This window comes from Hesperophylax consimilis, chromosome 27 (genome assembly GCF_061612785.1).
Source record: "Hesperophylax consimilis isolate HC1 chromosome 27, BYU_Hcon_1.0, whole genome shotgun sequence".
Classification (NCBI taxonomy): domain Eukaryota; kingdom Metazoa; phylum Arthropoda; class Insecta; order Trichoptera; family Limnephilidae; genus Hesperophylax; species Hesperophylax consimilis.
In genome coordinates, this window is record NC_142862.1 from 26,192,495 (window position 1) to 26,264,583 (window position 72,089).

Sequence of the window (72,089 nt, forward strand, 5' to 3'; positions counted from 1 at the left end):
CTAATAGAACGGACACGACTATCAGCCCACAAGATGGGTCAATGACAGACCCTAATAGAACGGACACGACTATCAGCCCACAAGATGGGTCAATGACAGACCCTAATAGAACGGACACGACTATCAGTCCACAAGATGGGTCAATGACAGGCCCTAATAGAACGGACACGACTATCAGTCCACAAGATGGGTCGGTGACAGACCCTAATGGAACGGACACGACTATCAGTCCACAAGATGGGTCAATGACAGACCCTAATAGAACGGACACGACTATCAGTCCACAAGATGGGTCAGTGACAGACCCTAATAGAACGGACACGACTATCAGTCCACAAGATGGGTCAATGACAGACTCTAATAGAACGGACACGACTATCAGTCCACAAGATGGGTCTATGACAGACCCTAATAGAACGGACACACCTACCAGTCCACAAGTTGGGTCGGTGACAGACTCTAATGGAACAGAAACAACTACCAGTCCACAGTATGGGTCGGTGATAGACCCTAACAGAACGGAAACGACTATCAATCCACAAGATGACACAACTATCAGTCCACAAGTTGGGTCGGTGAAAGAACCTAAAAGAGCAGACACAATCACCACTGCACAAGATGGGCCGGAGAAAGACCACAATAGAACGGACACAACTACCAGTCCACAGAATGGGCCGGTGAAAGACCCTTATGAAACAGGAACAACTGATAAACAACCAGACAGGCTTTATGAAAAGAAAACAGCTGACAAACAACAAGACAAACTGTTTCAATTTTATAATCCCAGTAGAGAGTTTATTATGGGTTTTCCATAACTATAACACGCACAACCAATGGAAGACTCTAATGACACGGACAAAACCTAACTAATAATAAGTCAATTATGAAAAGGAGATGATTTCGGCAGTATGAGAGTGATATTTGTGAGAATGGTGTGACACCTCACAAGAACTCCCTTATATCATAACATGTAATATGCTCACTATGTTCAGAGATGTGCAAAATGGGTACCCAAAACCATTTGAAATGCAAAATGGAAATGGGTAAAAACTTTTCCATTTGAAAATGCAAAATGCAAAATGGTTTTTTAGAAAAGCATTTCAAATGCAAAATGCAAAATACCTATTTTCAAAATGCATTAAAAATGCAAAATGGTTTCTCAGGTCAAACAATTAAAATAATTATAGAATTTTTAAACAATTTTGTCATTTAATAATGGACATCAATGTAGAACAATCATACTACATGATGGTAAATCCAAAAACACCACGACTACAGATTATGAAACCACCAAAAATTTGCGCGGGACTAATTTTGCCAACGTAAAAACATAGAAACTGCTATCTAACATTTAATATTACAGCGTCATGGCCCCATGTTCAGTATTTGAATCAGTATTTTTTGTAATGGGATCACTCAAATGCCAGGGCTCCTACCAGGGAGCAACTTGACAAATGTAAATTATCTCTCATAGCGAGGTTGAGGACCGACTGATATTTGGGGCTTATGAAAAAAAGAAGAGTGGAGATAGTAGGAAGAATGTTGCAAAAAAGCATTTAAAATGGAAAATGCATTGAGAAAAGCATTTAAAATGCAAAATGCAAAATGGTTTTTAGAAAAGCATTTAAAATGCAAAATGGAAAATACCCATTTTGCATTTTGCATTTCCATTTGAAATGGATTTATTTGAAATAAAGTACATCTCTGACTATGTTATCACATATTCTATGGTGACATCGTGTGACAGATTAAGGAAGGGGCTGGTTGTTAGTGCAGTCTTGCAGTGGGCACGATTAAATGAGGGAGGAAACTCATTCCACCTACAGGGTCGACTGTCGCTTCTCGTACATCCTAAATCAACTATGGGTGTCTGTAAAAATAAAAGACATTCCACAAGATTTGTAGAGTAATTAGTATGTAGTACGTTTTATACATATCTATATAAAATGATGTTTCTAATTTTCACTTATTTAATAAATCTAAACCAAAATTTCCTCTGAAATCAAAAGATTTATAAGCAAGTTCTTAAGATTAAATGCGACGTTCGTTACAATCTGTGTTCATCGATAGTGTTAATTTAATTATTGGAATCTACCTTTTATCTTGCTAGAGTTTGCACGATCGTGGTTCCTATTACGACCTTTCAAATTGAAATAATTAATAATATAGTACCTACCGGCCTGAATTGTTATTGAGACAGTGACATTTCGTTAATTTAAATTTTAAAAAAATATTTATGGCTTTTTTTTTTTTTTTTTCTGTGACACCTCACAAGAGTGTCCCTGCCTGTGCAGTGTACAGACAGGGGAACTATGTCACCACCCGGTTGGGCGGCGTTGTGAGGCGGAATAAGGTAGGGGCTGTAGGAAGGGAATTGTTAATCCCTAGAAGAGGCTCGGATTATAGGAGGGAGGAAAAACAGATGCCGGTAGCTCGTTCCACATACGAGCCGACTTACACAAAAACGAGTCATAAAAACGGCCCGTTCTCATGAAGCCAATGTCAACCGTGAACGGGTGTTCAGTTCGTGTCCGTCACATATAATAATAATAATTCTTTTTTCCAGGATGTGGGGAGGTGATGCAATCCCACACATCCCATAGAGAGTATAAGTACATATAATATTTACATCATGGGTATTTTTTAAATAATGGTAAATATGAAACTAAAAAGAAAAAAAAAAAAGATTAAAAATTAAAATTAAAAGCAAAGAAGCACAGGAATCCATCGGATCTAAGATTGTGGGAGCAAGTATCTTTCTCCAATGGTCTTCAATGCTTGATCCTGAAGTCAGACGGGATTCTATAATGAGAATATTTCTGGAATGGTTTATCCTTCCCCTTAGTCCTGCAATCCTGGTTCTTAATACAGCTACAAATCCTGGAACTCACCCTTCTGTAAACATTGAGGAGGCACTGCAGTGCCAGGGAAGTCTGAACATCAATCGGTATGCGTTATTGTATTGCACCCGAAGCCTTTCCGTTGTTCTTTTTTTGAAGTTTGCCCAGAGCTCGCATGTGTACAGGGTGGTGCAAAAGGCTATGAAGAGCGTCCTTTTCACTCGTGGACTGCAGAGCCGAAATCTTCTACTGAATACTCAATACACGACTCTGCCTGTCAATATCTTCATCATCCATTACCTTATTGTTGATGACATGTCCTAGATATTTTGTGGTTTCTACTATTTTCAGAAGCTCACCATTCAAAAAGGCGGGGGTAATGTTTTTTGGGCCTTCCCCGTGTTTTATGACCAACAGCACTGTTTTTTTCGCATTATAAATCATGTTGGTTTTGTGTGCAAATTCTTCACAGATTTTCAGGAGAATTCGTAATACCCTTATTGACGGTGCCATCAGAACCATATCATCTGCGTGGCTCATATTATTAACACATAGACCTCCGATGTGGCAGCCCACTCCAGCATTATTTAACCTGTGGGTTAGTTCATCCATGTATAGGTTAAACAGTATTGGGGACATACATCCTCCCAGTCTGACCCTACTTTTCAAGAAATAGGGTTCTGAGAATCCATCTTTCCACTTTACAAGTAAGTATTTAAGTCCACTTTATAACTAAGCAGGTAGGTATTTAAGTTTAGACGCGACATTCCTTATAATCTACGTATTCACAAATGGCGTTAAATTAAGATGAATTATTCGTTTGCGTTTTGTACATATGCTACCTTTCTACCTTTGTGACACCAACATTATGAAATTGAGCCTGTTTGGTTGGTGAAACAGCTATGTAAAGGTATTTCATGATTAACTAACTAACCATCACGCCGTTTCTCCGCAGGGGTAGGCAGATAGGATGGACTGCCAAACCTCGGTCTTAGCACACACTCCTTGCCTCATTCAAATTCATACATACTCTTCTATTATTCTGACTCTTAACATGGTCCAACTCAAGTATCTGATTCACTTAGTTGTGCCATGTCTTCCTCGGGCGTCCCCGACTTCTGCTACCATTCACATTTGCATAATATATTCTCCTTACATTCCTTTCTTCGCTCATTCGCTCTACATGCCCAAACCATCTAAGCGTCCCTTTCTTGATCTTACTCATTAAGCTTACATCAGCCTTGCACTCTTTGCTAATCTCCACATTTCTCACACGATCATACATGGTTTTACACACATCCGCCTCAGGGATTTCATTTCTACAGCATTCAGCCTACTTTCATCCTTTCTCTGCCAGTTCCATGCATCACTTCCTTACATCAGGGTAGGTACCAGCACTCCATTGTGGACTTCATTATCAACAATTTATTATTTCTACTGCGCTCCAATAGATCCCGTTGTCACATAATTATTTGTGGACAAAAAATTAAAATAAAAACTCTTCTATTGATATTGAATAATTATATATTATATTATTATTATTTTAAGGTTACATATCATACAGTATTGCCGGCAAAAATTGATTAAACTTACAACAATAACAATTAAAAGTATAAACAATGATAATTATTATTAAAACTACATAATACAAAATTATAATGGATTTTTATTTGGCTTCAGCTTCAATCACAAGTTTATCTGATGAGAATAGATTTCCAATCAGCGCCTGCAATAAAACAAATGAATCATTAGAGGGATCTCTTAGTAGTGTGTGTGGTAAAACCAGGTACAACCGTATTACAAATGAAAAGATCCGGAAAAAATTCAAGGCTGATGCGACAAATTTTTTGCAGCATGTATGACATGAATATCGGATACTTGCTTTACGGATACCTGTGGAAGAAGAGCTCAATAATATAGTCATATGCGCTATACCCTTGGCCTATTTCAGCATATTGCTTTCCATATATTCCCACTGGGAATATTATTATTATTATTTTTTTTTTTTTTCAAAAAAGTATTTTCACAATTTATTCTTTTAAAATACATAAAATATAAAAAAATTATAATATTCTTACAAAAATACATAGTGAATGGCATAAGAACAACATAGTGAAAAAATATGTTTTTAAGGACGGGTTGTTTCAGAGAATTTGAAAAATTCATCAAATTTTAAAGTTAATTTCTAATTTCTGTGATGAAGTTCCGTTATTTTATAAACATGGGCCAGTTGCTTTACACAACTGAAATAATAATAGAATTTGAATAGAACTTTCGCAGTCCTTGAAAATTAACTGTGAAATTTGATGAATTGTTCAAATTTCAACATTCATTTTCCAGTTATGCGAAAGATTTTTTCAAGTTCTGTTTTTATTTCAGTTCTGTCAAGCAAATAGCCTATGATGATTTATTAACAGAACTTGAATAGGACTTTCACAGAACCCGGAAACTAACGTTGAAATTTGATGAATTGTTCAAATTCTCCGAAACAACCCGTCCTTAGCATTTCTTAACCAATAAAGAGAACTAGCTCTTGAGTTTGGTGTAGGAGTAAAAAGTAATGTGATGTACCACAGTGGGTACTCGAACGGTATCTCTCCAGAGATAATCTCAATATTTATATCTCTTAGACTGGGCCCTTATCTCCAGTCTTAGATGCTCCTGAAAACTTGGTATTCTCCAATAATACACGTTAAGGTTCTTACTGAACAGCGGAACTTTATCACGATTGTAGATACAATCACTGAGTTACTACGATTAGCTCAAGGAGAGGGGAGGTTGGTTCTGAAGACCCCGTTCCCTCCATACTGAAGGCACCTTGCAATCTCCGGCGATTGCCGAAGTCTCGCAACTAACCCGATCTTACTACAGACACATCTGTCAGCGAGATCTGCACAACACTACAAGTAATATCATAGAGTGTATGATAGTACAGGATGTTATAACTTTAATGAAGTTACTGCATTTTGTTAATGATGTTACGTGTGTTTTTTAAATATAATTTTACTTTTTTCTTGAATAATACCAAAATCTGTTATTTTTTTTAATTCTTCGGGAAGACTATTAAAATACTTTATCCCTTAGTAAATATAATTGTTGTGTAGAAAATAGAGGAAATTGGATGTTATATTTATGTCTTAATGATGAATTAAGTTTTAATTAACTAGCTCTTCATCATTTTTATTATTTTTCTTTTTCATATCATAGTAATGTATAGATTCTATTCAAACTGTAAAATTCACCCGCCATAACACAAGGTCATCCCTAGTATGGAGGGTGAAACATCACAAAAACCATATGTACTCTCTAAGTCTTGTATTAATAAAATAAATAAATTATAAATACATTCTTGATCAGTGGCGGTTCGTGGTCTAAATCATTGGGAGTTCTACATCAAAGCGATTTAAAAAAGGAAATTTTTTTCTTCATTGAATATATGGAGTCACTTCATTTTAAAAGACTACAGACCTAGAAGTTTCGAAAAGAATTAGCACAAATATTTTTTTATGAAGTTAAATTAAAATAATCATAAAAAAATATTAATAAAAGTGCGTACTGCATTAGAGACTTGAAATAACACGTCCATTCACTAATATATTTGTGGCCTGGGAATATGTGGCATTGAATAAAGAAAAAAACGAAAATAACAGTTTACCTATATGAAATCGGAGCACCGAATGATTGTTGAAATGCAGTACACAAGTAAATAAAACGCGTAATCATTTACTTTAACAATAAAGCAAATATTGAGATACGTGTAAAGGTCTGTGTATATCTGCGTTCGTAGTTGGAAGCCCACAGACACAGAGCAAATATGTCACCCGAATACATTCGGTAATGTTCGGTTCTGAGATCAACATAGCTATTGCGACGCATAAAATTACGAATTTTGGTCCTTAGAAATACTACCACCATTCGGAAGAGACTTTATGTTGTATGAAATATTCCTTAGGCTTTTTGGCTTCCTCGTGCGTCCTGCAATCCGCGCTGGGCCGGGCCATTGAGGGATATTTTTACTATTCAGTAATGGCGGGATGTTCATTCGTAAGGGTTGGATTTTTTAACTATGGGGCCGTTCAAGTATTACGTAAGCAGATTTATTACAATTATTTACCCCCTCTTCCCCCTTGTCACCAAAAGTAAGCAAAGCTCTTACCCCCCTCCCATGCTTACGTAAAAATTGCTACCTATATGCATTTTTCTGTTAATGTATTCCATTTTTTAAGCGAGTACCTAAACAATTAATTATTTGTGGGAATCCCCGAATATATATGTGGTTTTCAAACATAGACAATGTGTGGGTTGCCAATGTGTAAAAAAAAAAATAACTACTGCTGAGCAGTGCTGACGTAATCACTATCTCGACCCCCCCATGTCATCAAATATAAGCAAAGCAAAGACCCCCCTGCCCCCCCATAGTGCTTACATAATACTTGAACGGCCCCTATTTAGTAATGGCGGGATGTTCATTCGTAAGGATGGATTTCTATACTATTCAGTAATGGCGTGCTGTTCAAACTGTAGTAATATTATAATCAAGTAGGTCTTGTTTGGGGTAGTTATCCTGTGGGGGTTCACTGCACATCCACATATTTAAGAAAACCGCCATTGTTCTTGGTATACATTCCCATTGGGAAATGTATGGTGAGCGTGGGCAAACAATATGCTGAAATAGGCCATGAGAGTATTGCGTAGTCTGTCACAGGCATTAACAAAAGACAGAGAATGGTAGACATGAATCCAATAAGAAACCTAACTATTAACATTCCAATAATCTTGTTGCAGTCAGTTTTCACGGGTTTATAAATAAAATAAACAAAAATAACCACTTGCAAAAGCCCTCCAGCGAACAATGAACTATATTTGCATTTCAACACAAATAGACACATATAAATAGGTCAAAAACAATTCATTAGTAGATTGCCTGGAAGCGTACATTCATGTATTATTACATCATGGTTAATTGAAGGGTTACATGTGGGGTTCACAAGGGGGTCGATTAGGGTGAATGGTGGTTTTATGGAGTAAACATCACAAAAAGGGTTAAGAAAGGATGTATAATGTCACCATGGTCATTATAATCTGTACATTGTATGCAAGAATTGAAAGAGGTGGGCTTGGGTGCGAAAATGAGCAATCTGAAAGCATGTTGCCGGTTGTATGCAGATATACAGTGGCTTCCCGTGTGGTGGCGGAGAAGCACTCTGAAAGAGTGCACTCGTCCCTCCAGGAACATTTCCGTAGCGCTGCAGTGTAATCTACCCACAGTTCTGACATATACAGCGAAGTGCAGAATATGTTGAATAGTATCCTTTTGACGTGTGTACTGCAATAGTGAAAATGCCTTGACAAGAGAGAGTACGAAAACAGTGTGCAGTATCGTTGTGAATGATGAACACTTGGAGCAGGTGGATGAGTTTGTATATTTGGGAATAATGTTTACGATAAATGTAAAGGCTGATAGGAATATTGAAAGAAGTGTAAATGCAGGAACCTTCATTAATCGGGGACTGAATGCGATTGGCACTAACAAAAAATTGATAAAGAAAAGCTAGCAGTCCACAAAGGTGTGCTGATACCAACACTGATGTATGATAGTGAGGTATGTAACTGGCATGAAAGTAGAATGAATGGGTGAAATGCAGATCACGCCAAACTCTGGGAATTGAATAAAAATGCACTTTCTAGATGAGAAAAGTGTGTAGAAACTCATTAAAAAAAGAATTAAGGCGCGGAAGAATAAATTGAGGGAGATACAGCCGATCAAAGTTTAATAAAATTGCACTTCGCGATCTGAGGGTAATATTCGGTTTATGGGAGTATAACCGAAATTGAACTTGATTTAGACTAATTTAGGGCTGGGGAATCCGAATCTGAAAGAATTAGGTGGGGGTCGGCACTATTAACTGAGTTATAGGGTTTTGAAACTTCGTACGCGATACATAGGAACCATGTTTTATTTATCAATTATGACTTAAGAAAATCAAATTAGCAACTATTTAATTTTGAAATTTCAGTAGTGCCAACCAAAAAAAGGAAAGTGTTGCCATATAATAATAATATTTTTTTACAAAATAGGTTAGGTGTTTAGTTTGGGTTAGAGTAGGCAGAAGAACATGGGAAAAAGGTATTAGAATTAAATCACAAACCAGTCTATACAAACCTAGCGTAGCCCACAAACTACTTGAAAACTGGGATATAACTCTAAAGGGGACGCGAGCAGGCGTTATTAAAGGGGCAATTTTGTGTAACAGGAAATAACATGGAAAAAAGGTATTAGTATTAAATCACAAACCGTCTATACAAACCTAGCGTAGCCCACAAACTACTTGAAAACTGGGATAAAACTCTAAAGGGGACGCGAGTGGGCGTTATTAAAGGGTCATTTTTTTGTTATAGAAAATCACAGTTAGGTTAGGTTATATGTATACATAAATTAAGTATTTACAAGATTTTAAATAATAAACTACCAATCTGGCAAATGATATTTAATTTTCAGAATTTTCCATGCATTGATATTATTATATGGCAACATTTTTTATTTTTTGGATGGCACTACTGATATTTCAAAAGTATTAAAAGTTTTTAATTTGATTTTCGTGACAAAATATGGCGGCGGACTGTCCGAATATGGTGATAATATCAGATCGCGAAGTGCAATTTATTAAATTTTGATCGGCTGTATCTCCCTCAATTTATTCTTCCGCGCCTTAATTATTTTTTTAATGAATTTCTACACACTTTTTTCATCTAGAAAGTGCATTTTTATTCAATTCCCAGAGTTTGGCGTGATCTGCATTCCTCCCGAATGAATGCTTAATGAGGCGTATGTATGGTAAAACTTTGTATGTTAAAAATGAGGAGATCCGGAAAAAATGCAAGGCTGATGTAATGGTTAAGATTAAGAAAGGAATGCGAAGATGGTTTAGGCATGTAGAGTGGATGAACAGGAGTGTAATGAGAATGAAGTGAAGAAAGGAGAGTTAGGAGAATATCTGACGCGGAGGTTAGTAGTAGAAGAAGTTAGGGACGCCCAAGGAATACATGGCACGATCGAGTGAATCAAATACATGACTCAGGTTTTGAGGTTATGTCATAAGTCATAACAAAAAAATATGTATGAATATGAATGAAGCAAGGAGTGTGTGCCAAGATACAGTTGCGGGGCGGTCTATCTTCTCTGCCTAACCCTGCCGAGAAACTTGGTGATTGTAAATTGTGACACAAAGCTCAGCGTTTCGCGTACACTAACCTGTCTTTTTATAACCTCCAGGTTTTTCTTGGCAAATTCCAACTGTTTCGCTAATAAATCGATGTCATCTAAGTCCTTATTCTCTTTGAAGGCATCTTGAACCCTTCTTATTGCGTACATTCTGAAAAAATCAATAAATTATTCAGATATTATGTAAAATTTATAAAACAACAACATCGCAATCTCGAATTTACCGCCACTTTGACAGCTGCGGAAAAACTTATAATAACATAATAAATAACACATCCGACGACATTAAAGTTGCAAATTGGAAATAAAATACTTTTATTAATAATTACCGAAAGTTATAGGCTTCGATTTTTCCTGATTCTCTCAATAATGATTTGTACAAAGACAGCATTCGAGATCTGCTTGTCGCCATTTTTATTTTTTTCTATTGGATTCAGATCAGATTATTCAGAAACTAACCACTCCGAATTAGAGATGTTGATAATCGTGTCCTGGTCATTTTGTCGCGGTGACTATGCTAGCACCGGAACGCCCGATAAATTATTTTACTGAGGCACCATCTATTTTTTTTACCAAATGCTGTAGAAATGAGATTCTAGTCACTAGACTACTAAGTAAAACATTGATTATCGCAACGTTGATGTAAGTGCAATGAGTAAGATTAAAAAAGGGACCCTTAGGGTTTGGGATTGTAGAGCGAATGAAAGGAGTGTAAAAAAAATATAAGACGCGAATGTGAATGGTAAATTAAGTCGGGAATGCCTAAGGAAGGTATGGCACGATCAAATGAACCAAATACTTGAGTCGGGCCATTGGGCTATGTTGAGAGTCAAAATAACAGAATGGTATGTATGAAAGTGAATATAATGAAACAAGGAGTGTTTTTCCAAGACCGGGCTGTTTGGCAGTCCATGCTCGATGATCGGAATTCCTGTCCCTTTGCTGTCAATGCATCACCTGAAAGTGTTTTTTTCCTCCTTTTGAAATTATTGGAAAAATTTCGAAAAAAACTGTTTTCCGATAATTGAACATCAATTTAACAAAAATCTGGGAGTTCCTAAATTTTGACAGCGCGATCCTCCTGCCGTCTGGGTTCTAAAAGTAGATGGACAAAGAACCGGTTCCATTTCGGCCCAAGGTAACTGGAACTGCAGAGATAGCGAATTTAACTATCAACCATTGAAGCCAAATCTAGATTCCAGGGTAATAGGAAATTGCCTGATAATAATAATAATTGGATAATTTGTAGAGCGACGTTTTTGTGAAAAATCACCTCAAGGGCGCTGTACAATTTATTTCCTAGGATCTACATTTGTTTATGATGCCTGAAAAAATCTTATATAACTAACTTTTGATTTTGAAAGGCGATTCGATTATTGGTGATTTAATCCAATTTTGTATTTGTGTGCCTTTTTAAAAAGATATGAGTTCAAAATTGTCAAAATTATTTATTTATATTCATATTGCGCATGTACGGGCGCAAACAAACTATACGACAATATTTTAAAGCATGGATTGAAAAAAGTGTATCTTAATAAAATAATTAAATTCACGCCACCTGTGAACGCGTAGATTATAACCTACCTCGCGTTCCTAAAGACACTATTTTATAATATTTATCTACACTCATTTGCTGTATTTGTTTATAAGTTTGTCTATTTCATGTTAACAGTTTTATGAAAAATGTTAAATTTGTATGGCCAAGATCATCCTTGGGGGGTGAAAGCCAAAATAAATAATTATATTTTTTTAACCCTTTCCTTACCAGAGTACTTCTGGAGGAAAACGAGGGAAAAACATAATTTCTCTTGATTTTACGAAACAAATAGCCCAGTATTTTGCATATCGCTTGAGGATAATATTGCTTATAAGGAATAGAACAAATCTCGTAAATAGAATTACAAACTCTACATACACCAAAATAATGGATTAATAAAGGGCGGTTTACAACTATATCTATATATTTACCCCTCACTTAGACTTAAAACTTCTATTTATTACAGGTGACTTGTAATTAAAATTAATAATTAGTGACTTACAACGGCTTTAACATAATATGAATAAACCAGTCACGGTTAACAAGTTAAAAAAATCGTGCAGCACGATTATGGTTTGTCACTAACTTCACTAATAAAAAAAGCCTGTACTGCGTTATAATTTACTGATTATTTAAAAGCGTTCGATTTGAAAAATATTTTTGTTACAAGATATTTTTAGATACTCACTTTATGCAATAATAAACTTTACAGTCACTTGTTCTAGAGCCTATTATTGCTTAACACTATTTATTCTGCTGTGTCGGATAAAACAGAGATAGTTCCAAGGTGCCGATTTGACAGCAGCTGTCATCTGTCATCGACATGTTGATATTAGTACGCATTATATGTGTATTATGTGAGTGGTTTATTTATGTGTATTATGAAACTGTACATTGTGGTATGATTGTGGTTGTGAAATAAACCGTGAGTGGTTTATTTATGAATAAACCAGTTGTTGGTTATGTTATGTTATGTCGGTTTTAATCAAATGTGACACATATTAGGTAAACATTCTGTCTGAGATCGTCCGCGGTTAAATATTGTTTTGTGTACAAAAATTCATATCATTAGTTATGATTTTTCATATCTCCTTTTTGTATAATTAATATTATTTATTTTTTACTGTGATGTTTTGGTTCATGCATGAAGTGCTGCTTTATTTTTAGTGAGTGAATTTAAATATACTTTCTTTAATGTATTGTGATCGAAGTTCATGGTGAAAAAATAACGTATGTTCCTAGGTGATTTATATTAATAGTATTCAATAAGTCAATAAATTGTGTAACATTATGCTGTCTGCTATCCAAGATATTGAAGAGAAACTGTATTGGGTAAAATTTTACCTACGATTACAATTATTAATATGCATGTTTTTTTAAATAACACTTTGATTCTACTAACTTACAATGAGAATTGATGGATATATTTGATGGATATATTGAATTGATGCATATATTTAATTTTGGTAAATATTTCCCCAACCGATTTACTATTAACAGGCACAGATTAAAGAAATTACACTTTGTTTTAACTTCTCTATAATAGTATAAAAAAAAAGTCCCTATCTGCAAAAAATTGTCCAAAGAAGCGAAGCTAGCAGTCCACAATGGAGTGCTGGTACCTACCCTGATGTATGGAAGTGAGGCATGGAACTGGCAGAGAAACGATGAAAGTAGATTGAATGCTGTTGAAATGAGATCCCTGAGATCCGCAAAGAGTACAAGGCTGATGTAAGCGTAATGAGTAAGATCAAGAAAGGGACGCTTAGATGTTTTGGGCATGTAGAGCAAATGAGCGAAGAAAGGAATGTAAGGAGAATATACGATGCAAATGTGAATGGTAGCAGAAGTCGGGGACGCCCGAGGAAGACATGGCACGATCAAGTGAATCAGATACTCGAGTCGGGCCATGTCAAGAGTCAGAATAATAGAAGAGTATGTATGAGACAATGTATGAATGTGAATGAGGCAAGGAGTGTGTGCCAAGACCGAGTTGTCATTACTACTGTGCTATTTATACCACCAATTAATAAATCAGGGTTTATAAATTCATTAACACATCAAACGGCAGTTTTTCATTGAAATGTGTTCGCAAGGCAACTATTGTGACCTTCACGACCGCTCTCAACCCAACTTAGAGATGCAAAATAGTTTTATCCTTGTTATGGACCAAATGTTTCAGATGTTCAGAGTTCAAACACTGTGTATATTGTAAACAAAAAACCTGTTTCAAGTTCCTTTAAAAACTGTCTATCCTTAAAAATGGAAATATCAGGATTTTTTGTAGGTTTCAAATGCCAATATTTCATAGTTTTTTCTTCATTTTTATAGCTTTTTACTCTTTTGTGTGAATACCGCACAAGAATCCCAACTGCCCATAGCCAGTGAAACTACTTCATCCCCAAATTGGGATATACCGTGAGGCTGAAAACTTAGTCACTAAACTTAGCTAAAGCCATTTGAAGCAATGTTTCGATTTTGAATGGTGGTCTTTCACCATGGCGATACTGAGAGTATCTATCACTTTGGAAAAATTAACGCTGCAAAAATTCTATGTATCATTTTAAATCAATGAATATTGAAATAAAACAAATTAATCAAATAAAATTTACATGCGCATGTCTGGATTTGAACCCGCTACCTGCGAATTCGTGACCAAGGATCGAAAGCACTCAACTACGGAGTCTATCATGAAATTATTCCGAGGATTGGAATATCGTCGATGCAAGTCCAATACCGTAGAATAACCGTTTTTCAAAATGATCAGGAGGGACAAACAATGTTAATTTCGTCAATAAATAATGTTAAAATAATTTTAAATGCAGTTTATTTTATGTTCCTGTTTTATATTAAAAAATATTTTTTAATTTCTTTGCGCATATGAAAAATTAGTTGGGACACTTACGCGATATTGCCGTAGGATTGTTTGTATTGGATCTAGGGATACACATGGTTTTGCTTGCCTCTTTAGTGGGCATGATTCGTTGAAATTGATTTGTTAGAAATAAGCTTGAGTACAATTCTCCCGTCTGGAACCCACATTACAATATTAATGTACCTATAAGCTATTGACAGAATGCTAAATAAATTCTTTTCGTTTTCTAAGTTTTAAAATGGGTATTCCAGCAATTTTATTGAACTACGACACCCTTTTAAATTAACTGAATGTGTTTAAATTGTCGGACGAAAGGATTTTCACTGACTTGGTTTTCTTTTCTAAATGGTGAATTGAGATGTGCCTACGTTGATAAACAGAAATTCTGGAACTAACCACCATACGTATTCATCATTGCTCAGAATACTTATGGAGGGAAATAATTATGCCAGAGTCAGTTGACATCTTCAATTTATCACTTAACAAATAAAAAAGATTGTTACTGAAGCAGTTTAGTTATGTCTTATAAGTACTGTGTAATTTTTACTATTCGTATAAAAAAACCCCTAAAAAGGGTGTTAATAAATAAATGATTAATTTATATTGCGTATTGACCTTAACCGAGTGCAAGCAGTCTGTTTCAAAGTTTGAATGCGCCAATCAATGTGACTTGTACTGTTCAACTTAAAGTGCCAAAAAAGTATGTATTTTGAAATTATTGGCCGATTCACAGTACTGAATTAATAGGAGTAGGCAGAGGGCCAAACAACTCGGTTTTGGCGCACACTCCTTGCCTCATTCACATTCATGAATACTCTTCTATTATTCTGACTCAAGTATCTGATTTACTTAATCGTGCCATGTCTTCCTCAGGCGTCCCCGACTTCTTACACCATTCGCATTTGCGTCTTATATTCTCCTCACATTCCTTCTGAGCGTCCCTTTTTTAATCTTACTCATTATGTTTACATCAGTCTTGCAGTCTTTGCAGAGTGGAAGAGTGGAAGATACTACCAGTATCGCCCTGGTTTAAGACCACCATTCAGAATTGAAACGTTGCTCCAAATGGCTTTAGCCGTCTTTAGTGACTAGATCTGAATAGCCAGGTACTTCCCCACCTTCCTCTTTCCCTTCCCCACTTACCTTCAGCCTCACAACATCCCCCAATTGGGGATGCCATAGTCTCACTGGCTCCAGACGGGAGCAGTTGGGACTCTTGTGAGGTATTCACTGTAAAAAAAAAAAAAAAAAGATCTCCACATTTCTCATACGATCATACGTAGTTTTACCGTTCATACGCCTCAAGGTTCTTATTTTTACAGCTTTCAGTCTACTTTTATCTTTCCTCTGCCAGTTCTATGCCTCACTGCCATACATCAGGGTAGGTACCAGCCCTCCATTGTGGACTGCTATCTTTTTTGGATAGTTTTTTAACCGCATTTAATTCTCTATTAATGGAGTTACCTGCATTTACCCTTCTTGCATCTTCTGCGTCTTCCCATCTCTCGTAAACATTCTTCCCTTCCTGAACATACATAGATAGTATATTATTGTTTTAAATGATTGATGTGGTCATAGTAATAATAATTTTATAAAAATTAGTATTTATCAGACAAAGGCATAAAAACAATTTTTTTTTTTTTTAAATCAGATAATAAATTAGTACACCACATACATCCTGTTCTCCTGGTATTAAAAAAATGTCAGAACAATACTGTTATTATTGAAATTTATGGAAAAGCACATAAATTATAATATGTTCATGTAATAAAGGTATCCCGCCGATAGCTGCATTGTAATCTCTCACTCATTTTTATAAACGACGCATTTAACAGAACGAGAGGATAAAGTGGTTCGACCGTGGCCTTGTGAAAAACCAATATACATATATACTCTGTATCTATATAGATACAGAATCGCAATGTTACTTGAAATGGGTTTAGCTGTGTTTGGTGACCAGATTCGCGTCGCCAGTAACTTCCAACCTTCCTCTTCCCTATTTCTTTTCGCTATCCACTCTCTTCAGGCTCATAACATAACCCAATACATAATTGGGATTCCGTAGTATGTAATATTGGCTCTGGACTGTGGGGAGCAGTTTGGACTCTTGTGCAAGAAATCACATGGCTGTCCTGATTTCTTATACCATCCACTTTTGCATTGAAATTTTTACTTGTTTTATTGATTTTTTTTTCTCATTGATTTTTTACCACAATTTAATTATGAAACACAATTTTTATGTCTGATATTACTTTTCACAGTTTATTTACACAGGGTATTTAAAATCTCCATAGCTCATTATGGAAATAATACTCTGCTAGTGCTGAGTACTGCTCCTCTGTATTTCATGATGGTAGAGCTTACCATTCAAGAGTTTTTGCTACTTCATAAAATCAGATTTCTGCTTTATAGTTAAGATCCTTTTGGCTAAACCATACCTCAAATACTCACTGTAATAGCTACCCACATTTGGGTAGCACCTCTAATCCCCTTGATCAAATAACTACCCAAATTTGGGTAGCACCGCTAATGACCTTGAGCGATAGCTACTCAAATTAAGGTAGCACCCCTAATCTCCTTGATCAAATAAATACCCAAATTTGGGTAGCACCGAAAAATGAAGTTGTGCAATAGCTACCCAAATTAAGGTAGCTCCCCTAATCTCCTTGATCAAATAAATACCCAAATTTGGGTAGCACCGAAAAATGAAATTGTGCGATAGCTACCCAAATTTGGGTAGCACCGCTAATGAACTTGAGCAATAGCTACCCAAATTTCGGTAGAATTGCCAATGAACTTGAGCGATAGCTACCCAAATTTGGGTAGCACCGCTAATGAACTTGGGCGATAGCTACCCAAATCTGGTTAGCACCGGTAATGACCTTGTAGCACCGAAAAATGAAGTTGTGCGATAGCTACCCAAATTTGGGTAGCACCGCTAATGAACTTGAGCAATAGCTACCCAAATTTGGGTAGAATGAACTCCAAAAGTCCAACTCCAAAAGAATCCAAACTGCTCCCCACAGTCCAGAGCCAATATTACTACGGAATCCCAATTATGTATTGGGTTATGTTGTGAGCCTGAAGAGAGTGGATAGCGAAAAGAGATGGGGAAGAGGAAGGTTGGAAGTTAATGAACTTGGGCAATAGCTACCCAAATCTGGTTAGCACCGGTAATGACCTTGAGCGATAGCTACCCAAATTTGGGTAACATCTATCTAAAGATACGGGATAAAGGGTGAAATATAGGTGGATTAATTGACTTTTTACCACAGTAAGCAGTTTACATATTTCTGTACTAATATTCGGAGACATAATTTTTTAAGGGAGCGCTGTTGAATCTAAATCCAGAAATCTCTATCGCTCAAAGACGTTTTTTTAAATACTCATAATAACATGGTTCACAATGATAAACAATGCTATTGGAACCACCGAAGAGAAAAAACAATAGAAGTTGTGGTGAACGGTTCATGTTTACAAAATCTATATAAATAAAAATATAAATGTTTGTTTGTTCAAAATCTTAAATCTCCGAAACTTCTTCACCGATTGCTTTGAAATTTTGACACAACGCCAACGTTGCATTCACATACACTTGTGTTTTTATATACCTATATACAAACCCTTGACTCTGTGCAAAAACGGGCGGTCCGTTTGATAGATTCCCCAATCTTAACAAACGGACTGCAATCTTTAGAGCACAGGCGTCAGGTAGGTATGCTGTCCTTGTTCTATCGGTATTACAATGGAAGATGCTCTGAGGAACTAGCGTCATTGATCCCTTCGGCACCGGTGCGTAGTCGGGATACACGCCAAACGCGCGCCCAACATTTGTACACGGTTGACATTTGTCACATGAGAACGGGTCGCTTCTACGATTCGTTCTTAAGTTCAACAGCTCGGCTGTGGAACGAACTGCCGGCCTCTGTGTTTCCTCCCTCCTACAACATGGGACTCTTCAAGACCCATGTTCACTCCTTCCTCTCCACAAAAAGACCCTCCACACAGCATCCCCAAAGATGACATAGGCCCTGAGGGAAATTATTTTCTTCAGGGCCTCCTGTGTGGAGTTAATATAAAAATTAAAAAAAATTATAGATGTCACTCATGTAAGGTAAAAACATGCTTTTTTTAAAAACAGGGCCATCTGTTGGACATAAAAGCAACATGCTATTGTTTCTCTATCTGCACAGACAGACTGAGTCACAGCAACGCGGGACGGGGTACAGCTAGTATAATATTTAAATTCTTTCTTGAGCAGATTAAGATAAGATAGGCGAAATATCTTACGAAAAAAAGCAACATTATTTTTCATTAAAATCAATGTAAATCACATGAACAACAGATAAATGTCTATTTATAAGAAAAACCACAAAGGTTTCTTGTGGTTTGCAGATGTGACTGGTAGTCAATAACAACTGTTCTAGAAATTTAATTTCATTACTAATAATAATAAAATGAGATTAAAAGAATTTGGCATTCTCAGACTATAAAAATATTACCATTTGTTATTTCGGCTACTGGCATTATACCTAGCTCTCTCATTCAAAATTTAGGCGTATTAGATCTATCAAAGAATATATAATATAAAAATGCAAAAATCAATCATTTTAAATACATGTAGGATTATGAAAGATTTTTTAAACATTTATATTGAGAGATCAGTAGGATTTATAGGTCCAGTTAGGAGTTCTACCGAGCCGAACCCTCTGATATGAAAATATCTGGAGTCAGTGAATTATTTTCCCATTTGATCTCTGGTGAGTTGACGTGTTGTTCTTGTATTATTTTGTATTTATTATGCTTATGTAATGAACTTGCATAATGTGAATTGACTAGATGATCATTTGTGGAAAAGTGCATGGAAGAGTTTAGTTTTTCCTGGGAAGATTTAACCCGGACATAAAGTCGGAAAAAAAGAAAATAAAAAAAAATATATGGATAATTTTTGTATTGCAAAATATTGTCGGTTTTTATCGGCTAGTTATTGATATATTCCAGGGTACTTTGTAGGAGCAATTAGAATATTTTGAGGTTATTTATAACCTTGAAATGTTGGTCTTCTTTTAATAAAACTAAAATCTAATAAACTTTTCATTTCGTAACTACTGTAAAATTTAAAAACAAAAACAAGGTTAACAATTTGTAATCACGGTCTCATCAGAGTAGCTACCTAATCAACCATTAAAATGATAATTTTTATTAATTACATTGATAGAATTTCAAATTCAATTCAGTCACTTAATCAAATATTGTTGGCAAACCGACTAACCAATATTTTATGTAAATTTTTTGTGTTCTTTCATAAAATACACAATTTTTTTTATATTGAGTACACAAATAAAATTAATTCATTTCAATCTCTTTGCAAAAAAAATGTTTTACCTGTTTTCATAACATTTTATTTCAATGTTAAGTCAATAAAATTATTTTTTAACCTTGCAGAAATTGAAGAACAGATTGACATTCTTAACTGTGCAGTTGGGTCGTTGCAAGTAGGTTGATAAGTACTTTGAAATCAAGTTTGAAAGTAGTTTATAGGTGTGTGTGTGTGTGTGACGTGTGTAATGTATGTGTGAGAGGGTGTGTGTGTGTGTGTCTGTATGTATGCGCATTGAATTCTTTAAATTATTGACATGATGCCACATTTGAATTTGGGCAGTGAATCTGAAAAAATGTCAATGTTAGAGTTAAGACAAATATTATTTAGAGTATGAAGAGCTCGGTTAATTGTCGAATTAGATGCTGCATTTGTTTTATAATTAAGCGTGTGGAATAGCACTGTATGTCGTATACGTCTCAAAGGTAAGTTAAAGTTAATAAGGGACAGAAGTTCAGTACAGTCAATGTCATTGTTTAAAATTCTGTGTATAAATATTGAGTCAGCTACTGCTCGTCTTCGCTGCAATATGTATACTGTATCGTTAAATTTACACCTCGTTCCATAGTGGTAAATATTCTAAGTTTCACCCTATTGAAAGAATTAAAAATTTGCTTGAAATGGCTTTAGTCATATTTAGTGATGGATGTGAATAGCCAGGTGTTTCAACCTTTCTCCTACCAATCTCTCTCCTTTCTCCAATTACTTGTGTGATAGTTCGAGCTGCGTAGCATAGATGGCTCTAGTGCTAATAGCTCATGGAGTTTATAGAGTTCTCCAAGAGATGTCTCTAGTATTTAGGTTGGCCCCTCTACTTCAGAACCGAGGTGAGCTAGCAGTAAGGTTTCTAGCAACAGAAAGATTTTGAGAGTCTAATAGATAGGATGTTGGCCTCCTGGCTGTCCTACACCCTTGTTCCCAATTATAAGAGTTTCTAGTCTAAATAAAGGTGAAGTTTTTTGTTGTGAATTAGGCGTTATTATTTAACAAGATCCATTCACAACAAACTGGTGCAGCCGGTAGGACGTCACAGCAACACCCCAAATTGGGAATACATAGTTGACTTCAAGTAGTTGGAACTCTTGTGCGGAAATCATATAAAATCGTTAATATGGTATACAATGGAGAAATAAAATGAATAAACTGAGAATTGCTTACTAATATCTCGTCGAAACGTGTTCTACTAGAAAGCGATAAGCGGTGTATGAAGAAACGTGTTCCATTAGAAAGCGATAAGCGGTATATGAAGAAACATGTTCCATTAGAAAGCAATAAGCGGTGTATGAAGAAACGTGTTCCATCATCAGCTGTAGGCAGACTGATAGAACCTAAGCCCAAGCCAAATACTAAGTTTGGTGATCGCGCTTTCGGAGTATCTGGGCCGAAGGCTTGGAATAAACTCCCTCCGGAACTAAGATCCATAACAAGTCCAACAGAATTCAGGTCTAAACTGAAAACTTACCTTTTTGAGCTGTCGTACCCTTAAATTAAATATACCATTCCTAAGAGAAAGTCCAGTTGTATTCAATTTTTCAATAAAGTCCTAAATCCTGTATCTAAATTCCGCCAATAAACAATTCGATAATGTTAATAGTGTTAATCTCAAGTGACCTACCAGGTAAGTATTGTACTGTATATTTTCTCCATAAGTAGTTAAGTAAGAACATAGATTATAAGTTTGTACAGCGCCCTTGAGGTGATTTTGCACAAAAACGGCGCTATACAAGTCATCCAATTATTATTATTATTAGAAAGCGATAAGCGGTATATGAAGAAACATGTTCCATTAGAAAGCGATAAGCGGTGTATGAAGAAATATGTTCCATTAGAAAGCGATAAGCGGTGTATGAAGAAACGTGTTCCATTAGAAAGCAATAAGCGGTGTATGATAAAACGTGTTCCATTAGAAAGCAATAAGCGGTGTATGATAAAAGGTGTTCCATTAGAAAGCAATAAGCGGTGTATGATAAAACGTGTTCCATTAGAAAACGATGAGCGGTGTATGAAGAAACGTGTTCCATTAGAAAGCGATAAGTGTAGAAACGTGTTCCATTAGAAAACGATAAGCGGTGAGTGTAGACCAGATTGTTTTGCTTCATGTGTCATATAAAATTTAAAAAAAAAAAACTCCACGCAGCTATATCATCTTTGGGGAAGCTGTGCAATAGGTCTTTTTAAGCCAAGTTCTGGAATGGAAAAAGGTATGAGGGGTGGGTATGAATCTATCCATCTGTTACACTGCAACGCAAGGAGTTATATGCGAAAATATAATACATAAGCAAAAATAATAATAGTGTGTCCGAAGTGAGGTACATTTTTCTTTACTTTTGGTGAAATTGGTCAACCTTTTTAAAATATCGAAATTCTTTCTTGAACTGATAACCACTCTCATTGACTTGTCTGGGGCCTAGGAGTCAAAAAGTCTTATGCAAATTGGCGACTTTAGTTTTAATAATAATGATAATAATATTTGGATGATTTATATAGCGCCATTTTCGTGAAAAATCACCTCAAGGGTGCTGTGCAAATATATAATATATTACTAACTATAGACTAGACAAACTATTATCAAGATTGCATCCACCGGTTCTTCAATCACTAATACAAAACTATATGTACAGGGTTTTCCAATAAGAGGTGTTATTTTGATATTCAAAGAAACTTTTCCCGTAAAAGATCAATGGTTTCGTTGCTTGTGTGGCACGTAGCGCCGTCTTGTTGAAAGTAAACGTTGTCCAGATCAATATCATCCAATTCCGGCCATAAAAAATCATTAATCATCTCTCGAAAGCGATCCATTCACCGTAACTGTTGCTCCAGCCTCATTTTCGAAAAAAAGTAAGGTCCAATGACTCTGTCGGACCATAAACCGCACCAAACAGTCACACGTTGTGGATAGAGAGGCTTTTAAACAATAACTCTTGGGTTTTCCGAGCCCCAGATGCGACAATTTTGCTTGTTGACGAAGCCACCGAGGTGGAAATGGGCCTCATCACTCAAGATGATTTGCATTTGATTCACTCAAGTGAATTTTAATAATTTCAATGCGTTGTTTTTTTTTTTTTTTTTTTTTTTTTTTTTTTTTTTTTTTTTTTATTTAGGAGAAAAAACAGATACAGATATCAATTGACAAGAATATACAAAACATCAACTAGAGAATTTACCTGCATCCAAACTATTTCTCACGAATTAACTTAAACAGCAGTTAAAAACATTTACAAATATTTTAACTTATAAATAGGGGAATATATACATAAGAATATTATTTTACAAATAGAGATATGAAAGAAATGCGCAATATCCTTATAAGAATTTACAAATTATTTTGAAAAAATTTAGAGAGTAAAACAAAAAAAAAATAATATTAATATTAATATTAAAAAAAAAATAATATATATATATATAAATAGATAAACAATGTTAAACAGAAATTAAAAAATATATACATATTTAAACAAGTATGTATGTCTAAGTTTTTTACTATGAACTTTGTAGGAAAACAGTCTTCATTTTTCTACTAAAAGTAGTGCGTGTATCAAAGAATAAGTCAGAGTCCTTGAGGTTTTGGTTCTGATTAAGTGATTCGCACATTCTTCTGATTGGATCCCTGACACCAGCATTTGTACGCGTCCTGCTAATGTGGAATAAGTCGTTAAGCCTTGTTACTCTGGGTGGTACTTTGAAGTTTATTAATTTCAGTAAGTCGGGACAGTCAATAACGTTGTTACAGATTTTATACAGAGTCATGAGATCAAGGTATGTTCGCCGGTTAGATAGAGTGGAGACTTTATAACTCGAGAGCATATTTATGTACCCGCGTTTGGGTGCGCTCATTCTGTAATTGAGGCAACGCAGAAATTTCTTTTGAATACTTTCAATATTTTCTTTATAGATATCGTAAAGTGGATTCCATATGGAGGTGCAGTATTCAAGTTGAGAACGGACCAGAGTGTGGTAAAGAAGAAGATATGTTTCAGGTTTTCGAAATTCACGGCTGTTTCTGATGACAAATCCTAGCATGCTGTAAGCTTTATTCACAATATTATCAATGTGCGCATCGAAGTGGAGTTTGGAATCAAAAAGAACGCCTAGATCTCTTATACAGTAAACGCGCTCGAGTAAATAATTACCAATACAATAATTGTGTTTGATAGCGTTGTGGTTTTTAGTAAAACTTATTTGTTTACATTTATTGTAGCTTAGGTAAATTTTGTTTTCATTGCAAAACGTTTCGAACCTTACTAAGTCGCTTTGTATGAGCAGACAATCGTTTAGATTCCGAACAATGGCAAATATTTTTATGTCATCAGCGTACAAAAGATATAAACAATGCACGAAACATTTAGTAACAGTGTTAATAAAAAGAATAAACAACAGCGGACCCAGGATTGACCCCTGAGGCACGCCAGAAGTAACTGGTTCCCATGTAGAAGTGTGTCCTCGTAATGATACGGCTTGTTGTCTTTTTGTTAAATATGAGATAAACCAACGTAATAAATTTCCTCTAATTCCGTTGTACATAATTTTTTTGATAAGAATAAGGTGGTCAACCTTGTCAAAAGCTTTTTTGAAATCGCAATATATTGCATCTACCTGGTGGCCTCGATCCATACTAGTAAATAAGAAATTTGAGTAAATAAGTAAATTACTCATGGTAGATTTGCCTTTTACAAACCCGTGTTGTTGTTCAGTAATTTTGGCAGCAAGCTGGGGATATATATTGTTATGGACAAGTCTTTCCAATAGTTTAGGGATCGCCGAGAGAATGGATATTGGTCTATAGTTTTCCACTCTTTGACGCGAGTCACCCTTGTGGACCGGTATAATATAGGCCAACTTCCACCTATCAGGGAAAACTCCATCACTCAGGCATTTATTAAATATTATGGTAAGCGGCACACACAGTGACGACGCAGCAGATCTAAGGAAAAACGCCGGTATTCCATCGTGACCCGCACCCTTGTTTATGTCCATCGATTTTAAACTCGAGTGCACTTCTTTTTCCGTTAGTTTAATTGTGTGAATGTGCGCAAGTCCAGAGTCCTGAACTTCCTCAAGTTGGTCAATGTTAATAATTGGGTCATTGATAGAGGAAGGTTCAAATGTTGACTTAAAGAATTCAGAGAACATATCACAAATTTCCTGGGCATCGTTAGATTTGCGCCCTTCGAAGGACATTGCAGCAGGATATCCATCAGACGATTTTAATGAGGATATGTATGACCAAAAGCTTTTGATGTTATTTTGAAATGAACTTTCGATGTTGTCAAAAAATAACCTTCGGGTTTCATAAGTCAGTTTTTTGTATGTAGCACGTAAGAAGGAAAATTCACGATAATCAGAAAGACCTTTATATGTCTTCCATTTGAGCCAGACTTTATCTTTTTTCCTTGATAACCTAATAAGTTCTGGAGTAAACCATATGGGGAATTTGTCATTTCGTCGTGCCAATACTGGAATAAGCTTATCAATTACATTGTTTATTTTTAAATAGAATCGATCTACTGCTTTTTCGGCTGATAAATTTGCGATTTCAGATAACCAATCAATACAATTAATGTCCTCATTAATCTGAGCATAATTAGCTTTCCTGAAATTGCGCCTACGCTGTATTTTGTTTTTGATTTTTGGTTGAATTACGAAGGATAAATCAAATTCAAGGGCTGGGTGGTGTCTATCCTCTGAGATGAGAGGGTTGATGCTACGTGTAACATTTGTTTCACGACTGTAGAATACGAGGTCTAAGTATTTTTCATTATGGTTAGGTATACAGTTATATTGGAATAAGTCCATCAATGACATTGCTTGAAGCAACGTTTTCGATGCAGCCGTATTTGAGGAGGCGAGACCTTGACTGCTGTTTTCGGAAAATGACCAAGTCAGAGTTGGTAGATTCATATCTCCTAGTACACAAAAAGTATTATTTGGTTGTGATGAATATACAGATTCCAGGTTTTTGGAGAACGTATCATAGACCGTAGGTTGTGAGGCAGGAGGTATGTATACTGCACATATGATGAGATTGAAAGACCTTACCGGAATAGAAATGAAGATTTGTTCGATTTGACCATTTTCCCAGTCTTCGAGCCGGGAAGATGCAAGCTCCTTTCGCACTGCTACCAACACACCGCCTCCATCCATTTTACCAGTGAGTGTACGGTCCCTATCACGTCGGAATACCGTGTAACGCGAATCTATGAATTCAGCAGTATTTATATTTGCTACAAGCCATGTTTCAACTAGAACTATAACGTCGTAGTTATTCGATAATACATTAATTAGTAGCTCCTGGGTTTTGGTCCTAATACCACCACAGTTCTGGTAATAAACGGTTATAGATGATGATGAGATCATTTCACCAGAGTGGGAGTGCCGTTTGACATATTCCACAATCGCACGAGTGATACATTATGCAGGGCATATGAGGCTTCGAAATTACATAAAAAACATAGACTACTTATTAGATCAATGAATGTGAAATATGTTGACATTTTAGAATGTGAATGAATATGTGAGAAACATGGTATTGGTTTAAAGTTATAGGGATATTGCGCGCTAAACAAAAATATAAAGTAGCTTTGAAAGAAACAAATTACAGGATACAGAATACTGTGAGAAAGCGGATACCAAAGACAGCAGTAACATGTTTGTAGTCACATGTTTTGCTGATCATGTGTGATTATCTTTTGAAGGTCTCCCTCACGGCGAATGGTTGTTAAATGTTGAAGCGTGTATCGTTCCATTTTTATTAATGGCGTAGTTTCTACTTGTCAAATGTCAAAAAATGACACCTTCAAAAGTAACATCTACCGAAATAGCGGGCTATTCAAAATAACACCTCTTATTGGAAAATCTTTATAATGCATTTGGTCAGTGAACGTGATGCTGCATTAAAATGTACATATATATTATTGTTTATTTATATTCTGTACAGGCAGATAATATACAGGACCATACTTACCTGGGAGGTCACTTCTGATTATCACTGTTGATTGTTTATTAGAGAAGTTTATATAGGTACAGTTTGCACGCAGAGGACATAATAGGAACACATGTGATTGGAAATGCCATTATTAATTCCAGTATTTATTTTGATAATATATTTTTATTTTCTTTAATGAGCGTGTTTAGGAGAGAAAAGGCAAATTTGATGTCGCGCGGTACTACAGTACATGGATTTGATTGGAATTTATCTTCCTAAATGTAATTCGTCCCTCGGTATAACACAGATTAAGAAGTAAGGCTTCGAATAATGTAAATCCAATAAGAAAAGTGTGATTAGAATGTATTAGGTATAGGCAATATAAGATTTCTACTCTTAGGTAGGTATATTTAATTTAAGGGTATGCATTTTCTTTTAAATCGGTAGGTGTGGATCACAATTCTAGGGATTTTCTGTTCAATAATACATAAAACGAACACAAGGATAGAAAATGTGTTTTGTGATTCAAAAAGTCTGACCATTCTTTGCTTAAATTTCATATGCAGAACTGAGTTTCACCACCATTCTGAAATTCAAATGGAATGACGATATTTAATGACAATGTAAGAGAGACAGAGCGCGTGCTACATGGGCTAGAACCATTGACATTAATGGCCTAACATGAAATCGGGTATCATTTAATATGGATCATAGACTTATCCTGATTTATTTTTGGGGTATTATGCCGTGTTGCGCTAACTCCTTCTTTAGCCAACGTTTTGAACAGCATTACAGTGTCCTTTATCAGGGCAGATGCGACACATCTAATACTACTTTTGGCCGTGAAAATCTCAAATCATACCAGATCATAGACATCCAAATTAATAGAGTTGCCCAGTTTATTTTACGTATATTTTTCTATCAAAAATATGCACAGTAGCGACTAGCGACGCCCCCCACTGCACGGTAAGTTCATAGATTGCATTTAAAAAGTTTCTTTTTAGACCGCCTGCAAAGTTGGCAGTGTCAAGCCGTATCAAATATTTTCAAATCTCCCTCCATTCAATGTCGGTAAGGCAGATTTCTACCATTCATTTCGAACTGTCATTTTTCACCGAACATTATTTCATGGAATATTTCGCTCGTCCACACGACGCCGACCGAAAAAACGCTAATTAATGCCGTTTAATCAGACATTGTCGGTTATGAAATGTGAGTGGTCATTGTATATTATATTTTCCGTGTGCCGCGAGTCGTGTCATTGTCTAAATTAGTCCGCAACTAATGTCCGACAAGCGTGACCGTGTTTTGAAGGTTAAACAGATTTTCGTCTCAATGTTTTCATATCAGAACTTCGCGATAAAACGTCAAAATTAAAGCATTTTTAAAAACAAACCCACAACATCAATTTTATAAATAATATAACGTATTTTAATATAACTTAAAAAGTGTTTTACGCTTAGTTTTGCATCCAAATCGATCTGTCAAAATGCATTGAAAATTAACGTCTTGGTTCTCCGGTAAAGTCCCGTTTATTTATTTCTGGGGTTAATCTAATACTAGAAGTGCTTATGTGATTTTTTCAAGTAAGGTAATAATTGTTTGTCGTTTTCTTGTCCTGAAATATGCCGACATACCCTTTTGACGTGCACATTAGATAGTTAACATAGGCTTTTATGTTATTCAAAGAACAGTTATTTTCTGATGCCTAGTTCAAATTATCAAAACTGGCCCAGGCGCTTCTGAAATTACTCTCCAAATATATATAATTAGTCTAATAAGATGTTTGTATTCTGTGTTATGAATTGTACTAGTATAAATACTTAGTTTGTAACTGAACCAATAAATATTTTACCGTTTTATCTTCTTGGGCAAACATTTACCAAACAGCCGCACTTCTAAGATTATTTGTGACAGTTTCGCTTGATTACCTTTTTTCTTTCTTATAAAATTATTCATAAAATAAATAAAAATCACTTTACGCTACCTTTTCTCGAGTTTATTTGGCAAGCGATTTGTATTCCTATTACCTATATTCGTTGTGATATGGCGCACACAAAAATAGACACATTTTTGGTTTATGTATTCCTCTTAATTACTATGTGAATTGGCGTTTGCAAAAGTTTTGTTTCAATCTAAATATGCACAAATTATAAAAATAACCCATACTAAGAACTTAATATACTATTTTATGGATGTAGATAGTTGTTTTTTGTAGTAATTAAGTTGAAACAAAGTGTAATTTTCATTATGTACGTCTAAAAGTGTGGGCGTTAGGTAAATATTTACCGCTTTTTGTTTGGTGCTTCATATTTGTATTATTATTGATAGTAAAAAGTGATATCTTATATCTAATTTACGATACATAGCTATGTGGGTTTTAAACCATATTAAACTAAGTTACAACACAGTTTAATATCTCATAATTACACATGGTATTTAAGTGTTGTGAAATGAATTGATTAGTTAATTAACAGACTGATTGCCATCTCTAATGCACAGACGCAATGTGGGCATGCTGTTTTACAGGTATTTTAGTGGAGCCTGCTCTAATGTGCCAGCAGCACTGATCCCCGGTACATGTGCGTGAAACACGACGTACATGGGCGAAACACCCGTTCACAGTTGATGTTAGCTTCATCAGAACGGGCCGCTTCTTCGACTCGTATGTGGAACGACCTACACCGTTATCTGTTTTTCCAGGCCTCTTCAAGACCCGGATTAATAAATCCCTTCCTACAGCCCCTACCTTAACCCTCACATAGCTCCCCAGCCTTTACACTGTACAACTCTTGTGAGGTGTCACATAAAAAAAAATCACCTTCCAAGCAGTCTAGACACCCCTTCCTCGGTTTGTCTCTGAGTCACTTCCATTGGGGCACAGCATTTTCCAGCTTCACAATATTCTGCAAAAAATACAGTTCATTCAATTTGAATGTTTTGTTTAGTGCTTCATAAATTAATAACAAAATATGTGAGATTTCATATACAGGGTTTTCCGAAAAACATTTTCGAAAGAGTAAGGTCCAATGACTCCGCCGGACCATAAACCGCACCAATCAGTCACATGTTGAGGATAGAGAGGCTTTTCAACAATAACTCTTGGGTTTTCCGAGCCCCAGATGTGACAATTTTGCTTGTTGACGAAGCCACCGAGGTGGAAATGGGCCTCATCACTCAATATGATTTGCATTTGATTCACTCAAGTGAATTTTAATAATTTCAATGCGTTGTTGAAGCGTGTATCGTTCCATTTTTATTAATGGCGTAGTTTCTACTTGTCAAATGTCAAAAAATGACTTCTTCAAAAGTAACATCTACCGAAATAGCGGGCTATTCAAAATAATACCTCTTATTGGAAAACCCTGTAGTTAAGGACGGGTTGTTTCGGAGAATTTGAACAATTTATCAAATTTCAACGTTCATTTTCGGGTTCTGTGAAAGTCCTATTCAAGTTCTGTTATTATGCCATTATAGGGTAGTTGCTTGACAGAACTGAAATAATAACAGAACTTGAAAAAATCTTTCACAGAACTTGAAAATGAACTTTAAATAATTATTCTCATTCTCCGAAACAACCCATCGAAAGTGTGACTTCAACACTGTTTTAATCTCTAAATAGTATAAAACAAAGTCGCTACTGCGTCTGTCTGTTTGTTTGTGCGCTTAGTTCTTCTCTGCTCACTATCAATTAGATAAATTATTCCGAAAGGTTTATGGATATAATACATGCATATTATATTTATAGAAAGTAGAGAAAAGTCGATGTTTTGTAATCAAGTACTTAAAAAAATATTTTCAGGAGCTTACATTGCTAACTCTGGCTAAACCTTATTAGATACATTAAAATATGTACTATAGAATTGTATATTTTAAAAAGGCCTTCAGAAAAATCCGTTATGGTCATAGACATATGAATATTAGTAGACCTGCCCTAAGTGATTAAAAGCGTATTATCCCCACTCCCCATACCGGTTCCATTGGAACCGGCTGTGCTCGCGTATGGCCTCAAGTGAAATTTGAAAACGTGACGTCATCATTCTTGTGCGAACTATGGTCGAGGCATCATCGGTTCATTTTACAAAATAACACGGCAAAATGTTGACTTGTACTTTAATCTTTAGAGCACAGGCGTCAGGTAGGTATGCTGTCCTTGTTCTATCGGTATTACAATGGAAGATGCTCTGAAGAACTAGCGTCATTGATCCCTTCGGCACCGGTGCGTAGTCGGGATACACGCCAAACGCGCGCCCAACATTTGTACACAGTTGACACTTGTCACATGAGAACGGGTCGCTTCTACGATTCGTTCTTAAGTTCAACAGCTCGGCTGTGGAACGAACTGCCGGCCTCTGTGTTTCCTCCCTCCTACAACATGGGACTCTTCAAGACCCATGTTCACTCCTTCCTCTCCACAAAAAGACCCTCCACACAGCATCCCCAAAGATGACATAGGCCCTGAGGGAAATTATTTTCTTCAGGGCCTCCTGTGTGGAGTAAATATAAAAAAAAAAAAAAAAAATGAAAACTTGTAAAAATAGATGTGAAAAAGAGAATAAACCCAATTGTCGTATTACATTCCATATATAAGCATTATTTTACTTTATTTTAAGCATATTCACATCGTATAATATAGATCAGTTTTAGAAACATATACTATCACATCGAGAAACGTCTGGACGCGAAACACAAAGCTGGTTGGTTGCTGGGAAGTAAATTATGAACATTTATAAAAGTGTCTTAACTAAATACTTAAACGAAATATTCGACTCTGAAAATAACCGAATTTTTTTGCCGAATTTGGACTTCGCAAATTTGTTCATAACGTGGCGAGTAATTTGCGCTCCCATGTAAAAATGTCTATTCATTCAAAAGCAGATTTTACTTTTAAGAAGTAAATGGTGATATTATAATGCGAGATGCCTATTTACTGTCAGATTGATTTATTGACGAATCACAGTCAGCCTTACTCCCTTCGTTCTTCAACAGTTGATTTTACCCCTCGCCATTATCTTCTCGTCTATTAATTCCTATGTCTGTGGTTATGGTATATGTCTATATCCCCCAGCAACGCTGGGTATACCTAATCAAAGGAAATGGGTGTTTATTTGTTGTAAAATTAAATTATTCTGTCTATTCAATAAGGAAATGGGCTATGAATATATTTGTCTGTCTGCTTTGAAAACATTACGGTATTCCTGGCAACATGTCCGTTTTATGGTAATTTTTAATGATGAAGATAGTGACTAATCTATTGTTGGTGGCAAACGCATTGTTATTTTGCAACTTGACTGTTAATTATTTTGAATCAAATTACTGCAGTCATACTGTCATCGTTTTCCATTAGGGATATTAGTCATAATACTTGTAGGATTTTTATAGCGTCATTGTTTCGAAGGTGCTTCACTGAACTTGAAAATAGAATTCCCTTATCCTGATCAATACATATTATATGTATCGTCATTTGGCATGAAATACTGCGAATTGTACATGAAATTATTCAGGAGAAAGAAAAAAAACCATGGCACATGTAATGCAATGCTATCCTTGGAAGCTGTGTTACATATTTTCCCAAAAAACCATGGCACATGTAATGCAATGCTATCCTTGGAAGCTGTGTTACATATTGTCCCAAAAAACCATGGCACATGTAATGCAATGCTATCCTTGGAAGCTGTGTTACATATTGTCCCAAAAAACCATGGCACATGTAATGCAATGCTATCCTTGGAAGCTGTGTTACATATTGTCCCAAAAAACCATGGCACATGTAATGCGATGCTATCCTTCGAAGCGGTGTTACATATTTTCCTTTAAAACCATGGCACATGTAATGCAATGCTATCCTTGGAAGCTGTATTACATATTGTACCAAAAAACCATGGCACATGTAATGCAATGCTATCCTTGGAAGCTGTGTTACATATTGTCCCAAAAAACCATGGCACATGTAATGCAATGCTATCCTTGGAAGCTGTGTTACATATTGTCCCAAAAAACCATGGCACATGTAATGCGATGCTATCCTTGGAAGCTGTGTTACATATTGTCCCAAAAAACCATGGCACATGTAATGCGATGCTATCCTTGGAAGCTGTGTTACATATTGTCCCAAAAAACCATGGCACATGTAATGCAATGCTATCCTTGGAAGCTGTATTACATATTGTACCAAATAACCATGGCACATGTAATGCAATGCTATCCTTGGAAGCTGTGTTACATATTGTCCCAAAAAACCATGGCACATGTAATGCAATGCTATCCTTGGAAGCTGTGTTACATATTGTACCAAAAAACCATGGCACATGTAATGCGATGCTATCCTTGGAAGCGGTGTTACATATTGTCCCAAAAAACAAACATTTTAACTAATATTTGGCTTCCTGTGGATTAACACAGAGAAAATGATTACGAATCAAAATGGCATTAAATTGCCTGCTCAATAATTTACCATTATATTGTACGAATGGAAGAAGAAGTCGGGGATGCCCTAGGAAGACATGGTACGTTGATCGTGAACCAGATACTTGAGTTGGGCCATTTAAAGAGTCAGAATAACAGAAGAGTATGTATGAAACAGTGTATGAATGTGAATGCGGCAAGGAGTGTGTGCCAAGACCGAGTTATTTGGCGGTCCGTCCTCTCTGCCTACACCTGCTGAAAACAGTGTGATGGTTTACCTATATATGCGCCCTCCCAACATTTGTCCCATGAGAATGGATCATTTCTATGACTCGTTCTTCAGCTCCAGTTCAACAGCTCGGTTGTGGAACGATTTGCCGGCCTCTATGTTTCCTCCATTTTACAACATAGGTCTCTTTAAGACCCATGATAATTCTTTCCTTTCCACAAAAAGACTCCACCCAGCATCTCCAAAGATGACATAGGTCTCGAGGGAAATTATTTGTATGCATATTTTGTAAAAATTGCAACGTTTGTACATACATCTGCTAATTTTTACCAATAAATGTATTTAATTTTTTTTTTTGTTTGACTGAGTATTGAATCTTTCTCTCCATGGACTGAAGTCAATGGCGCGATCAACCGTAATAAACAACAGGACCGACATTTATTTCGAATATTAACTGCTGTAATGTCATCAAATTTTAGAGAAATGCTTATATGTACATATGTGTATGCATGATTGCCACTAAAAATCGATGGAATGCATTGTCATCGAAAACGAGTCTATCTGCAATGTTTCAGCTCAGAAGTGGGTTAATTTCGACTTCCAAGATTCCACTTAATTTATAGATTCATTCAATAAAACAAAAATCATATTCAAATAGATGTATTTAAAAAGAATAGAGAATATTTAGCACGTTTGCAAGATATTTTAAATATTATTAGTAAAATATCAACCTTTGGCCGAGTTCTATAATGCTAGTTGTAGGTTCTCTATACCAGTAATAGGGTGTCCCTGATAGAAAATTAATGGTTTATATTTATGGTTTTCAGAATGCCGCTCGTGTTCCCACACCAGGGCGCTGGATGGTCACCACGTGAGCGGGCTCCCGAGGCTGTTACCACTTGGCTACCACGTCTCTCCAGCTGCTGAGGCCACCACAACACCGGACCAAACGTAAAAAATAACCTAACTTTATTTTAAATACTTATTATTTAGAATTAATGGCACAAGAGCTAAATATGATTTAAGAGTTTAACGGCCAAAAGTATTTTTGTTTTTGGGGTGTTATACACATCTGCCCTGATGATGGACACTGTAACGCTGTCCGAAACGTTGGCTAAAGAAGGAGTTAGCGCAACACGGCATAACACCCCAAAAACAAATAACGAAAAGGCACAAGAGCCATTTACGTACATCATAGTCATTGACAGTCGTAGTACAATATAGAAAGAACAAAGAATAGAAAAATTATAAGAGAAACTTTATGATTATGTAAGTAAACAAGACACAAGTAAATCGAATATACATTAGTACAAAGTCAATGAAAGGAATGAAGATGAAACGAAAACAACAAACCTGTTATGCAGTGACCTCGTTAAAGTATATACTGCTAAAATGTTTAATTAGTAACTAACTAACTAATCATCACGCCGTTTGCCCTCAGGGGTAGGCACAGAGGACGGACCACCAAACAACTCTGTCTTGGCACACACTTCTTGCCTCATTCACATTCATTCATCGTCTCATACATACTTTTCTATTATTCTGACTCTTGACATGGCCCGACACGAGTATCTGATTCACCTGATAGTGCCATGTCTTCCTCGGGCGTCCCCGACTTCTGCTACCATTTGCATTCGCATCATATATTCTCCTTACCCTCCTTTCTTCGCTCATTTGCTCTACATGCCTAAACATCTAAGCATCCCTTTCTTAATCTCGCTTACATCAGCCTTGCACTCTTTGTTTAATTAGTACAGCTTTATAAAGCGGAGACGGTTTACATAGTTTCCGTCAGGGGGGTATAACTCCGATTGAAAATTAGAACCGTGAATATTGTGACGTCATATTGTTGCCTAACTATATCCACCAATGAAAAACTCTGAAAGTCTAAGGAATAAACTTTCAGAGTTTTTCATTGGTGTAAAGTATAATAAGTAGGCTCCGAATGAGAATTGTACTGTCTATATGTTTATTGGAATATCTATGGTTTTTTATGACCAATTTAGTTTAGATTTAGTGAGTGGTTCATTTATGGTTTCCGTGAGCACTCAAGTCATTGGCCAATTCTGCTATCTTCCATTTTACCTTATTTTTCTGACAGTCCGTTTGATAAAATTCACCAGGGTTGTCATTGGATACTTGGCTGTCTCCTGCTTCCACAGTGTGTCTTTCCAGGTAGCTGAGCTTTCTTACCATCAGGGCGAGATATTAGCACCATAGGTAAATAATTGGAGTCTTTTTGTCCTTTTCACATTTCCTGCATCTATTGATGTTTTCCTCTCCCAACAACTACATGTGTCTCCTGATATGCTAGTTCCCTCAGTGAGAATCTGTCCATATTGAGTAGTTGTCTGGTTCGTCTAGGGTCTGCACACAGGTATCTCCTGAGATGGCAGTGTCCCGTTAGTAGTCCTACCAGTTCCCTCAGCGAGTTTCTGTCCATATCGAGTAGTTGTCTGGTTCGTCTAGGGTCTGCACACAGGTGTCTCCTGAGATGGCAGTGTCCCGTTAGTAGTCCTACCAGTTCCCTCAGTGAGTTTCTGTCCATATCGAGTAGATAGTTGTCTGGTTCGTCTAGGGTCTGCATTCAGGTATCTCCTGAGATGGCAGTGTCCCATTAATAGTCCTATTGATTCCCTCCGAGTGTTTTTATCCGTAATGAGCAGTTTCCCGTTTCGTTTGTGGTTTGTGAACCGTCTATGAGAACTTTGGATTGTGTTATTCCAGAAAACCAACATTAATAAAGTCGTCAAATCACTTTACAAATCAAACAGTCCTATTTTCATGACAATGTTTGCGGGTTTTTGCTGCATACTGTTTTTTTAATTTATTTAAATTTCCACGTACTTTATCCCTACCTTCTTTATTGTTATTTGCCCCAGTTCATTAATTTATGTGTCTACCAGCATTATTTGACAAATATCAATACATAGTAGCAACATTTGTCCTAAATATCTTAATTACATATTGTTTATCAAACAGTTAGAGCAAATAATGCTTTGAAGTAAAATGTGGGCATTGGGATAAAAGTTGTGGATAATTGATAAATGGATTATTTTTTAATGATGCTGCGATTGTGACCTTGCGCTTTATTTTTTAAAACGGTATTAAGTAGATAATATGTTAAAAAAATTTAGCAATGTAAATTATTACCATTATAAGACCATTATCGTTATTAGTTTTTGGGTTATTATGGTTTGTATCCCCAAGTTTTCTTCAGTACCTTTTTGCTCAAGACGAAAGACATAGTGCCATCTCATTTATTGTATTGGCGCATCGAGATAAGAGACATCAAAGCCGTGGACGTTCTTTAAATTGACCTAGCGAATCGTAAGTATGTGTGAATGGAAGCTTCTATTTGAGGCAATAGATGTCACTGCTCGTCGCTCGCCGCCGCTGCTCGCTGCCCTGCTATTTCGTGGTACATTTTGTATAAATCTTAATATGTAAAAATTCAGTCTGCATATGTTTGCGCTTGCAAAACTCGAATAGTAGTTGACCGATATCGCTGAATTTGTTCTCCTTTAGGTTATTCTTATTAGTGTCAGGAGTTTTTTTTGTTCTCTTTTAGGTTGTTATTGTTAGTGCCAGGAGTGTTCAGAGAGTGGTTTGGCATTACGCAGTCCACTAGTTGAGAGTAAGAACAATTGTTTTGATGAATATAATTGTGTTACTTGAAGGATTTTTTTTTTTTTCATTTTTCCCAACTTTATGTCCGGGTTAAATCTTCCCCACAGGAAAAACTAAACCCTTCCATACACTTTTCCACAAATAATCATCTAGTCAATCCACATTATGCAAGTGCATTATATAAGCAAAATAAATACAAAAAAACCCGTCTACTCACCAGAGATCAAATGGGAAAATAATTCACCGACTCCAGATATTTTCATATCAGAGGGTTCGGCTCGGTAGAACTTCTAACAGGGCCTATAAATCCTACTGATCCCTCAATATAAATTTTTAAAAAAATCCTACACTTATTTAAAATGACTGATTTTTGCATCATGATATCATCACAGCGACATCGATGATGTAAGTTATTTTTTAAAATTTTGTCATATAAAACTATATCGGGTCTATTATGACTAATCGTTCTGTCTTTAGTATAGTTTTATCATAATATATTTTATAAAATTCATTTTCTAGAAATGAATTTGGTTCGTATTCATAAAATGGTACTACATTACAGCAGTCAATCAAGTTATGTTTAATTACCAAACTTTGGTGAATTATTTTTAACACTTGATTGTGCCTAAATGTATACTCGGACGGCGCTAATACAGAACATCCCGATATAATATGTTCTATAGTTTCCGGAAAAGCCAAACATTTTCTACATAAATCATCAATTTAATTTGTATCTTTGATTATATGCTTCCTATAATTTTTAGTATTAATGACTCTATCCTGAATGGCAAACATAAATCCTTCTATTTATGCGCTGAACCCTCCAATACTCAACCATTTGTTTGATTAAAATTTGTCAACATACGTTTGGTTGAGATAATTGAAGTGTTTATAAATAAATAATTATAGCATTAATAAATATTTATTTATTATTATCGTCTTATTAATTTTGGGGGGTCAAAAACCAACTGACCCAAGGAGAGGACTGCCCCTGGTATTGCCCATCATCCTTCTTTAGTCAAGGTTTTGGACTGCGTTACATTGTCCATTATCAGAGAGATGTGTTGATTGTGGTGAAGTGTGTATATCTGCATACATAGACACACTTTACCATAATCTATAAACACGGTATCAAGTCTACATAGAGTTGATACCGCATTGCGCTCGTTAATCTTATTTGGACCGGTATTTCAGCATAATAATTAATTAAATTAATGCGGTTTTCGGTGTTTAGATAACAGCTACATGAAAACTAAATCCGAAAACCAAATGAATTAACACACTCTCACCACAGTCTACATCTGTCCTGAAATTTGTCTGTGCCGGCCAATGAAAATATTTTCAGTTCATAATTTAGTGCTCATTCTGTATAATGATTGTTTGTAGTTTCTGCTGAAAACAGCAACTTGAAAGAATTGTAAATTTTATATTCTTCTTTACTACCTATTTCTGTCTGCTTAATGCCTCTAAAGGCTTATCTGTCACACAGTTGCACACAAATAGAAGTCACACAGTAATTAATCTTATATGAGAAACCATTGCCTTGCCGATAAGGATAAGGGAACAAACCAAGTTGCGAGGAGCGAAGAGGTGGCGTAGACATCACGCTTTCTGATTTAATGACTAATAAATAAATGATTTTGACAGTATACAGGCACCTCTTAAACCATATCACCATTTTCACCGCGTGAAAATAAAATCTGCTTACGAATTACTAGTACTTTTTACAAAGTTGCCCGAATTGCTAGCAGCAATAATAAACGTTATTTCAAATTCCAAATCCCGCGAAAAAGTTCTGCTTGTTTCCTAAATCCTAGTATTTATTTAGACACTTTTACTTTTACCATTAACTTTACTTTTCTGTGCAAGGTTTGGTTACTTCAATGTTCGCTCGCTGGTGGTCAATGTACGAATGATGTCGTATTTGGTGTCAAAATGATTGTCACGTCGTTTGCCTCCAGATTATCGAAATGATATTCAGATGTTGTGTTATGGCATGTCTACTTTATGATATCTGTGACTTATTGGATGATGTTAATGAAGTTCTTCTTCTTCTTCCAGATGGTCCACCCGCGGCTGAGTGAGGACTTGGTGCCCCTGCTGACCTCCAACGGGCGCTACCAAGCCGACTGCCGACACAACAGCGAGCGGAGGAGTCGGAGCAGCGTCACAGACAGCGACAGGTAAACACCGACAAACAAATAATATACAACAACCAACCTGTGGCGGGTTTAAATCCACCGTTGCAACAATTAATAGTTAAATTAGTTTGCAACCATTGTTAACCCATTGGCCTCCGAATTGTTTAGCTAAAAAATTGTCCTTCACATCCGAATTTATTTTGTACCAAAGTTTTAAATCTGCAGTGGTGTACTAAATCTTATATAACTTTTAAACTAAACATGCAAACGAAACAATTTTTTTAAATTTACTTGTGCATTGAATTAAGGTATGTAAAAAATATATGCAGTTTTTAAAAAAAATAATAATAATATGATTAAACGAGGATATAAAAATATTTTTTTTATAAAAACCAATTTTTTTTTCATTTTTTTATAATTGGATTAAGAAAAGTTTTGCATTTATCATACTTATTACCATAATATATATTTTTTCAATTTGGGCTGATGTAAGCCGCCCACCACGCGTTTTACGAACAAGCTTGTCAATTCCCGAACCACACGCCATTTTGAAAAAATTCAATGACGCTGAAATATAACAAAATTTCAATCGTAAATATCAGGAAAAAACTATACCAACGGAGTCCTGCCAATTACTACGAAATGAATGCTTAATTATCTACAGAGCGATTGTCATTTAAAATTTTAAACACAGATGTCAATAATGTATCCCTTTTTCGTTTTTAAGCCGTCAGACATCAGACCCGTCGGCGTCGTTTGATTTTAAGACACATCGCCGTACACACGCCGGGACGGCGTCGTTTGAGGCCAATGGGTTAATAAGTAAACGGCTAAAACCACGAGGGTCGCCATTGCAATAATCTGGAGGGAAACCAACATCGGGTTGTTACATTCGCAATAATGAAAGAATTAAGAATTTCAACAGCATTTATTTTAACAACACAAAGTGCAAGAGCATGAACACGAGATCTCTAATTTAACATAATAAGAGTTAAATCCCAGGGCGTGTGCGTCAGATCGAAGATCTGTGCGCACGGATATTAATTAAATTTGGTAGCAAATTGAAAAGGTGTGACAAAGTGTGTAACATAATATTCTAACCTGTTAACAAGAAGAGGGCGCCAAATAACACGTTCCATGTTATTAAATTTAGATGAAGTAAACAATGACCAGCTAAAACGTTTAACAAAAACTACTTTGTCATTCCTCGCCAGTAAAATGTCGTGACCATGACGGTAGTGTCGTTTGGAGCGCTCACTCGTGTTCTTCCCGGAATGGCGTGTTTTCCCGCAGGCTGTCCGAATGGTACTGAACTCTCCGCAGTCTGGTGCCGCTCGAGTCGTAACCATGACGGTAGTGTCGTTTGGAGCGCTCACTCGTGTTCTTCCCGGAATGGCGTGTTTTCCCGCAGGCTGTCCGAATGGTACTGAACTCTCCGCAGTCTGGTGCCGCTCGAGTCGTGACCATGACGGTAGTGTCGTTTGGAGCGCTCACTCGTGTTCTTCCCGGAATGGCGTGTTTTCCCGCAGGCTGTCCGAATGGTACTGAACTCTCCGCAGTCTGGTGCCGCTCGAGTCGCCCGTCTCGAAGTCCTGTGTGTACATGTCAGAAAATAATATTGAAAAGATAGCGGGCAATAAAGAACTGCTACAAACCAATCGTATTCACGAGATTTCCTCTTGAGACAGATGGAGTTTATAAACTCGCTGCTCTGGATGTGACAAGGTTTATACATATTAATAATAATAATAATAGTATTTAGCTGATTTGTATAGCGCCGTTTTTGTGAAAAATCAAAACTGGTTTACAACTAAGATTTATAATAATAACTTATATAGTGAATTACATCTAAGACTCATAGCTAGTGACTTACAACCAGAGATGTGCTTTATTTCAAATAAATCCATTTCAAATGGAAATGCAAAATGGGTATTTTCCATTTTCCATTTTAAATGCTTTTTTGCAACATTCTTCCTACTATCTCCACTCATCTTTTTTTCATAAGCCCCAAATATCAGTCGGTCCTCAACCTCGCTATAAGAGATAATTTACATTTCTCAAGTTGCTCCCTGGTAGGAGCCCTGGCAATTGAGTGATACCATTACAAAACATACTGATTCAAAAACTGAACATGGGGCCATGACGCTGTAATATTAAATGTTAGAGAGCAGTTTCTATGTTTTTACGTTGGCAACATTAGTCCCGCGCAAATTTTTTGTGGTTTCATAATCTGTAGTCGTGGTGTTTTTGGATTTACCATAATGTAATATGTTTGTTCTACATTGATGTCCATTATTAAATGACAAAATTGGTTAAAAATTCTATAATTATTTTAATTGTTTGACCTGAGAAACCATTTTGCATTTTCAATGCATTTTAAAAATAGGTATTTTGCATTTTGCATTTGAAATGCCTTTCTAAAAATCATTTTGCATTTTCAAATGGAAAAGTTTTGACCCATTTCCATTTTGCATTTCAAATGGTTTTGGGTACCCATTTTGCACATCTCTGCTTACGACTAAGACTTATGTATAACTACTGACTTAACTTCTTGACCGCCTCCACTGAAATTTTATTTTACGCCAGTTGATTCTATTTTTGTAATAACTTGTTTTTGTAAAGTGTGCCGTCTTATCAGATAATTTGTTTATATATTTATAGAAATAGCATATTATAATCTACCATAAGTAGTTTTCCCCAGAATAGCTAATTATTTTCAGAGAAATGAGTTTTTTTTAAATATCCTTATGGATATATTGGCATACAAGAGGTTAATGACTAACATATTTATAACTATGGCTTAAAGTTAGAGACTTACAACTATAATAATAATAATGGATTATTTTTATAGCGCCGTTTTCGTGAGAGAATCACTTCAAGGGCGCTCAATTAACATACTTACTAACTTAACATATAATACTTAACTCAACTAACATACTTACATTTAAAAATACATGTTTTGCCTGTGTTGTCAGTGATAACTCATTAAAAAACAAAACTTTCTGTTATATCTCTGCTTACTTGCAGATTTCTGTGTTGCGAACTCTTTGATAAAGTAAAAGGATCTTTACTAAAATTGCGTTTATTTACGTTACAATAAATAAGTCTCGATTCATTAATTCGGTTCATTACCCGAGGGTTGGTAATTCTCTGTTTTTAGAAGCTTGTTGTCTGGCAATAATATCCCACAGGCAATTGCTACACTCTAGCGACATCTGTTGGACTCTGGAGTAAGCTTTATGACTGGTGCCATCTATCGCTTGAAAACCCAACTTATTACCAAACATCGCACTTTCTTTATATAGTCCAGACTGAACTGGATTATTTATATGTAACTTCTTTAACTACGCGGCTGTTGCATATGTGATCCATCGGCGGCTATCCCCGTGTGCGAATGTGTGCATATAATATCCATGAAGTGTCACTAAAACTCCTACATTGCGTTAAAACCTGCTACGTCACAGGACACGTTGCGTTAACAAGGACAGCTTGTCTATTCTTAAATGTATTCAAGGTATACTAAAACCTCGTATCCTGTTTGTTTTGAAACATGTTGATAACTTTTCTTAAATAGTAGTGTAAACAAAGTTTGTTATTTTATTTAATCTATTTATTTGTTTGCAGCCAATCCGTGGACAAGCTAGACCTGTCTTACTACGATGTGGATGGCATACCGGTGCACCGGCGCCTGCACGAACTTGCGCCGCCGAGCGCCCCCGACTGGCCCCGGCGCTACCCGCGCACCGCCTCTTTGCGCTTCTTCCTCTTCTCCGCCGTTGCCGCCGTGCTGCTGCTTATGATGTACGTGCCCGCCTATAAGCAGGCCAGCAATAGACCAGGTTAGAGGGCTACTTATAACATACTTCTGTACATGTAGCAATTACACAATCTTCCGGGCGAGGGGACCATAACGTACAGATGTGCATGAATGTTTAATGCTTTATATCTCTGATCTTATTTCTATATTACCATATCTTTTATATTTTATTTAACTGGAGTTCTACTGTTATTATTTTTATTTCACATTGCCTTGACTGTGTCCCTTAGTTTTATAGCCTACGTGACTTTAACTGCCCCTTGTAAGTATATATATATTTTTAAAGAGATGAGACGGTTAACATATAGTTCCCGTGAGCATTCATTGTGCTATCTCCCATTTTACCTCATTCTGTTAATAGTAACCCGGTCCCTTTGATAAAGTTCACCAGGGCTATCATTGGATATGTGGCTATGTCTTCTGGCTCCACAATGTGTCTTCGCAAGTATCTGAGCCTTCGTCCCATCAGGGCGAGATATTAGCGCCGTAGGTGAATAATTGGAGTCTCTTCGTCCTCTTCAAATTTCCTTCATCCATTGATGTTTTCCACTCCCAACGACGACATGTGTCTCCTGAGATGGCAGTGTCCCGTTAGTAGTCCTACCAGTTCCTTCAGTGAGTTTCTGTCCATATCGAGTAGTTTCTTGGTTCGTCTAGGGTCTGGTCTGTTTATGACTATTTTGGATTGCCTCATTCCGGGTGCCCTTTCTAGGTTTAACTAATCTCTTTGTTTCATGTTACTTTGACTTTACCCTCTTATGTTTATATTCAATGTTAGTTTATCTGCTCTTTGTCTCTACTATATCCTATGTTTCTTTATTCATTTATGTTTTTTTTTCCCATATAATATGTATCTTATGTTGAAACTTAACTGGCTTATGAAACCCAGTAAACATGTAATTTTGTATCCTAACTGTTTCTCTTTGACAAAAAAATTGTCCTATTTTAATTTATCTGCTCTTTGTCTCTGCTATATCCTCTGATAACTTAATGGCTTATTTAGAAATGGGCGATATTCATTGCCGCTGTGGGTAACGAAAACTGAGTGGGTATGCGGTATTCTCACCGTTCAAACCTACGTGGCTTTCGCTTTTGTATGGGTAGCGACATGTTGTTGATTTTCGCCTGTCTAGTCAGTCACGTTCGTGCCGTCCGTGAATAAATACATATACTGTAATAAGTGAAATTTTTTAAAGAGAATAACAGCATCTTATTATTCAAATGAACAGCGATAGTGCCTGTTTTGCAAAACCAGTGAAAAGATACCGCCTACCCAAGCGGATGGCGGAATTGGCGGGGTTCTAGTTTCGCGTCAGCTGCGAAAGCTCATTTAAATACCCGGCAAAATCCCACTTGATGTTTTTCGCTACCCTCAGCGGGAGCGAATATCCCTTATATTTGAATAGACCTTTAACTGTGCCCCTTGCACTTCTATCTACATTCTTTGTACCATGTTACTTTGACTGTGTTCCTATATCCTATGGTCTTATTACCATGTTACTTTGACTGTGCTCCTATATCCTATGGTCTTATTACCATGTTACTTTGACTGTGCTCCTATATCCTATGGTCTTATTACCATGTTACTTTGACTGTGCTCCTATATCCTATGGTCTTATTACCATGTTACTTTGACTGTGCTCCTATATCCTATGGTCTTATTACCATGTTGCTTTGACTGCGCCCCTATATCCTATGGTATTTGTACTATGTTACTTTGACTGCTCCCACTTTCTATGGTCTTTGTACCATGTTATTCTGACTGTGTCCCTATATTATCATATTTATATGTTTTTATTTTATTGTTTCTGTATCAAATGAGCTTCTTTGCAAGTTACTTTGGCTTATGCCCCTGTTCCTATACTGTGACCTTGTTCCTTGCCCATCCTATGGTCTTATTTTATTATTTCTTTATCTGTCTCTCTGTGCTATGTTCTAGTTTAAGTGTCCGTGTAATTTTATTAGTTTTTGCATGAATACCAACTAGTTCTGTGTATTTTGTGTAGATGGCAAACATCGCATGGCCACTTTGAAGAAACATAACAAAGGTAACACGTCTTATGACGCAGCCATACAACATACCATACTAGTTAGAAACATATTTATTTATTATTATTTATTTATTATTCATGTTCTCCGTAAAACGGTTATTCACCAATACATTATGGAGAAGATTACAAATTAGACAAAAAGTATAGCAAAACACATAAAAAAGTCAGTTTCACTACTTTGTGACATACGTCAAAAGATAATTGTTAAACTGCCTGTAGGTTACGTTAAAAATGTCGATGGTCAATGCAGACTCGTTGAGCAGTTCAGTCGCTCTGTTGACTGGGGCGTTCTGATAGGCAGAAGTCCTCGCTTTTGGAGCATAAAAAAGGGTATGGGACCTTCCACGAGTATACTTGTCTGGGACATATAAGTTAATCTCTTTCAAAATAGGTGGATTATGTATAGTTCCAGAGATTATCTTAAAAAAATGTTTTCCTAAAAATATTTTTCGGCGGGCTTCTAATGTATTAAGATCGAGCATTCCTGCTAAGAATAAGGATGGATACAGGAAAGGGTAGTACATATATTCCCTCATATAGGTAACGCATGAATCTCTTTTGTACTTTTTCTATTTCGAGAATATGGTTTTGCTCAGAAGGGGCCCAAATAATGGAGCTATATTCCAAGATACTGCGAACAAGTGCTTCATACGTTCTTCGGATTGCGATTCCGTTGGTAAATGATCTTGAATTACGAAGAACAAATCCAAGCATTTTGTTGGCACGGGAGACAATATCAGATATATGGGATTTGAAAGAGAGATTTGCTTCAAAAATTACGCCAAGGTCTCGAATCTCATTTTTACGTGTCAATTCATGTTTATTAACCTTTTGAACGCGTTAATTTGCTCCGTTTTATCTATACCCGTACGCGGTACATATTTTCAAATACCTATGCACGCAATTAAATGTCAAATTATAGCATTCTGGCATTATTTATTGGACTATATAGACAGAACAGATTATTCTCCACAATATGAAAACAAATCCTCGTGTTTCAACACTCTTAGATGTTTATAAAAACAAAAACATAAAATTTCATACAAAGACGTACCGTATCTTTTGAATGTGGTCCCGCCATTCACTCGCCGTGTGTGTACTTAGGCCACTGCGTTGATAGACATAAGTGGGACACCATGATCACTTATCATTTTTAGTTCTGAAAACTTTTTCTCAAACTCTTTTCTAAACTCAACACTTAAAAATAACACATAAATTTTATATCACTTAATAAATATTGTTTTTTAAGCACTTTAGAGGAATCTCTGTCTGTCACATTTTTTTGGAACTATGGTAAACTTTAAAACAGGGTTCGATACATAAAGACACACCACATTCTTTACATACGTATCTCGTTAACTGCATTTTTTTATTTTTCAATCGGCATACACGACATCGTCTACGCGGTTTTTTTATTTTGCCAGTTGATGGAATCAATTCGGCCATATGCTTAGCGGCATATTTAGGCAAAACCCGAAACGGGTTGAGGTGGGCTGATGTATTAGGCTCTGGTATTTGAGAAATCTCTGGTTTATATTTCTCAACTAGTTGCATAATAACCGCCAATTGAAAATCTGCTAGAGATTTTTTTATACCTGTCACTTGGGTGTACAAAATAAATGAATTCAATAAATATAGGTCAAGTATGTGAAAAAATACTTTTTTATACCATTTTATGGTCTTCCTCATACAGGATAAACTGCTCAGCATCATGTCGCTTTTGTCAACAGCTCCCATAGATTTATTGTAATCAATGACACAGGCAGGCTTGCGAATGGGTTGTTTAGTTTGGTGATTTATTTTACTGGTTTCCTTAAATGAGTTATCGTGCAAGGTAGTTAGCATATGTACATCCCTTTTATCACACCATTTTAATGCTAAAAGGGGACCGCGGCTTTTTGACTCAAATTCGCCTTTTTTCAGTTTAATAAATTTTGGCATTTCCTTCCGGTTCTTTTTTACCGTCCCACAGGCATTTGTTTTTTTCGAATGCAAAAAATTGAATAAATTTGGACTTGAGTACCAATTGTCACACCATAAATTGTGCCCTTTGCCAAAATAATCAGTTAGGAGTGTAGTAACAACAGCGCCGGTTATTCCCAAGTTTTGTTCATCTGTAATTTCCGTGCCTTCTCCGCAGTAAATTATGAAATCTAGAATGTATCCAGTTTTCACATCACACAAAACAAACATTTTGATTCCAAAGCGATGTCGTTTTGATGGAATATATTGCTTAAAAATTAGCCTACCCTTGAAAACAATGATACTTTCATCTATACATAGGTCTTCATAAGGTATCACAGACTCCTTAAATAGTGTTCGGGTGTGATTTAAAACTAACCTTATTTTATAAAGACGATCTATAGGAAGCGAATTTGAGTCACAGAAATGTAAATTTTGCAACAACAATTGATATCGGTCTCTACTCATGATCTGGCCAAAAATAGGGGAACTTAGAAATATATTTGTACTCCAATACTCTTCAATAGTCAAATGTTCGTTTCTTGTCATAAGCATGGTTATTGCAAAAAATAGATACATTTCTTCAATACTTGTGTCCTTCCACTTATGAATTCGTGACTTCGCACCAAATTCCTTTGAAATGAGAAGAAAAGTATGGTAGTCGTTTGTTTCTCGAACAATTTCATTCATAATCGAGCGATTTAAAAAATGTTCAAAAAAATCACTTTCTGTTGAATTTTCGTTAAATTGTACAGAAACGCCGGATTGAAAATCATCAAATTCGTGTACTATTGGAATATGAGGTCCAGACACCCAGGAGTGTAGCACTTCTTCACTTACAGACTCATTCGCTTGAGTTTCTGTATCTGAAAGTTCCGAAGGTTCAAATTCATCTTCGGACATTTCATAATCAGAATCCAAAACGTTCAATATATTTTCAATTTCATCATCTTCCAAACTATGGGCCATTTTTTATCCGAAAAATCAAATGAATTAAAAAACTAAAAACTTGTGAACGTTTCCTAATAAATTTTGAAATAGTATATAAAACACGAAAATAACACGCACTTTAGTAATATATAACTAATACATATATATAACAAAATATATTTAAATTAATAAAGTATATAGTAAAGTCAATAACTCAGTTTTGTAACACAGTAAAATGTTAAAAAATACGCGCAATCGGCACAATATGGTCACTCGTGGATACAGTAAAATTGAATTTGCTAGACGAAACACAAGAAATCAAAAAAAAAATGATTTCTGAAGTGAACAAATTAATTTGAATTTTTCGTAATAATTCAATATTACAGCAGAACACAGAATGTTATCGGCGCAGATTCCACAGATCAACTCGGCGCGCGCAAGCGCAGATAACATACTAGTACTAACGCCATCCGTTGACAAAATTGTGAACTAAAGCACTCAAAGGCGCGAAGAGGCGCACTTGATTATGGATCTTTTTTTATGAAATACAATTTTATTTTTGAGAAATACTTGTAGATGTCAGCATCGTGATAGTTCTACGAATGTCCAAGCGAGCAAGAAATACATTAATGACGAAAGAGCGCTGGAATATCGGCCGTCAAAGTTTCCGTATCAACTGTTGATACGGCCGCGTGTGAGTATAGACTTTTTGCCGTAACAACAGTTGATACGGCCGCGTGCAAAAGATTAATGTGGTAGGGGAACAGGAATGTATCTTTGGACCTTGTAAATGTAACGACACTGCATTTCTGAATACTGAAGGGTAAGTTGTTCAGTTCCGACCATTTGACAAGAGAATCAAGATCGTTCTGCAGAAGAATGGAATCGATGTAACTTTTGATTGCTTTGAAAAGTTTTATATCGTCAGCAAAAAGGAGATATTTTGAGTGGTTTATAGGTTTATATTATATATGGTTTATATTATATCACAATATAATCATTGAAGAATTGTAGTTCTCAACTTCATTATGTATTACATTCATTGAGGTATTGTTTATGAAGTAAACATCGACAACGTTGAGCCAATTGGCATCATTGAGGTAACACGGGTTACAGTCGGTTACAAGTGCTCATCGGGTACGTGTCTCCAAAGATCACTGCATAATGCCCACACACACGCTAAGATACTGCACAAATCATTCTGGCAAAGATGGAAAAAGCGATGTTATAACCAATCATCGGTAAATAAGGTTTTACCCTAATCATATTTGTGTAAATTGGCTTTTTTATGTTAAAAAACTTAAGAGGCAATTGAAGTTGCCGCGCCGGTAATCCAAGTGCTCCAGGACGTGAAGCGGCAGGCGGTGACCGGTGACTCTGTTCCGTTGTTTGCTGTCGGAAGGATTCGGGCGACGTCGACAGCCGCCGCACCCCCCTTCCTACTTCCTGTACCGAACAATATTTTACACTGATTTTGAGGAATGTAGACTCTATTTATATAACTCAATGATTACATTGTACAATAGTTTTATGGATAGTGGTGTCTGTAGATGACGGGTAGTAACAAAATATTATTTAGTGATTGCGTAAATGAAAACGTACAAAAATGTAAACATTCCAAAGCATGCTGAGTCTGTCCTATGTGTATTTCAATGGAGCTTGCTTGAATTCCGAAATTATTACATTAATAAGAAGGTACTGTATTATATTTTGTATTCTTTTAGAGGTGGTGATTTTGTACTGTATCCAGAACCTTACGCATGTCATCGAAACATACATACAAATTACGTAGTGCATAGTTGATTAGAGGGACAAAAACAGTTTTGTACATAGTTAGACTAATGTCGCTACGTCCATATAACTGAGACATGAACATACCAAAGGAGCTTTTAAAAGACCTCCCACCATTGCTTATTCTCTTAGAAACAAGCACGCACTCATTCTATCAAACAAAATCACTTCACCAAAACCACAAAAGCTTCTATTATATTGTTAATATATATTTTTATTATTTCTCCATGTAAATTATAGGTGAAGTTGTGTGTTGTTCTATCCAATGATACCCTATCTAATTTTAACCCACAAATTCATCAATGTTTTAAAATGCATATAAATAAACAGATTTTCTCCTTTATTGTACAAATCATGTAGCGTAATCTATTTGAAGAGACCTTGTTTTTTTTGTATTTAGTGTTTTTCTCTATTTTTAGGCTCGGTAGCAGGATGGTCCTACAACACATCACGCGATACTCGAACCTACGTCCTCCCCGATAACGTGACTCTGCTCAACCAGCCCAAACATGTCTGTCGTCAGAAGCCCGCCAGTCCAGCCCTAGCCACGACATCGGCCCAGCACCAGATACATTCCACGCCTGGCCCCCCGGGGGACAAGGAACCCGATATCTTCCTTCTCGTCATCATCTGCTCGTCCATGAGTCACTTTGAGAGACGCGCTGCCATCCGGGAAACCTGGGGAAATCAATCCAGCTACGAATTCCTCACAAAACGGTTTGCAAACATCACTAGGAAGTTCGCCAACATCAACATGACGGAGAACATGTTCAACGAGATGGGTTACGCTCTCGATAATATCTCGTCAATCGAAAAAAGAACCCGACGCGATGTCACAAACTACGAAGATCTCGCAGATGAGGAATTTGTGCCAAACGAGGGTGAATTTGATGCCAGACGTAATGAGAGTTTAATTGTTAGTAGAAATTTTGATGTTAAGAATGGCAGTTATGTTGTTGACGGAAACGGTGTTAAAGATGATGTTGTGACGATGGCCAATGACGATGATATCATCGTAACTGTCAATGGCGGAAGCGAACGTGATAGTAAAACAGAAGCCTTAAAAGAGATACTCTCAAACGATGTTGTAAATTATAATTTTATTAGCGATATTAATACTGATAATACTGAAGCAGATTTAGATAGGATTATAACTAATGGCGTAGCGTTAAATGACATACAAGATAAATTGAAGATTGTCGATTCAAATTACGATGAAATTGTTTACAATCGTAGAAAGATAGAAGCGGCTGAAGATAACATTAAAGAAAACAGTGATTTTGATAATGACGTTGAATTAAAGGATAGTGCCGTGGGAGCAAGGAATCTCGGTGGAAGTTTTGATAACAATGTTGAATCTCGACGAGGCTTTTTCAGCCGTAGAAAACGTGAAACTTTAAACGACGCCCTCAAAGAAAACAAATATGTCAATAGGAATCCAAACAATGAAGATATCGGCTCTGATGATCCACGCTTCGATAACGGAGGTAAACCGGCCGCCTACGATACCGTCAGCGATGGCAACGATGAAGACGAAGACGGTAACATCCTCGGTAATTTCGACGGTAACGACGTAGAAGAAAACACCTTCGAAGAGTACGACTACCTCACTGAGGAGACCAACATCATGAGAATACCGCCGAGAGGAATAAAACTCCAAGACGACGAATTGAAAGCGTTAGACGAAGCGAAAAATTTAATGAAACTCTCGTTAAAAGGTGATAAAATAAGTCTTACGTATGAAAACAAAAACAAAGGTAATATCGTCACGAATAACGACGTTAAAGCGCGAGGTGAGCAATCGACCCGCGAGCTTTTGAATGACGATTTAAACGGGAAATATCTCCACGGCTATTCGGCGAAAGAGTATGAGAATGCCGATGCTAAAGATAAGCAAAAGAGCAGCGGTGATAAACAAAAGAGTGGAGATAAACAAGATGGTGACGACAATAAACAATATGGCGAAAGGCACAAGTTTGTGAAGACGAAATATCTGTTTCTTTTGGGACAGTCGGCAAACGATAATGAGACCGAATTACAGGCGAGGATAGATGACGAAGCCTCCATGTACGGGGACATTATCCAAGAAGGTTTTGTGGATTCGTACAATAATTTAACCCTGAAATCTGTCATGTTGCTTAAGTGGGTAGTTACGCACTGCGGGGAAAATGGTAAGTTTTTATTATTATTATTTAATTAGCAGTCAGTATTCGGCTAATGCGCTTATCACAATCAGTCAATCCTTTCTTCTCCCCAATGATCATCTAATCGTACTTTAAATTGATTTATATTTTTGTAGCATCAATGGACAATATGGGTATGTTGTGGAAGTTATTTTCCATGTTTCCACTTCTCTATTTGCAAGGAAGTGTTTCCTAGGATTGGATACAGAAAGTGTTTTGTTAATTTGTCGTGGAAGTTGGTTCCATGCTTCCACTACTCTATGTTAGTAGAATGGATGACATGTTGTGGAAGTTTGTTCCATGCTTCCACTACTCTATTTGCAAGGTTTATTGAGTGTCCACGGAGATTAAAATTTGTGTTGGTGATGAAGATTTCTTGGATGCCAGGGCAACTATAAGGTCCAGATACGATTTTCAAAGTCGCAATCAAGTCACCCCTTTCTCTTATTTCTTTTAATGTCGGTAATTTTAGTTCCTTGAGTCTATCTTCGTATTGCCGGTCTTTCAAAGACATGTTTTACGAGGTACAGATTTTATGAATCTTTTTGTTTAATACTAAATCACATGTGTAATTTTTCAGTACACTACGTCATGAAAACTGACGACGATATGTTTGTGAACATTCCACGTCTGATTGAGGCCCTTCAGAATAAGTCACGTGAGTTTGTACGCAACCAAAAGTTTGCGCCATCTGCCCTTCTCTACAATCGCAAGGCCAAAAGCGAACAATTGCTTATGGGAGACTTGATTTGTGACGCAAGGCCCATTTCGGACATTCGCAGCAAATGGTAAGAGAAGACGATATAGGGAAATATAACAGAACATTGACATTATTTTTACCTTTTTATTTCTACGCATTTGTTCTATTGTTAGTTTTGTTTAAATGGCCAAGATTCAAGTTCATTTGATTGTGCCATGTCTTCCTTGAGTGTGTCCGATTTCTTCTTCCATTAGCTATTGTTTCCATAAATTCACGTTACACTGCTTTCTTCGTTCGTCCGTATATTGTAAACTTTATTTTAGGTATTCGCCCACCTACATGTACAGTGGAAAAGTGTACCCGCGTTACCTCTCGGGTTCCGGCTACGTCATGTCGCTCGGCGCCGCACAACAGCTCTACAACTCGGCGCTCAATACACCGCTGTTTCATCTTGAAGATGTGTTCATCACGGGTAAGTTTACTTCAAAAGTATTGTTATATCCGAAACTGCAACCGAATTATACAGCTTTAGATGAACTTTAATCTTTAACAAAAGTGATCGATAAGAAAATGAAGATAATATTGGTAGCTCTCAAATTAGCTCAGTGGTCACAGCACTTCCCCGGCAAGGAAGAGGTCCTGGGTACAATTCCTAGATTCAACTGAATCTTTTTCTGTCTTTTCTGCGTCACATTTTTTGTTTGAAAGTCGTTAATATTTAAAATATATTTAATATGTAAAACTGTCTTCTTCTTTCTTTCAGGAATGTGCTCCCACAAGGCGGGCATAAAGCCGCGCGACCACCCCGGCTTCTCATACACAATGCGCAAATTCAACACCTGCATCTACCAGTACCTGATCACCGCGCACCAGGTTACCCCCTCCCAGATGCGCCAGATGTTCCAGACGCTCACCTCCCCCACTTCCGTGCACCACCTCGAGGCCTGCGAGGCGCGCAAGATCCTCGCCTCTTCCTCGTCCGGCACTTCCTTCCTGGCGAGCGCCAAGAACGCACTCTTTGGCAAGGGATCCGGATTCCTCGGAAGTCCGAGAAGCATCATTACAGGTTTGGCGGGTTTCGGATATGCCGACGCTCGAAAGAAAAAGCTGAAAAAGACAAATAATGGATGCTCCTGAGTCATTGTACCGGTATACGTTTGCCATTGATTTATTCTCCGCTGACTGCATCCTACGCAGTACAACCTGCGATAATCGCATACAGTCATAAATTTAGTATCAAAATTGTACGTGTGGTGAATGCCCGTGATCGCCGACGCATTGTAAAGGTTTCATTGATACGGTTCCATGACAAAAAAAAAGAATATATTCATATTTCATCTTTATTTAATACATTACAGATACACGGGATATGGTTAATACGAACAAATTCTTTTAGAAACACTTTGATTTAATAACAATGTGATGCAACTATTTCAGTCACCGGAAATGGAAAATAATGCATTCTACTAGTTATTTTGATAAAATTTAAATTGATTGTTCACTTGGCGGCCATTGTTATTGACGTGAAAGTTTTAAGGTTACTTTTTTTTCTTCTCTTAATTTACCCAAACTATGAACCTAAGAACATAAAATTTAAGGTTTGATTAAAAATATAAATAAAAAGTAGCCAAAAGAATAACCTATTATTATGCCAAAACAATGTGAGAAGCAAATATGTGAAATTATCCTTATTTTGAAAGTAATAACTTTTAAAATGCATTATTTTCCATTTCCAACTGAAATAATTGCTTCTCGTTGTTATTACACCGATGCTTAGTGTTTTTAAAATAAAGTGTGCATATTAAATGTGTCCTGTATATTTGTATATTTACTAAAAATAATTAATAACGAACCTAACCTAACTTAAATCTAACATGAATCACATTCTATTTTGTCACTGTTTTATTTTATCCGGTTATCCGTCGATACAATGCTTGAATTACAATAGTGCAATAATGTTGGAAGTATAGAGTTGACAACTGAGTTTGTATCAAATCATTTTCAGTTAAATTCATGCGATTTTCCATTGTAGACGAGTGGTTTGGAAGTTATCAATGAAATCCACAAAAATTCTACAAAACACGTTTTCCTCTCGGCTATACACAATTAACGAAACCAGAGAATATTTGAGTTGCTGTAAATTATTGCAATAGATTGCTGGATCTCCTTTGAATAGAAATGTGAGCTCGCTTTGTAACTGAGATAGAAGGAGCGTGTCGTGACTTCATTTCTGATTTACCAGAATTTTTGTAACATTTATCGACAATCATAATAATGATTGCAAATGAATATGACTTTTTAGAGAGAAAATATAAAGGACTCTTGATATTACGTATGTGATTCCACCTACTGATGGTTGTTCATCCTTTTAATTTTTGATATTACCTGACGAAATGCTTCCAAACAAAACTCCCTAACAACTTTGTTCATCAACTAAATTCCGTTAAACACATTTGAATTTCTTAAATTGTAATTTAAATTACAAAATATACTGTCCAAGTACAGGTGCATTCATAATAATTGCACAAAATATAATCAAACATCTAATTATACAGTTTTTTTGGTGATTATATGATTCATCAAAATGGTAATAATTGTTATGATTTTACTAATATCAAATTTCAACTTCTTGAATTAATAAATCAAAGATTAAGTCACGGCACACTCTGATAAATCGACTGTATGTTTTGCAGAGACACTGTATGTTCATTGCAGTTTATTGCATGTATCTCAGATACACTGTATGTTCATGGCAATTTATTGCAGATACAATGTATGTATGTTCATTGCAGTTTATTGCATGAATAACAGATAAACTGTATGTTCATTGCAATTTATTGCATGCATTGCAGGATACATGGATGTGTGTTCATTGCAGTTTATTGCAGGATACTGTGTGTTCATTGCAATTTATTGCATGTATCACAGATACACTGTATGTTCACTGCAGTTTATTGCATGTGTTGCAGATACGCTGCATATTCATTGCAATTTATTGCAGATGCACTGTATTTTCATTGCAATTTATTACATCTTTCATGGATTAGACCGTATGTTAAGATTGCACATAATTTTAAACACCGAGATTTACGTTATATTAACAGTAGATAACTGAATAATATCTTTGAAAATCTTTCAGATTGCAATATATAGCTCTCTCTACCTGTCACAAATGGTACCCAGGTAGGCTACACATATTCTAATTCATATAACTTGTCTGTCTTTGTAAGTAGGTACTTTCTGATTTTGTTTCTAAGCAAAATCGGACCTACTTTGACTGTGTTTGACATGCTTGTTTATTTCGAGATTTTGTGTGTCGGATCAACTTGAACGTGCCACATCTTTTTATGAAACCGAGTGACTGTACCTACCTACAGTTTAATTTATTTATAACTATTTTATAAGCGTACGAAACCATTTTGCTAGATTTATTATTATTTCTAGACAACCATTCTAATTTTAGAATACTTATTGCATATTAACAATACTCATTGTGGATATTTTCCTTTCCTTTTTGTTTTCATATTATATATTATTTTTATGATCTCTTTATAACAAATAGAAAACTAGTGATTTGAGAATCTCGTTCTGTCGTATCGTTGTACGATAGAATGCCAAACATGGCGCAAAATTTTTTACGACATAATTTCACTGTATATAAAGTTACGATTACTAGAGTCTCGGACTATCTGATGAAGTGAGCGCATATGTTTATAGCGCTGCACGCACTAAACGTGTTTTTAAAGTTTTACTATCTGCAGACTTCAGAAACCTATAAAGACGACCAATGATGATGGAAACAATGGAGATGAGCCATGCACCAAACCCTAGTATGTATTGAACTGCGTGTGTCGCCAAGATCATTAATCCACACTACTGCATTTGCGTACGCACAACGACGCTCCGTCTTTGATTTTGATAGTCTTTGAAGTTTGGTCGTAGTTCTGTGACAGTCGGTACGCTTCCATGTCATATCTCCCCTTGTTTCTATTATCTAGGTTTGCAATGGTTTATTTTGGACACAAAGATTGAAGGTGTGAATTGACACGCTTTAGACAACAGTTTATTTCCTATAATTTCTGATATGTATAATACATATTTTAAAAGCCAAAATTTTTACACTTAAATGTAACATTATTTAGAATTTTTATATATCACTACATAAAAAAAAACTAGATAATTGTGAAATATTTATCTAGTTTTTTTTTTGTTGTAGAATTTTATAATTCACCAAGTTGCTACAATGGTACACAATTTAGAAATAACTTCATAAACAGACTTAACTTGAATTTTTCTTTCATTACTCTATATGTATTTTGATTCAATAAAAATTCTCGATTAGCGAAGATCTGGCACCTTGAAATTTGCACATCTTTTTATGTCTGAAATTTCTAGGTCAACGCAACTATTTTCAGCTCAAAATTTAAATTCAATCAGAAGCTATGGAGCTTTGAAATATACAATAATTAACTATCGAAAAGACCATAGACATTCAAATTATTAGTCCAGTCAATCGGGGAAAGAGGAACAAACCAATTTGTGCAGAGCATGGGAGGCGACCTGACTTTCTGTGATTTATATTTGTCAATAAATGAATCTATACAGGCAACTCAAAATGTAATTTCACCATATGGTCGTCGAAAATAAAATCTGCTTACGAATTACTAGTCCTTTTTAAATGACGAGCAAATTGCTGGCTGCTTCGGGGCAAACAAAAGTTCAGGCTTGTTTCAAAAATGTTATATTTTATAACACTATTTAGTTAGACACTTTTACAAATGTGTCATAATTTACCTACCTCCCTTAATCAAAAATGAACATCCAGATCCCTTGCAGAAAAGTCTGACTTGTTCTTGACTGGGCTGCAAACCTTGCCTTACTTTTCTGCACAGGTTCTCGTTATGTGTGCCGTGTGCGCTCTTCGGTGGTCAATGTCCGACTGACGTCATAGTTTAATCTAAGCATTCTCGAAACCTCGTGGTGCCAAAAATATGGTCACGTGGTTTGCCTCCAGCTCATCGAAGTGATACCCAGATTTCATGTTAGGACAAATCTTTTAATTTGGATGTCTATGGAAAAGTCAGATTCCATTTTGTTTAGATTTCAATAAAACTAATGGTTATACATAATTATAAAAATTTAATTATTCTTAGCGATTTTACAAATTCTCAACACGTACATACTTCTATCTGAATTTTAGGTTTATCGAAATTTTATGAATCTCTCAACATATATTCTAATATTATACATGTATTTATTCTTCCATTGTCAGATGAAGTTTAAAGTTAGTGCAAAATCAAATGGATAAAAATCTTAAAAATATATTGCTAAAAATAAGTATTTTTCTAAAAGGTATTGTATCTTTTCAATTAGACAGTATCATTTTCATAGTAGACTGATTTTTTTTAAAATTACATGCAGCGAAAACTGCCAAAACTATTTGACTCTCATTTTTACATTTTGCATAGTCAGTTTTTATTAAAAGGTTTTTGGCGATAATTTTTTGTTTTACAAGGTATTAATGATACTTTAAATTGGAATTTCAATTTCAATTTTTGATATTAAATGGTAATTAAAATTGAATCTTTTTTCTGTCAATTTCAATACATATTTATCACATTATGTATTATCTTTTATGTTTTGCAAAAGTGTGCATTGTGTTTTTTTTTGCTGTCTACATAACTAACTAATGATGTTACAATTAGTTAAGTTGTCATTATTTTGTAAAATTTTTACTAAGCTTATTATTATTAAAGTAAGTTTATATTTGGTTTTTGAGTTTGTGTATGTCACTGATTTTTGACTTTATTATTTTTGATTTTTATGATGTTAATTTCTCCCTTATATAAGGTGTCTGCAGGTAAGGTGCGCTAATTTTGGGAGATACATGATGGTAGAAGTAAAAAAGATAAATAACTTTTTAGAAATTCTAACTTTTTTCCCATACAGACAATTCAACTTTTTTACCTGAAAACTATCTTAAAACGTTGAAATTTCGAAAAATTATCTTTTTTACTTGCACTATCATGTTGAATCACCCCCCCGAAGTTAGCGCACTTTAGCCCCGGATACCCTGTATTTGATTTCTAATGTAATTTCAATATTTCTAACATTTGTCATATATTTCCTGATTTTTTATCTTATTATCGTATTTTTCCTGATTTTTGATCTTATTGTCATATTTTTCTTGATTTTTGATCTTATTATCATATTTTTCCTGATTTTTGATCTTATTGTCATATTTTTCCTGATTTTTGATCTTATTGTCATATTTTTCCTGATTTTTGATCTTATTATCATATTTTTCCTGATTTTTAATCTTATTATCGTATTTTTCCTTATTTTTTATCTTATTGTCACATTTATTCAGATTTTTTTAATCTTGTTCACATTTACATCCAATTTCTAATTCTGCCATCAATTTATATCTGACTAGCCGAAGTCCTCGGCGTTGCCCGGGCTTATCACAGTGTTTTTCGAAAACTAATGTAGACAGTGACCTTCCTCTTGATTTGAAGATCAAGTGTGAAAATTTTTATCAACCTAGTAATAAAACTGTAGATTTGAATACAAATTTAATCCAAACTGGCTGCCACACACTTTTCTTAGTATAAAAAATTTTTGCAGTTATTTATTTTGAATTTTTCGTACGTAATATATTATCGTGCATTATATTATTTTCAGCCTTTGATATTATCGCCTATTTACATATATATTTTTTAAGTGATTTACCACTTATAATCCATATTTTTGTAGTGTTATCATCGCCTAGAATAGCGAATAAAATATGATTAGTTTTGAACGGTAGAATACTTATGTTTATGTGGGTGTAACCGCCGATTATGCGCCTTTTTGAATAGTGAGGAATTATTAAAATGTGTAGAATTTTTTGAAGTTATTATTATCGTTAGTAATATTTGTCGGCTACGAGGTATTATAAATACGTCATACTTCGCTTTAACTTAAGCAAATTACTTCCACTCTCAATTTCTCTTGTAGAAACTATATTAAAATATAATATTTAAAAAAAATTTAAGTGAATTGTATAATGATTTTAAATTTTCACCATCGAAGCCCTTTTGACAATGGAGTAAGTTTTCTTAGAAAAAGGTTTTTAAATCAGGATTAAAAAAATTACATTACATTAAAAATACATACTCCTTTTGTGAACCGGGCTTTATGATATTTAAAAAAAAAAAAAACAGGGTGTGTTGAAAGTCTTTTTAAACATTGGATTTCACTATTGCAACTCTCCGATCCAATTGAAATTAAATTAACATCTTAAAATAATGGTAATAATTAAAAAAAAAAAAAATTATTTGTAGGTAAATATTTTTTTTTATATTTAGCCAAAGACTTTTAGATACACATTGCTGTTTTGACTAAGTAAAAAATGTACTTATTATTACTGTCCGATGTCTTTCAAAACACCCTGTATTGTATTTTTCTCCATGATTGCCGCATTCGAACAAATCTTAACTCCAAATATTAAAATTAATATTAACAACATTAGCCTAGTACAATTTTGGTCCATTATTACATATATTACGTAGTTAAAAAAATATATATGTATTATAACGGCATGTCCAGTTTTAGATGATTTTATATAACTATGATTTCTTAGATAAACTTAATGATCTTTTGTAAATAAAAAGCTACACTTTATATAATATGAACTTAGGGCCTATTTCGACACGTTTGAGTAAACTGGCAACTAACTATTCTTCAGATAAACAATAATGAATCTGCAGATCAGTGTATTAAGTAAGGATTAATTCACTAACCTCTTATTAACTGTACAGTAGCAGTATTGTACTGTTCGGGTTGAAATCTTTACTCATAATAATATTCATGCGCAGATTTTTTTAGACTGGCACCACTTTGTACCAAACCTCAAAAACCCAGTCATTTTCGCATTTCTCGTTTTGTTGCTAATTTCACATTTCTTCAGATGACATTCGTAATGTCATTGACCCGTTCTGTTTTTATTTACATCGAAATCCGACCAATTCGATTATGCGTCCCATATTTGCTTTGGCGAATCCCTCAGATAGTGCTGCAAATGGGTATTACTTTTTAGATTTTCATACGCTATACCAGTCGATATAAATCTGACGGCTAAATAATATGACCGGTGTACACATCCGCAGCGATTATGAGTAACGTTTTCAACTATCCCGACCGTATACATCCAAAAAATATTTATACCGCGATTATGAGTAAAGACGGCCTGAGTATGTATTACTAATGCCTTACTCAAAGAGTGCAAATTACTTGGTCTCTTTTGCCAGATAACGGTGAATCAAGTAGATAAAAAATAATTTGCCAATTATTATATATTTTTTATTAAAAATGACATGATATAATTTATCTTTATTATGTGCTTGTCCCGAAAACAAAAAATAACTATTCTTGGTAAGTTTTTAGATTCTCACGGCCAAAAGCATTTTTGTTGTTTGTTTTTGGGGTGTTATGCCGTGTTGCGCTAACTCCTTCTTTAGCCGACGTTTCGGACAGCGTTGCAGTGTCCATCATCAGGGCAGATCCGGTATCCGGATCACACATCTTCGGATCTACCGGATCTGCCCTGATGATGGACACTGCAACGCTGTCCGAAACGTCGGCTAAAGAAGGAGTTAGCGCAACACGGCATAACACCCCAAAAACAAACAACAAAAAATAACTATTCTTTATTTGAATAACAATACGACAGTCCCGAAGAACAATGTCGGATGTGCAAATGTGTGATTTTACAGTAGAGCTGTTTAAAGTTTCGTTTCTGCATTTTTACTGTTTTTGATAATGTATTTCTTGATCTCAAAAAAAAGTTAAAATGGAGAAACGAAACATTAAACAGGTCTACGTGCATTGTTCTTCGGGACTGTCGGAATTTATTTTTGTTCTTGAACATGATTTTTCGTTGTATGTAGTTTGAAATTAATTAACTTCAATGCATAATAATGCTACACCATCAACAAATTGTTAAATTTTAATAACCTTAAAGGTTTTAAAATGTATTATTTTTAATTGATATACAACGGTGTTGTGATTTTTCTTCCTTCACCCCGTAGAATATAAATTAGACTCATTTAAAAAATTAAATTATTCACTCTGTTTTTTACGTGACTTAAACAAATTCTTTTGTAAATATAAATTGATATTCAACATGATAAATTACATATATTTAGTTAATTAAGAATATTTTATTAACATTATTCTAGTTATAAGTGATTAGCTAGGCTATCTAAAAAGTGCTTTTATCGCCCTTACAAATGGTATTGCCGCATAGTCCACTGTGTTGCCATAAAATATTTAAAAATAAACAAATCAAGTATTTTACGACCCAGCTTTTTTTATATTTTGCTCTTTTTTATTGTTGAAAAAAATCATCCCAAGAGATGTGAACTACCCAATGAAATATTTAATATTTTCATTTAGGTACCTACCCAAATCAATCAATTAATATTTATTATGCAGGTACTTACCCATTTAACTATTATTTTTTTTTTGTGTAGGTACCTACACAATTCATTATTTAATTTTTTTATGTTGGTATCTTCCCAATAATTTTGTTTTACAATATATTTTTGCATTTTGGCAACATCTTGAACTGTGCGGCTGTATATTTTAGTGGTTGTTTCGCTCCAATGTTGTTATTAGAACGATGGATTGTTGAATTAGTTTTGGAACGAGTGTCATGGATTTGTTATCGATTACTAATTGAAAATTTTTTGGTGTTGTGCAGAGAATAAAAGGTATCTATTTATTGTAAGGATACAGATTGTGAAGTCAAGGCCATTCCAATTATTTTTTAAGCTAAAATATTAAAAATGGTTTTCAAAAGTAACGTTTTCATCAAATAGCTCATAAGCGCAATTATATTTTTCGACATTTGAAAGGCCTTCATTGAACGCTGATTGTATGTCTGTTTCATTTGTCGCAAAGCTGAAATGAGACCCGTCAATTGTCAAATAAACAATGGCCCCAGCTTCAAACCCCTTTTAAAATATAATATGTCTTTGTGTACACCAATTCATTTGAGTTAATAACTAGTTTCCAACATAACCTCACTTTCTTCATGGTAGTGAGGCAGATTTAGGTAAGAGACGGGGAAGAAAAAGAAAAATACTAAATACAAGTATACAATTTTAAGAATGTTCCTGACAAAGTTAATATCATTCAAAATGATGTAATTTTGTAAATATCTGTCATTTTATGGAATACAAACTATAATACGTAATTCGGCAGCCACCTCTGGGCTTGAGCCCCAAAACACTTGACATAGTTCTAATTTGATTTGGAAATTTGACTACACAATTTTGTTTCCGAATATTTTTGAAATTAATACCCTTACTAAATAAAACTGTACTTTGATGGGAAAGGTTTGAAAACAGTGGCTTATTTTAGTTTCAGTAATTGTACCAACAATTTTTTTATTTAACTTTCTTTAATTTTGATGTTTATCATCACTTTTTGGCAAACTCGTGGCCTAATGGACTCAGGCAATAGACTACCAAATTGTCACATGCTCGGCTTTTTCATTTATTACAATACTAACACAGAATGTAGTTAAAGAAGGCTATAATAACACACCACAATAATAATAATAATTAATGTGGCCTAATACTATTCTTCTGGGTTCTATATAATTTAAATAGCAAATTTTATTTCATGATTACTGTTCCACCAAATTATTATTGTATATCACAAGTGTGTAAAAGCCTGCATGGGCGAGTAATATACATAAATAAATATTATATTAAAATTCCGTTATAATGTTTTGCCACTGATGAATGGCAGAGGGAGAGGTTTCAATGGAGTTATTAGCGGTATCTCTATAATGTATTCATAACTTTTTTGTTTTATTTTTTATTGTTGGAATTATGTAATAAATTTGCCACTGCGTTTAGACCTTTTTTACCATCGACAAGACTGTAGGAATTGGTTGGAGTTGTGCGGTGATGGTATACGCATTGACAATGAGGAGTTGTAGCAAAAGTTGTCTTGGTAATGCCATTATTATGAAGAAGAGATGTATTTTTATCAATGCCCGAAATAGCAAGCGGCAAAAAATTAATAAAAAGATTTAAAATCTGATTGTACTCTTATTTCAAACCACTGAACAAATAATCCTTACTAAGAAATGTTTGATCAACTTCATCAGAAGTATGGGAAAATTGAGCTTATTTAGAACCCTACTAATACAGCACCTACCATGTAATTTCCATAGACATCCAAATTAATGGACTTGCCCCTATTGAAATCAGGGTATTATTTCTTTGAGCTGAAGGCAAACCCCGTGACCATATTTTTGGCACCATTGAGAATGCTTTATTAAACTACAACATCAGTCGTATGTTGACCGCCGAAGAGCGCACATTGAAATAACGAGAACTTACGCAGGATCTGAATGTTCGAAAAACCAAACCGCATCCAAATCTGACGCTTAAATTGATTGAGATGGGTAAATTATAACACATTTCTTCTTCTTCTTCTTCTTCCTAGCACTATCCCAACTCATTGCCTAGGTAGGCTGTTGGGGTCGGCTCTTCTCGTTCTCAGGTTATAGCTTCTTCGGTTCTGAGTGTCGCTTTCATCTAGGCCGTTTCTTTGTAGGATTTTGGAGCATTGGGTCATCCAGGAGTTCTTTGGTCTACCTCTGGATGACTGTCTTTGAAGCTCTATAGACATTGCCTGCTTCACTGTGTGGTCTGGTGGTCTCCGTCTTATGTGCCCATACCATCTTAACTGTCGTTCCTCTAGCTTACTGTTTATGTCAGTGACACCCAGGCTACCACAAATGCGTGAGCTTTTAATTTTATCTTTTAATGATACTCCTGCCGTCCATCTAAGCATTCGCATTTCTGCTGATTCGAGTTGCCTAGAGTAGGAGTTGTACATAGTCCAGCATTCGGAGCCATACATTATCGCGGGTCTAACAATAGTCTGGTATGTCTTTCCTTTAAGTTTTATTGGCATTTTCGTGTCGCACAAAATTCCTGTTACGGATCTAAATTTCATCCATCCCACTCCTATCCTATGGTTGACATCTGCTGCACATCCTCATTTCTAAGAGTCTGTAAGTACAAGCATGAAATTTTGTTCACCCGATTTGGGCTTTGTAGTTTTTTACGCGGCCAGCATTTTGTAAAAAGGACTAGTAATTCGTAAGCAGATTTTATTTTTGCAGACAAAATGGTGATATTACAATGCGAGTTGCATGCATACAGTCAGATTAATTTATTGACAAACTAGCTTTACTCCGCAACGCGTTGCTGTGGCTCAGTCTGTCTGTGCAAATAGAGAAACAATATGAACAAACCAATCACGTTTGAACGAAGTTATGCAGATTACGTAGTGCAGACATGACAGGCGTCAATTTTCATTTATTTACTACTACTGCCATCTCTTGACATTTTTAAAAGTAGCAATTGTGGATTTATTTGAAAATAATTACCTCGATTGGCACAGAGATGTCGCTAGCGTCCTGGTTTTTACACGGAAAGAAATCGTAGAATTTTTAACCACTTTGTATTTAGAAAAAAGTCTTCAATTTAAGGTTGGCCGCATACATACGTTTTCCGTATTCGATTTCCGAATTCGTTTTCCGTATTCGGACATCCGAATGCACGGAATCAGTAGAAAATACATTAACTGCCGCACACGTTCGTTTTAGTTCCGAACGGAACAAATTCCTTACGCACGTTCCGAATGCAAACCGGCGCGTTCGGAGAAACCGAATGGAAAAAACCTAATGACGTCATGTGGAACGCAGCTCTTGCATACATTTTGTTTGTGCCGACGCAAACGTTCGGAAATTTCCGTTCAGTAATTCAGTGTTGCCAACGGATCTTGACCTAATATCGCCGTTTCTCATACATAAGGTAGCGTAATATAAATTATATAATTTGGGGTGGCTAGAGAATTTCGGGACATGTTTAAAATTGATGTTTTTGAAGTAGCTTAATTGGCGACCAGTCGCCCTTTAGATTTTTTCGGCGCCGATTATCGCTCTGAGTAGCCTAAATGGCGATATATCGCCCTTGTTGGCAACACTGGTACTGATGTTTATCCATTCCGAATGAAGAAAAACGAACGTTTGCGCTAGTCTCACGGAATTCCGAATACGGAAAACGAATTCGGAAATCGAATACGGAAAACGTATTTATGCGGCCAGCCTTAATATTAAGCATAGACAACTCAGGAAGAAAAATCACGTTTGAATGTATTTGTGCACACCGATAGTGTACTACTTAATGTACATCTACAGAGATGGCGCTAATATTAAAAAAAGATAATAATTAAGCAAAAACGCTGAAAATATTTAATAAAATACTACTCGTTTGAAATAGAGCAAAAATCTGTCGACAAACGCTTTAGTCGCATTTAAAGATCCACTGTGCATTTTTTCATGCCTATAACATATTAAATAACAGAACAAAAGGTGTTTTTAATAATTTTCGGATCTTACTTTGCGATTTTTTTTCTATCGAGTGAATTTCATATAATTAACTTTTCGGTATAACAAATGTATAAATATTATCTTCGTAAATAACATATATTTTTTTTGGTATTTAAAAACTTAAAGAGTTAAAGAGAAACTTGTTATAGATCGGTAGAAATTGGGAATGCGGGGGAATAATTTACAATCATAAATAGTTCACACAAACAATTTCCTAGTCCTTGTAATTCCAGAGTGGAAGATACTCCCAGTATTCACCAGAAAGACTGCCATTTAGAATATATAATCGGAACGTTGCGTTATTTTAAATGGCATGTTTGGTGACTAGTTTTGAGTAGCCAAGACTTCCCACATTGGTCTACCCCATCTATTTATCTTACCCGTTTCTTTGAACCTCATAACTAACACATAATAATATCTTGCCTCAACAGTAACAGGGAACGCCATAGTGATATTGTCATAGTCCCACTAGCTTCGGGAAGTTGAGCCTAATAAACTATGGTCCACACAAAAAAGTATTTTGTATTTATTTAAGTTATTGTAGCTACATTTGGGTATACAAAAAAGTTGTAAGGTTATTTCAAGAGTGATCAAATATATACGCTGTGTTCGAATTTTCATTCAATAGCAAATTTCCTTTCGTCATGCTATGCTGTGCTAGGACACCTGTTCTGTCGTGTGGTATCTTGAACAAGTCGTGGTTTTTAGGCGACGTGAGGCACATAGGCGCGTGTTTCGTGAACTTAGAGTCTGATCCTTCTTTGCTTAAATTTCATGTGCAGAACTGTATTTCACCATCAATATTAAATTTGAATGGGATAGCGATATACGATGTCAGGAAAGTGTAAGAGAGATAGAGCGCATTCTAAATGGGATGCAGACATAAGTAAATGGCCACCGGTTTCATGATAAATCAACACAGTGTCACTTTCCTCATCACTTTCCATGACTTTATATAACTTTTTAAGGATGTGATGAATTATCATTGTGATGATTTATCCGGTCACCATGGCGACCTGGAGAAATTGCACGGAGAAAAGTGAGTATTGTTTATTTATTAAGAATCTTTTCAAAATGTTAGTAATCCGATTAAAAACAGTTTTGCAAGCCTTTAACGAAATAATTAACTGGTTTCCTGATAAAATTTTGATATGCCGCGAATGTGTTATCACGATGTCGGAACACGTGTTCCAGCATCGAGTATATTCGTGATTTATTTTTGGGGTATAATGCCGTATATAAAGCCGACGTTTAGGAAACTGCCCTGGTAATGGAAATTGCAATGTTGTCTGAAACGTTGTCTTTAGAAGGAGATAGCGCAACACGGCATAATACCCCAAAAATAAATCACTTTAATACTTTTGGCCGTGAGAATCTCAAATCAAATCTACATTCGTGATTTGCTTAAAGTTTATCAGGAAACCTGTTAATTCATTTGTTAAAGGCCTGCAATCCCGTTTTTAACCGGATTATCACAAGATTCTTAATAAATTAACTATACTCATTTTTCTCCTTGTGTTTTCCATTAAAATCTATATGGAAGGCATTTCTAGTGATTTTCTTTATTCTGTGTTAGGTAGGTACTTACTTAAGCTTTCGGAAAAGGTTTTCATTATTTTAAAATACGTTGTTAGGTATTAGTATTATTACCTACCTAGATAAATATATGCGAAGTAATTCAATATTTTCACTAGCCATGTTAACACGTCTGTATTACGTGGAATATATTCCGAGACCAGTACATCGTGATCATTGTTTTTGTGGTCCGAAGATCCAAAGATGGCTGTGCGCCGCGCCGTGTAGCCTTTACAGTCTTGTATATTACAGCTGTCGCGAGCTCCATTGTTAGATAAATAAATATATTTCCCTCCCAGACCTCTGTCCGCCGCATATACGTGCTGCGTGTCTGTAGGTACCAACCTTCCTCTTTAACTTCTTCTGTACTGTGTGTGTTTCTTCTTCTGACTTGAGTTCGATGTAAGATCGCTGTTATTTGTAAAGGGCACGACTGACAAAGCCTTTTCATTTAAAGATTTCCAGGAAAATAATAATCCTAAGTTAAGGGAAAACGTAATGTACGTTATAATCTACGCATAAATGAATGATGAAAAATTAATTACTTTTTTAACATACACTTTTTACAAGTTATGCTCTAAAACAGAGGTTCCCAAACTTTTTTGCCCCGTAGACCACTTGCCATTTTTTTTCCGTAGACGAATATTGAATTTTCCTAAAACTGTTAACGTCCATGTAATAATCATTTATTTTTTTAGTAAAATATTCCCTTCCCTTGCCTGCCCAACAACCGGGTGACTGTATAGTTGCTCTGTCTTTACATTGTGCAGACAGGGGCACCCTTGTGAGGTATTACACCAAACGAAAATAAAGCAGGATAAGCAACGGGAATTCCTTTCTGTAGCTGGCCCTACAGAACTGCCCCTGAAGTTCTTTGACATTGCTTATTCCGGTCAGTTCTTCTTGTCACATGATATCCGATTCTTCAACATTGCATTTCAATAGTCAAAATGTCCTCAAACTTAGTTTTAAAGTCTGTGTGAAGTGCATTTAAATTTTGAACGTCATTATTACCCTGGAAGTTTTTCAAAAAGTAGTTGGGGAACTAGGAAATTCGCGGCTTCCAATGTGCAATGTTTTGCTTGAATATACTAATTCTGACGAGAAAAGGAACGTAGACTCTATTTATATACCTCAATTAACAACTTTATGAAATATTTTATTACTTATTTATGAAATATAAAATAAGTAATTTCTCAGTCTATTATATTTGTGTTAGGTCTATTGTGTCATTTACGGAACTCCTAAATGTTGACTTGAGGTAAATGGGGGTCCGCTCGTATGTAGGTACCGCCATTTGAATCTCGTGGACCCCCAAATTTTTTGCTCGTTGACATAGACCCCCAGCATGCCGATATCGACCCCTGGGGGTCCATATAGACCACTTTGGGAACCTCTGCTCTAAAATATTAAGGATAATTATTTGTTTGTGCCCGTACAAACGCAACGATTCTGTCAAGAACGGCAAACAAATGTAATATTTTATCGGTGATTCAATCTAATATTGTAAATGTATGCCTTTATCATGTTATCTCAGTCACACCCGTTATTTCGTTCATACGTACATATTCCTTGAATGTCTATCTTTATCATACGTGAACTTCGTTTGATATAAGAATTTATTAGAAACGTTGCAGTGTTTTTTACTTGACACATTTTATCTTGAGTTTGTGAGACAATAGCAAGTCTAGATGTACTGCAACGTTATTGCCTAAATTGGTAATTTCTTGACTTCACAATTATTGTAAAATTATCATAGGTACACTCTAAGAACCTTGGGTAACTCCATCAATGTATAAGTTTGACCGTTAGTATTTGAAAATGACTACGAAGCTAGCTGACTTCGATATTCGGTAAACCTACATATAGACCCAAGTCTTACTAGTTTCTGGTTTAAGAATTCTCCGATTGGATTCTAGTCATGTCAAGGAATCCAATACGAATTCACGTCTCATTAGAATATTTTGAGCCATCTTTCCAACTGCGAATACCTATCTAATAATTGATTTACATTTATCTAAACAGATTGATTCCATTTTTTGTACATTGTAGATATATATAGATATGGATAGAGAAACAATAACGTGTGTTGCTTTTAAAAAAGCATGTTTTTACCTGTCACAGGTGACATCTATATAAAAACACACGCGTGTTCGAAGACAACGTTGTGTCGAAATTTCAAAGCAATCGGCGAAGAACTTTTGGAGATTTGAGATTTTGAAAAAACGAATATTTTTATTTATATAGAAGATAATATAAAGTTGATATTTTAAGAAGGCACGTAAGGTATTAATGTCGAAATATATACCTATAAATAATATTTTCTTAGTCTTTCTCAATAAGAGATCCCGTGATGAGGTATATAAGGTTTTGGATTGGGGGTTTTCAGAGATTTCTATATGAAATTCGACTTCAAAGTTTCATATAGGGGAGAGAGTTGCTAGTTGTAACATTTTTTCCTTCTTTCGATGGAGTGACTAAACTATTGATTATTTTAATTGAAAAAAGCTTTTAAATGAGTAATCATATATTTGAAAATATATTCCCACTACATTTTTTCCTGAATCTATAGTAAATTTGTATTTATAACACTTTTTGTGGAAAGAGTCGCTTGTTACAACTTACCCCGTTTTTGGGGCAAGTTGTAACTAGTGTGGGGCAAGTAGTAACGTCATATTAAAACAACAGGTTTCATTATTTAAGGCTTGTATTATAAAACCAACGAACACATAATAAGACAATTGTATTTCTTACGAACTAATGGGGTGAATACTTATCGTTTTCTTTAACAACGATAGTAATCTTTGGACTCGTATAGCATATACTTAGGTTAATTAAACTTATTAATAAACTCAATCATCAGTGAAAATATATTTTTGTTTCATCTATATTCCAAATGCGAGAAGCATTCATATTATGCTTTTGGAGAATCGACTCGTATTTTTGGAAAAAATCACTCATGTTAGTCTGATTGAAGGAAGTGGCTCTGCTAAGTGACGTAGCTTCTGGTGTTCTGAGTGATGATAGTCTTGGATTCTTTCCATAAATTTGGTAAACCAATCAGCTCCAGCCCTTCTATGCTTGTGCCATGACGCAGGAATGTTTTTAACGTCGTAAGCAACTGCACACTGGTGAGCTAATTTGTTTACTTTGGATGGAAGTTATTCAAAGAAGATGTCTGCACATTTCAAGAGGTAAGCGGAAATTTTCTCTTCTTGCTCTGGTGAGAACACTTGCCTTGGTTTGGTATAACCAACAGCAAGAGGCAAATTGTTCTTCTTCTTTTTTATGTATCTAAACAACGATACATGACACAGCTCAAACAATGCAGCTGCCTCACGATTTTTTTTGCCATTGTCTGATACTTCCTTTGCAGCTTGTTCATAGGTCTCTTGAGACTTTGACGCTCGTTCTGATTTCCTTTTATAATTCCGCATCCTGATATACTTACAACAATAAACGTGATAAATAACATATAAACCAATAAAATATTAGCAAATGCAAAAAAAACATTAATGTGCAGGATTGGGGCAAGTTGTAACAGGTTACTATTTGCCCCTTAAATTTTGCTACAACTAGCCTCAAACCGAAATGACTGAAATTTTTATTTATAAAAAAAAATGATTGGCTTTGGTTATGTGAAAGTACCATAATACGATGGCTTAATAAATGCTTAACAAAATTTTATAGAAATAATTTTCAATTTGATACAGTGTGATCTTGAAATCAAAATTTACGAAATAATATTTTTTAGGTTACCTGGCAAAAAAACGCACTCCTGCAGACAACCGGTCACGGCGCTCTCCCGCACTGTACTGACTGCGCTTACGTCGTAAGCCGTATCTTAAAGGGCACGTTGAGTTCAAAATCGAAACAAAATATTTGAAACCGGCTGAGTTATTAAGCTGTTACTACTTACCCCCTTTACAACAAGCCCCTGGCTCCCCTAATTGCAATTACGATGTCAGTTCTTTTTCCGACAATCACTAAGCCAAGATTTACTGGACCTAATGTAGTTATTAATTGGTTCGATTCGTTTGGTATTTATTTATTTATTTTGTAAGAAACAAACAGCTTTTATATAATATACAATGATAGATATACCTAAATATAAAAGTTAACTGAAGTCAAGCCACAGAAGTTTCTTATATTAAAGTGCATTAGAAATGAAGTTTTAGTATCTTAAAATTAATTTGGTGTTAAAGGAAGGGGAGAGGAAGAGGGAAATAGGAAGAGGATAGGAGATGCTCCCGATACATTCCATACTCTCATATTAATAATCGGTCGTACGCATTACTTCATATCGATATTTCTTTAGGTTATTACCAAAAATATCAATGCTGTAAAATTTTGTATTATATTGTGCACATATACGAGGAATTGGGGAATTTTTTCGAATGTTTGTTCTACACGAGGGTAGATAAAATAAATCAGATT

General features: G+C 35.5%; 2 protein-coding genes across 6 annotated transcripts; one reads left to right on the plus strand and one right to left on the minus strand.

Annotated features, from left to right (window-relative positions):
• Positions 1-4,379: 4,379 nt before the first annotated feature.
• Positions 4,380-10,507, minus strand: bcn92 (LYR motif-containing protein bcn92). Its single transcript, XM_089648025.1, has 3 exons — positions 10,392-10,507; positions 10,093-10,213; positions 4,380-4,566 (listed from the first exon to the last, which is right to left on the minus strand). The coding sequence occupies exons 1-3, from the start codon at positions 10,472-10,474 to the stop codon at positions 4,507-4,509; spliced, it is 264 nt and encodes an 87-aa protein (XP_089504151.1). The 5' UTR covers positions 10,475-10,507; the 3' UTR covers positions 4,380-4,506.
• A 1,959-nt stretch (positions 10,508-12,466) lies between these two features.
• LOC149410852 (uncharacterized) lies at positions 12,467-55,298 on the plus strand. 5 transcript variants are annotated; one of them, XM_089648272.1, is made up of 8 exons: positions 12,467-12,931; positions 34,238-34,361; positions 39,102-39,223; positions 42,806-43,020; positions 50,152-51,903; positions 52,496-52,703; positions 52,939-53,087; positions 53,379-55,298. In XM_089648272.1, exons 3-8 carry the CDS (start codon positions 39,102-39,104, stop codon positions 53,750-53,752), a joined length of 2,820 nt encoding a protein of 939 aa, XP_089504398.1. In that variant the 5' UTR covers positions 12,467-12,931; positions 34,238-34,361; the 3' UTR covers positions 53,753-55,298. The 5 variants fall into 5 exon arrangements, with proteins under 5 accessions (XP_089504398.1, XP_089504400.1, XP_089504401.1 ...); XM_089648274.1 differs by having other exon boundaries at positions 12,467-12,829; XM_089648275.1 differs by having other exon boundaries at positions 12,467-12,765.
• Positions 55,299-72,089: the final 16,791 nt, after the last annotated feature.

Excerpts from the sequence above, each read along its gene's own strand:
- LOC149410852 (XM_089648272.1), top strand. The coding sequence starts at position 39,102 with ATGGTCCACCCGCGGCTGAGTGAGGACTTGGTGCCCCTGCTGACCTCC. Across the intron at positions 51,904-52,495 it reads TACGCACTGCGGGGAAAATG|TACACTACGTCATGAAAACT; the intron begins GTAAGTTTTTAT and ends GTAATTTTTCAG. Across the intron at positions 52,704-52,938 it reads TCGGACATTCGCAGCAAATG|GTATTCGCCCACCTACATGT; the intron begins GTAAGAGAAGAC and ends ACTTTATTTTAG.
- bcn92 (XM_089648025.1), bottom strand. The coding sequence starts at position 10,474 with ATGGCGACAAGCAGATCTCGAATGCTGTCTTTGTACAAATCATTATTG. Across the intron at positions 10,214-10,391 it reads ATCGAAGCCTATAACTTTCG|AATGTACGCAATAAGAAGGG; the intron begins GTAATTATTAAT and ends TGATTTTTTCAG. Across the intron at positions 4,567-10,092 it reads TGGAGGTTATAAAAAGACAG|GCGCTGATTGGAAATCTATT; the intron begins GTTAGTGTACGC and ends GTTTTATTGCAG.